At 40.2% G+C, this 72,089-nt stretch overlaps 2 protein-coding genes across 5 annotated transcripts; one reads left to right on the top strand and one right to left on the bottom strand.

The window, feature by feature from the left end:
- The first annotated feature begins 34,664 nt into the window (after window positions 1–34,664).
- On the top strand, window positions 34,665–60,047 carry LOC130193194 (LIM domain only protein 7-like). 4 transcript variants are annotated; one of them, XM_056413615.1, is made up of 30 exons: window positions 34,665–34,678; window positions 34,828–34,929; window positions 37,936–38,006; window positions 38,543–38,612; window positions 40,082–40,188; window positions 40,651–40,681; window positions 42,896–43,009; window positions 43,094–43,232; window positions 44,358–44,499; window positions 47,899–48,067; window positions 48,343–48,482; window positions 48,684–48,852; window positions 48,981–49,583; window positions 50,640–50,936; window positions 51,809–51,923; window positions 52,563–52,724; window positions 52,833–53,008; window positions 53,105–53,165; window positions 53,278–53,295; window positions 54,588–54,613; window positions 54,720–54,827; window positions 54,921–55,010; window positions 56,129–56,322; window positions 56,567–56,608; window positions 56,830–56,882; window positions 56,969–57,140; window positions 57,245–57,418; window positions 57,507–57,615; window positions 58,634–58,736; window positions 58,949–60,047. In XM_056413615.1, the coding sequence occupies exons 2-30, from the start codon at window positions 34,861–34,863 to the stop codon at window positions 58,969–58,971; spliced, it is 3,747 nt and encodes a 1,248-aa protein (XP_056269590.1). In that variant the 5' UTR covers window positions 34,665–34,678; window positions 34,828–34,860; the 3' UTR covers window positions 58,972–60,047. The 4 variants fall into 4 exon arrangements, 3 of the variants coding, with proteins under 3 accessions (XP_056269590.1, XP_056269591.1, XP_056269592.1); XR_008831521.1 differs by lacking the exon at window positions 58,949–60,047 and having other exon boundaries at window positions 57,507–58,085; window positions 58,634–58,714; XM_056413616.1 differs by lacking the exon at window positions 53,278–53,295.
- A 9,125-nt stretch (window positions 60,048–69,172) lies between these two features.
- Window positions 69,173–71,447, bottom strand: LOC130192656 (BTB/POZ domain-containing protein KCTD12-like). The gene has a single exon (XM_056412766.1). It carries the CDS (start codon window positions 71,039–71,041, stop codon window positions 70,229–70,231), a length of 813 nt encoding a protein of 270 aa, XP_056268741.1. The 5' UTR covers window positions 71,042–71,447; the 3' UTR covers window positions 69,173–70,228.
- Between the last annotated feature and the right edge of the window lie 642 nt (window positions 71,448–72,089).

The raw sequence follows: 72,089 nt of genomic DNA, 5'->3' as shown, positions 1-72,089 counted from the left end.
TAAAGTCTCCGTTTGATTCCTTCTACAGGTTGGAACCGACATGCCACGTTCAACGAGTCCAGAAGGCTGAGCCCTGTGTCCGGCTCCTGGGAGGCGAGGAGCTTCCAGACGGACTCTTCAGGAGCTGCTGGACGAGATGCCGGCTCATGTCTCCTGTCCTCAGACTCCAGAGGACGTCATTCATGCTGGAGGTCCAGCGGTTGTGGAGACGTCCTCCTCCATGTTGTCTGTTCTTTGGTTTTGTGTCAATGTTCTCCATCCAGTTAGGAGTTTGGTATAAAGCATCATTTCATATACTGCCGGGTTCTGTTACTTCCTCTATTTTCTATTTTTGTCAATGAAAATCTTGTAAATAGAAATGATGCATTGCTTTAGTTGGATTATTTAGAGTGAAGATATATGTTGGTATTCTATAAAAATGGTTCAGGCGCCATCTTTTTTCTGTAATTTCAAAGTTAAATTTCGACATTTTGATGCCTTAAAACAAAAATAAAAGGGGTTTCGAGGAGTTGCACTAATTGTCAACACATTCCGCACATCTCCTGACATTTTCAAGACATTCTGCAGCTCAAATCTCATTTTACACGACGAATCATGGACTGAGTCACTTTTCACAAAATATATTTTCCCAAAATTTCCTGTCAACATTCAAAACGTTAAAACTCAAAAGGTTTCACTGATTTCTAAACTGAGAACACTTTTATGGATTTAAGGGGATACGTTAATAATAAAAATGCTAAATTAAATGTAGAAATGGTCTTACCTTACAGTCCAAATCACAGCCCGGTCGCTTCAGCAGGGGCTCGTCCTCGGTTCTCGGTCGTCGGAGGGCCTTCCTCAGGGCTCAGGGCTCTCGTAGTCCGGATCTCGTGTAGTTCTGTTCGCCAACAAGTTTTGTTTCCAACAAAAAGTCTTAAGCAGTGCAAAAGTCTCAGAGTTTCCTTCACAGGTTTGGGTTCACAGGAGGGTTCACAGGTGAGGTCCGCTCGCGTCAAAGTCCAAAGTGCAAAGGGCAGAATCAGAACGTCCGCGGCCTTAAATACCCTCGGTCCGGTTTCCATGGCATTGACTGACGTGCGTGCGTGTGTGCGTGCGATTGAGCAATACAGAGAGGCATTATTTATTTCCCCCATATTTTTTAAATATATATTTGATTCATACGAGTTATTATTATTATTATTTTAATTTTTATTATTAGTAGTAGTATTATTATAAGTATTATTATTATTATATTATTATTTCTCAGTTATCTGTTGCTATTCAGTAGCTGTATGAGCTGTAAAGCCAAACTGTATGCTAGATGAAATATATTATATTATATATTATAATCTTATTATTTCAGAAGGACCATGTAGTTAAAACAAATGTCACCATTTGATGCACTGCACCAGATTGTACTTGGCAGATGGATGAGAAATAGAAGACGCGGGCTTGCAGGTGTATGGTCTTCCGACTAAACTTTTATTTATTTATACTTACTAACATTTATTTGACAGCTATATGTTTCCCCTCTCAATTTCTTGAAACTGTTAGAGAGGTCAAATGATTACTTTCCATTACCTTTTTCGTAAAGTCTTCAGTCCATTTGTTCTTCTTCTTTAAACAAATAATGTATTCTTTTATTTGGAAATATTAACAGGTACATAACACAGTAAACATTAACTGATATTTCCATTGTTTATCATCCTTTTGTTGAAATATCAGATAACAAACCCACTCCCCCACCTCTCCCACTGTATACACTAGAGTTCAGGACATTAAATACATAAACAATACATACAAAGAGGTCACCTCATTTCGCCGACCAAGACGTACACACACACACACACGCACACGCACGCGCACACACACACACACACACATCTGGAACATCTGGATGTAGACACACCTACCCAGTATCACACAAGTACAATATATCCAGAAATTAAATGACAACATGAGTTGTTCTTCTTCCTATTATACCACATGTCTTGGGAAATAGACACAACTGAACATCAGAAATAGGATATTGTAAATCGACAACTGGCACATCTCCGGCTCAAGATTTATTTCCCAGGCACGTAAACACATTTTTTCTTCATTAATCAGTATTTAAGAATAACACTTACTCTCTCTGTCATCAATTCCCCCCAAATGTGTTTAGATATCTGTCGTAGCATTTATTTGAGTTCTTGTGAGAATTTCGCCTCGACATGCTCCGCGGCGCTCATGTCTTCAGCTCTCACGACACAATGTGTTTCAGGTGTTTCGTAACAACCAATTACTTGCTCACTTCAAGTTACAGTGATCAATAGAAAAATCATTTTGCCAATGGGTGCCCTTTTTTTTGGTTTGAGCACCTGCCCCCTAAAATGTCTGTGCACGTGCCTGCTGCTGCGGACCATATCTCACATGCCTCCTTCAGCCTGAGTTATGCTCATTTAGAGCTTGCAGCACATGTATGCTCTTAAAATGTATCTTTGTGGCAGTGTATCATGACATGCATTTGATACACACATATCCATAAACATAGATTTCATGAATACATTTGTACACTCCTGGGGCAAACACAATGGAAGTAAGCCTGTAAGTACATATGCTTCCGCACATTGTGTGTATTTGTGACGTGTAGGTTGGCTTGCTGGCTGTTTCTCTGACATGTGATGTCGAGGGCTGCTTTGGAAGTAGGCGATTGAACACGTTTCTCATTTGTTGCATGACTGAGAAGGCTGTGACTGAGGAGAAGACGAGTAGATAATATATCCTGGCACGTGAACCTGCGATATAAACAGATACTCGACTCTTTCATAGCCTCCACTGGTAAAAAGTGCATCGCTAATAAAACACTCTCAAATGTGTTGATTCTATACACTGTGTAAATGCACTAGCACTGAATTAAAGATGGAAGAGCAAACAGTGTACATCATATTTATAATGGAGAACCCCATTAATAGATTGTGGTTTGAGATTACAGCATTCAAGCAAAAACAAGAAGGAATTTGAAACTACAAAGCCCCAGAAAAGATGGCAGCGGAGAATGCAACCTTCCCCCTGTAGAGTCACAATAAAGAGGGCTAAATAGAAACTAATTTAAGATCAGGTCAGAGAATAAACAGCACACTGGGGGGAAATGTTTGGACAATGAATGTCGTTGGCAGAAGGCAGGGTGCGTATTGTTGTCTATAAGTTGGTTCAATGTCCAGAGCATGAAAGCAATTGTTTGGTTAGTTTATCAAACTTTTTTTTGTGAGGACTTCATGCCTCATTGTAAATGAATGTGTCGTCCTTAAAAAACCTGTCAGATTCATTTTGAGGTGCTTAAATTTAAAATAAAAATGGTGGAAAGCATCTGTTTTTTGGACTTGGTTTGTTCAAATTTGAATATTATTTATTTGTTTAATTTGCCATTCCATGAACATATAGTCTGCAGAATATAGTACATCATATAAAAATACATTTATAATGCATCTGAGTTGTGTTTCTATTTATACAGTATAGTCAGACCCTGTGTGACAGATTGTGAATTAGAATAGTTTTGAGGGCAGACAAGGAGGCGGAGCAGTGTGAAGTATACTTTAAAATAACCTTCTGATAAAAGTAATTGATGCAGTCAACAGAAACCTAATGATTTCTGACTTTGAAGTGCCATCACATTGTAGCTTTATGTAAAATTAACTTACTGCTGAAAAACAAAATGTAAAATTATTTTCAGTAAATGTCTGACTGACAACACTTGCATTTCTCTACACACAAGGTTAATTATTCCTCTCAGATCTAAAGGTGATTGTGACTCAATGGAACACAGTTTTCCTTTTTCCCCAGACATTGTTGTACACTGTTCAGATGATTTACCTGCACTCACAAAAACGATTCAAGCCCTTCTTAGAGGTGACACATTTAAATATTGTTTGATACATTTAAATAAATCAATTACAAAACGAAGATATTTATATTGAATGGGTGTAACACAAAATGTATGAATACTTTCATTTATTAGATTTATTTAGGTTACACTCACAAAAATGATTCAAGCCCTTCTTAGAGGTGACACATTAAAATATTGTTTGATACATTTAAATAAATCAATTACAAAAATAGATATTTATATTTAATGGGTGTAACACAAAATGTATGAATACTTTCATTCATTAGATTTATTTAGGTTAGATGGTGTGCATATCAACTCAAAATAAATGTGTTTCATTCTTCTGAAAATCAGTTGTTTGCATGAGGTGAAGACACTTCCAAGGCTGTATAGTGGTGTAGTGGCTAGCACTGTTGCCTCACAGCCAGAGGGCCGTGGGTTCAATTCCCAGTCGTGGCATTCCTTCTGTGTGGAGTTTGCATATTTTGTTAGTTAGTTAGTTTATATTTTGAGTTGGACAAACATAAATTAATTTAATTTAATGAATATCGTTATTTTATTTTAGATGTATTTGATACAAATGAGTTGGACTAACTTAATTACATTTTATTGCACTGATGTGCTAAATTTGAGTTGGAGTTGCATATAATTATTGGATGGAAAACCTGCCAACAATTTAATTGAGTTCATCCAATGAGTCATTTCTTTGAGTGTGGAAACAAATTAAGATGTTATCAATTGATCACAATCATCTGCTAAACTGGGATCTTCTACATTTTATTTATATATTAATATGCCATGTGATAGTACCTTGAGTGTCATTATATCAAGTGAGATAGCTCATCTCTGCAAAAAAATGTCTCTAAATTATCAAGAACACACTCAAAAAAACGATTCAAGCCCTTCTTAGAGGTGACACATTTAAATATTGGTTGATACATTTAAATAAATCAATTACAAAACGAAGATATTTATTTTGAATGGGTGTAACACAAAATGTATGAATACTTTCATTTATTAGATTTATTTAGGTTACACTCACAAAAACGATTCAAGCCCTTCTTCGAGGTGACACATTTAAATATTGTTTGATACATTTAAATAAATCAATTACAAAAATAGATATTTATATTTAATGGGTGGAACACAAAATGTATGAATTCTTTCATTTATTAGATTTATTTAGGTTAGATGGTGTGCATATCAACTCAAAATAAATGTGTTTCATTGAGGACTACCCTTTGCGCATGCGCCAGCTGAAAATCAGTTGTTTACAAGGTGAACACACTTTCAGGGCTGTACGGTGGTGTAGTGGCTAGCACCGTCGCCTCAAAGCCAAAGGTCTGTGGGTTCAATTCCCAGTCGGGGCTTTCCTTCTGTGTGGAGTTTGCATATTTTCTTAGTTAGTTAGTTTATATCTTGAGTTGGACAAACACAAATTAATTTAATTTAATGAATATCGATATTTTATTTTAGATGTATTTGATACAAATGAGTTGGACTCACTTAATTACATTGTATTGCACTGATGTGCTAAATTTGAGTTGGAGTTGCATATAATTATTGGATGGAAAACCTGCCAACAATTTAATTGAGTTCATCCAATGAGTCATTTCTTTGAGTGCACATGGGGTTGGAGAATTCAAAATAATCCTTACATTTCTTTTTCTTGGCAAATTAGGATTTATGATCTTTGTAAGTCTGATATTTGTTTGTTTATTCTTCTGATTATGATTTATTTCTTCTAAAAACTATAGCAAGGTCCCGGACTTTCCAGCCGGTCACCGGTCATGGCCGATCAGCTGAAAACCGTTTGGTTTTGATCAGCTGCCAATTGATCGGTGCATGTCTAGAAAAATCAATTCATGTCTGAAGAGTAAACTTATATAACATCATGTAACCTTGCCAGTCATTACTATTGTAAGTACAGTGTGTGCTATGTTATCTTAAATAGGGTACGCACATTTCACTTGATTTAAGTCCTATGACTTCATATTTGTTTGCTTTTGTATTCATATTTGACTTTTGCTGTCGTAAAGAAAAAAGAAAAGAAAAAACAACAATAAGGATGCTTTATTTGACCAGACGCCTCTTCAATAAATAAACATATGGCCCTCTTGACATATTATCCACAGTGCAAGACAAGCAGTAATTATTCTGAAAGTGTGGAAGCTCACAGTGGCATTCTGTTGACATTGTTGATTCTAAGAGGGCCTCTTACTGGACTCTAGGGGTGGACAGTGTGCCAGCAGCAGGAACCTGGGACGTGTGGTGGCAGACATGATGGAGAGCCAAGCATTGTCTGAGTACAAACTGTATGAGAGAGAGAGAGAGAGAGAGAGAGAGAGAGAGAGAGAGAGAGAGAGCTCAGAGGAATACTTAGTCATTATGGCTGTGTGGAGGGGTGAGAATGTGACAGGGATGAATGTATCATTGCTTGCCCTTTGGTCAGCAGCCATCAGAAGTATAACAGATGGAACTGATGAACTGTTTCCATAGAATTTGGGCACTTTACAATCTGTGGTGTCCAATTATCTTTCATCATGAGCTCAGAGGAATGCATACCACTATGTTGTAACAAAGATAAAAGCATAAAGCCACCATATCCTGTTCTTTCCAAAAGTCCAATCTATTTGTCTATGATGCCAACGAATGTGTCCAGTGATATTTGTTGTGTGGCATATAGGCCATCGGCGTGTGGCACAGCCTATAAACTGTAGTTGTGTCATTAACATGTTCGTTGTTGCATAACTGACAGGGAAGGAATAATGTTGCCACACCGGGAACATTTCTTCAGGGAAGCAGGAGGATCTTTTATTCCTGCTGTTTCTCCATCATCTCAGATTACGGCATCGGTCATGGTGTCTCGAAAAAGGCAGAAGTGCGGGAAAATCATCAATAATGCTTTTGATTTGGAAGGTTGAAATTAGATGCTCGTTTTGTTCCATTTTCGAATTAGAACCACACTTTTGACACACCTATGGGGAAGGTAACTGACCTTGGCTTAAAAATGGAAATAATTATGTGTGTTGTGTGTGTGATGTTTAATCTCATCTACCCACATATTTAAATGATCCTAGAGGGGGGAGAACAGATATATAATTGAACATAATTGTTATCACATCTGAAATTGATTTACAAATCTCCTGCTAATTATTATAAAATTCAGACACACATCCTCACGAGGAACACTTTGTCACTTTGACAAATGATGCATTTTGCCCCAGGGATTCTGGGAATTACTAAGAAGTTAAATATATTAATTTTTTGTAATAAGGATGGCATCTGTAAACCTTCCCATGAGACATGTGAGACTGGCGGTCTTCCATTGGGTTTGCACATTTCCAGAGAGTTTTGCGATCTATTCATCATAGTTATTCTTAATAATGTGCACAGTTGGCGTGCTAAGAGGAGAAGAGAAGAAGAAAATAACACCAGGACGAATATCAGATCACACAATATGATGCATTGTTGTACAGTGATGTTCCATCTGTGTGAAATTGTTTGCAGCTGGAACGCATTCTTAAGAAATGCCCATAAAACGTTTAGCTTAAATTCTAGGTCGACGTTCACAAGAACTCTGGAGTTGTTGTCTGTTGACTGCACCAGAGCAAACCCATGGGCGATTTTAGGAGTTTGACACAATATCTATGGACAGACCACTAAAATAAAAAGCCATCACCAACATAATGTAATACAACTTAATTTGCTGACATATGATGCAAATGTATTATTATAATTGTATTATTATTATTATTAGTAGTAGTAGTATTATTACAGCATGCTGCATGTGTTTAATTGGGGTTTTGGAAGTATAAGGTATTTGGTTGAATATTGGAAAGTAAATATGTCCAGATGATATTCCTCATCAACATGTTTAGGGATCAAGATGGTCTCTAGAGCTCCCCATTAATAATAATAATGATAATAATAATAATTATTATTCAACCTCACAAACCGGTGTATTTAGACTCTTGAGATCCGCTCTTATACTTTACATGGACAACATAAATCACGAGTTCTTGCTGGGCATACTCATTTCTGGCATCAATGTCCCTGTAAAGAGAAAGATCTCAAGCACAACATTGATTTTTGCAGTAGATTTAACCTGATACACGTCTTAATCTTGTCCATCATTTATTTTACATAAAGATAAGATACCCAGTACTTACACTCCTCATGTTTCCCGTGTATAAATTGATTTTTGAAGCAAGAAAAGATTTACAGAGAATAATCATAACTTAGACTGATGGAGGAATATCGATCATAGACTAACCCTTTCCTCTTTCCTATGCAGTAGCTTCTGCTAAAAATGGAAATAATATCACAGCTTGTCTCCATTTATTGCCTTACGACTATGCCAAACATTCAATAATGAGACCCCATTCACAAAACCTCACCTCCAAAGTCACAGTCCATATTTGACAGGTGGAGTGTTACAGTCACCAAACTTTCACACTGATGTATTTTTAAAGAGCCACTCGACCCACAGCTCCAAACCCTGTTGTACAGGATGGGTAGAAGTGCAATAGATTTAAGTTGGACAGAATGATCAACATAATAAAATGACAACTTAGTAAATCCAGAAGTGGTACATATAATTAGATTGGTAAAAGCAGTAGCAGCTATTAGAAATAGTAATATAAACTATTATAATACGGGTAGATGAAATCAAGCATTCTGATTGGTTGAGAGTGAGTCACGAGGTGTACTTTATTCAGCCATAATGTCTGACAGGCTGTTTACATTAATCTGAGTGTTCCATCAGTGCGCACTCAAAGTAACAATAACGGTAGATTTTGCGCGGTTAGTTGTCAGTTCAAGCTTGAAAGTTATCAAACATGTTTCATGTGAACTTTGATATCTTGGGGGTAATGACTTTAGATGAGTGGTTAGCCAAGAGAATACTTCAGGTGGACGCCATGTTACCATAGAGAAGAAAGAAAGTGAGACCTATGAAATGTTGCGAAATGAAAAAAACACTGTCAGCCAAATGAAGTGGGCAATAAACTACTTCACCAACTGGTGTGAAGAGAAACCAGAAACTAGACTTGAAGACCATAACAAGAGAAGAATATGAATGAAATACTGCAGGATTTCTATAGCACTGTGCACAATGCAAAGGGTGACCACTAGGGGATCAGCAGTTACGGCTGAACGTTGAGTCAGTGCTGGTGTTTGATGAAGCGTGTTCACGTCCGCAAACAATGTTTTTGTTGGCGTTGTAAAAACCCGTAGATTTCAGGGACGAAACAGAGTTCGGTAAAGTTGAAAAGATATTTACAGATTTGGTTTCATGCCACTCTGTGTTGGAGTTCGGATTCATTATCCCACAGAATGGCATACCTGTCGAATCCCTTGCTTACACGTTGGATGCTGATGCTTTGAATGAAAGACATGTGGCCCGAGTCACTCGGTCAACTAGGGCTTTTGCTGCTGGAAATGTGTTCAATGTACTGTATGTCTTTGTTGCTGATACAATGTCGGAACAGCAGTTTGCTGAGGCGGAGAAGGCTTAAAGAGAGAGCAAAGTGGAGTGAAAACCTCTCAACTTTTGGTCTCACATGGGAAATGGAAATTAAATGTCACAAAAGCACATTCTCATTAACATGAAATGAGCCATTTACAGCAAATGTGTCCAATTGAAAGCGTTTGGCATTATCCAACTTGGAGAACTCATAATGGCAGACCTCACATAAAAGAAGTGATCTAGATTTAAGATAATGTTCTTTGTTTGACCCCATTGTTATTTTGGTGAACATCTTGCCAGCAAAATGAATAGTGAGACTGTTTATTGTTTAAGGATTGATCTGTAATCAATTATAGTGATGTTTTAATTAAACTGATCTGTAATTACAAAGGGTAACTGTAACATTATTTATCTCTCTTTACATACAAGGGCAAAGAGAAGTAAAACAAATTAGGTGTCAATAATTGATACACCACCAGGCTTTTGAGAGTTCTGCCAGCAAGGCCAATAGAAACCATAAAGCAAGCCTCCTAGCTATCCATCCCAGTGTCCTGCATTGTATTTCTAGTCTCATCACTATGGATGGGGAAGCTGCCTGTATACAAACTGTGACTAAGTTTGAAGCTACAACTGTCACGGCGCTATTAGAGTGGACCCAAAAGCTCGACTCAGACAGGAGTAACAAAGAATACTGTCTTTGGTTGGAAACAGGCTGGGTCAAAACCGGGAGATCAGTCGAAGAAGCAAACAAGTCCAAAAAGGGGCAGGGCAGAGAATCAGAGGTCAGGGCAGGCAGGGTCAGAACAGGCAGGTCAGGAATATACTCTAATAACGCTGGAGAACTTGGCACGAAAACACAAGACAATCTGGCAGAGGACAAGTGGAAGTGAGGGAGCTAAATAGTGAGGGACTAATGAGGGGATGGGCTGCAGGTGAGAAGGGCGTAAGGACCAGGTGAAGGGAATGAGGGATTAACGAGGGAGAGATCAGAGGCAGGTGAGGGGAGTTGGATTGACGAGATGGTGTGACAGGATGAAAACAACTATTACAAGAAGGCGTGGAGCTAAACTGTTACAACAACTTTACTGTGTACATCTTTTACTGCAATATAATAAGTGGTCTAAGTGCCAAATCAAACCAACAGTTTTGTTTTCATTGCATTAAGCAACATACCTGCAGGGCAATGCATATTTCACACACAAATTAGCACAACAAATAGTAGAAGATTTCTACACATTAATAGTCCTCATTAGCGTACGGTTTTAAACTCTATCAAGCAAAGAAGAGTTGGGCTTACAACATATGATGTTCCTAGACCTCATGTTCGACTAAGTATTAGGAAAACTGTTATCAAATATCATAATACATTTAAAAATCAACCTTATATAAAGTCTCATCATTATTGTAATCATTGGCTGAGTGAATATGAAGACCATGTACTGTAAAGATAGACACCAAGACAGCTCACACAAATTGACACTAACACATATCAATCATCCCCTGGTGGCTGGCTGCAGTACAAACCACAAACCAAGCACCCTCCATGTTAGCACATGGAAAATGGGCCAAACAAAAAAATCGTGGTTTTAGGTGGTTCTTATCATGCTGACAGAAGTTCAAGCGTTAATTGTACTGGTAAGTTTGTTTTTAGTTTGTTAATGCTTTAAAAAGAGCGGGACCTCTATACTGCACAACTGCCGACTCCAAATAACGTCAAAAGCATAACATGGGAATTCATGTATCCAGGATATCTTTGCTTTACTTCGGTACAATGAGAAGAAGTGGGTTCACTGTCACGGCTCAGCCTGTGTGAGTGTGTGTGTGTGTGTGTGTGTGCTATGGGTGTGGCTTCCTGCACCTGGTCTCATCTCCACCTGTCTTCAATCAAATCATCAATTCCTTCCCGTTAAAACACGTATTTAGACTCTCGGCCTCTCTAGTGTTTAGATTACTCTCTTGTTGGGTTTTTGACTTCCGAATAACTTCTGTTCCTTGTGCCCAGGATTCCCATGCGCAGGCACGTGCACAGATAGAGCCCTAGTGGTGCTCAAGCACCAGCCCCTTTGCCCTGGATGAGTAAAGTGCCCTTTTTGCTGGAGACACATTTTTTTTATTCATCCGTATTTAAGAATAAACGTTACTCTTTCTGTCATCAAGTCCCCCCAAATGTGTTTTAATATCCGACGGGGCATTTATTTGAGTTCTTGTGAGAATTTCGCCTAGACCCGCTCCGCGGCGCTCACGAGGCCCCCCCCCCTCCTCCTCCTCCACTTCCTCCTCCGCGCAGTGCTCCTCGCGCCACCGAACGGCTGCACCTCCTTCTCCTCTGACCCGCAGCACCAGACACACCTGACGGTGTTTGTCCCCTGACGTTGTTGTTTTGTGATAAATCAACCACAACATTAGCGCTGCTGAAAACATGACGTCACAACCAGGCGCGTCTCTAGGATTTGGATACATCTGGGGCTTAGCCCACGGCGATCGTTGTCGACGACGGGGGGGGGGTGCTAGTGAGTTTTTCTAGTGAGAGTGAGCTCACCTGTGTGTGCGGATGTGTCGGCGCGTATCACGGCAGAGCGATGTGCGTTATGGGAGCGGCGGCGCTGGGCTTAGCCCAGAGGAGTGAAGCAGCGAAATGTGTAGACATAGAAACACTCTCAGGCAGCAGCTTGCTGTTACGTGTGCCTGCTGCCAGTCTGACTCCGCTGTTTTGGGTGAATGACGTCACGTGCGACCTGGAGGTGTTAACTACTTGTGTGCCAAATCTTTTATTTTTATTTTTTTTAATTAACATTCGGGGCTAATTAAAAAACATCCGGGCCTTTAGCCCCGGGTTTTTTAGCCTAGGGACGCCACTGGTCACAACTGGTCCGACGTTTCCTAAAAAAATAAAGAAACAAAAACTCCGTGATTTCAAATCCTCGTCCAGCTGTTTACTGATGTTAGTTATGTTTAGAGAATAGAGAGAGGGAGAGAGAGAGAAGAGAAAAGAGAGAGAGAGGGAGAATTCAAGAGAAAAGAGAGAGAGAGAGAGAGAGAGAGAGAGAGAGAGAGAGAAAAGAGAGAGAGAGAGAGAATTCTTATTCCGTTCTATTCAACAGGGGCTAGTCTAGGATTTGCGTGGCCAGACTGAAAACAAATTATAAGGCCTCTCTTGTTCAGAGGGCCGGGCCAAATGTGGAGGCGGGCCGTAACCGGACTGCGGGCCTTAGTTTGAGGACCATTGCTCTTGGCTGTTGATGTCTATCAATATCGCTCATTTTGAAAATAACGTAAGAGGGCAATACGGATCCGTATCAGACCAGCGAGGAGGGCAATACGTGGCTGGCATGAAGACCCATAAGCCAATCAGAACGCTTGTACTGTTGTTGCTATATAATAATTCATCTTTATTCATAAAGAAAATGTAAGCTAGTGGTCTGATGCTGCCCAGAGGAGACGCAGGTTGGGGACAGCATCATCAGTGTAATGCTGCTTATGCTTCAACTCTGTCATAAAAATTTTTTGGCATTGGGTGCCCTTTTTTTTGTTTTGAGCACCTGCCCCCCAAAATGTCTGTGCACGTGCCTGCCCATGCCTGCATGCCTGCCGCAGCTCGCGCCACCTCATCGTTTTTGTCTGCATTCCCCTCCTGTTCTACCATCAGTGTAAATAAACCCATTACCTTCACCCAACCTTGTTGTCCCCGTGTCTGCGCTTAGGTCTGGCAAAAACCGAACACTCACATCAATCCATAGATACAGTCTGTGATGCAGACTGTGCGCATGGTTAAACTAAAGGTATGGTCGGGCTTATTGGGAATCAACATCTTGCCGAAGAACCTATTCTATACAGTTTAGCTCCTGAATTTCTTCTGCAGTCTGTTTATGTTATGTTCATCCTTTTTGCGTCCTCTTGCATCTTGACTTTATATGCCTTTAAAATAAAAATGTGGCACAACTTGAAAAGAACTGATGTCATGAAGATGCAAATACAACTGAATGAATAATACAATAAGTCAACAAAGACAATAAAGTGAAATAAACGAAAGTATGTTACACCTGCATCAATCCAAAACATGACACTAAATAATCGAATGAATGACAGAAAGAGAGGAAGCGAGAGTCAGAAAATGTGAGCATGTTTTCATTTCTCAGGGAAAACTTTAGGCAATTTGTCTCATTAGACAGGTCTGAATTTAAATATGTTGAAAGAAAGTTACAGAGACGGTCTCACAGGGATTACTGATATGAGGGCGTGTTGACTGAAGGCTTGTTTCATTTATTTCCCACTGTTTGGTCCCATTAATGTTCAACATAAGCCTCTTTGTTCTTGTATGAGGGATTTCTTGTGCTTGAGAGCCATGGGTTGTTCTTGAGTTGTGAATGATACTGCGCCCATTTAAACAAAAGTTATTACATCCTAATAATACATTTGTCATTATAATACTGCATTTAAACATATTGCATTGTATGTAAATAATAGTTGTGATCCCTGTCTACATTGTAAACATTGGATACTCAATTGCCAGTGTTTCCTCTTTCTGCATTTAACAGGGCTGCAGCTTAATTTGGTATATTGCTATATTATCTTCACAAATGCAATAGGCTTGCTATTGTTGCTTTAAGCAGGCTCTGTTGACGGTTTTGCTACCTACTAATTGCAGTGGAGTTGAAGACGACGTGGATCAGCTTAAAGGTAGACCACTTCTCTTCATCAGAGGGATACCCCTATTGTTCTTTATGGAAAGCTTAACATTTAGCATAGTCTGTATGATTTGATTTCCTAAACTAAACATAGCAATCTGGCAAAAGCTAATAGTGTTTGCTACATCAGCAATTAATTCACATGAACATTACTCTCCATCAATTTGCTCCAAGCATGATTTGGGGAGTAGAGTTGTTTCTCTGTGGGAAACATTGTTAGTGATGCACGGGCCATATTTTACCCCCCTATTCACTTGACCCGTAATGAGAGCCAATCAAAATCAAACAGGTTTTCACAAGTTGTGTCCTTTGTTACCGAACCTGTTTGAGATTTTCATGGGGAGGATTTCCAGACGCAGCTAGGGGAAGGAGATTTTCCAGCTTTTACTAGGCTATGTTTTTCTGTATAATTTTATAAGCTAAACTAAACTTTGTCATGTGGCAACAGAGTTCTGCCTCTAAAGCACCTTCAAGGCAGGACACCTATATGTTGCATCGCTAGGCTGTATAAAAAGAACAGAGATAAATTGGGTGGTGTTGTTGCTCTGCCGATAGCCGCCAGCAGGGGTAACCCAGAGCCAAATTAAGGTCTCTCTGTACCGGGACTAAACACACTCACTAGACGCTATATTGTGTTACAATTAATGTACATGCTTGTATGTGCCAGTTGCCAAATGAACTGTACAGTAGGCAAAACTACTTTGTCATCGCTTCATTATATAACCTACAACAACAGCCTATGCTAAACTTGGAACATTTTCCAACTGAAGACCCGATCCAGTATTGCCAACATTTTTTCCAATGAAACTATCTAACAACACATGCTACAAATATTGCTAAATTTAGCTATAAAGTAGCTTCAGACCTCCTAGCAAAGCCAATCCCCCAAAATTAGCATTATGACCATCATAATAAGAGTAAATAACAAACTCATTTTGTCCTTCCACAAAAAACACATTTCTAGCCAGCCAAAGACTGGCTGGCCATTAGCTGGGTAATGACACCAATATCAGCTCGCTAAACCTAGGCCTCTGGTTGCAGTATTTCCTCAGCAGTGTCCACATAAATATTGTTGATCTCTGACAAGCTGCAAAGCATGGAGTAATCTCATTGGTGCTGACGAAAATGTGGTTACCAATTCAGATACAGTAGCAGACTGAGCTGTACAGTACTGTGTACAGTACTAGCCTACTGTATATGTCCCCTGCCAAGGAGAGGCAAAACTAAGTCAATGGATGGTGGCAGAAAACGAGGTTGCTTACATAAAGCTCATGTTTATATTCTTCTTTTGAATTTCCTGCTCAATAGAATATATGTATACCTTAAATTATTATTTGAAATGCCATCATGTAAGTTCTCACATGTCTTGCTACAATAATTTCTTTCTCCATCGCTCCCAAGGCAGTATCCAAAATGATTTCATGGTTTGCAAATGCTGAATTATATGGAATAATAAATCATTCCCACTAGGATGTCCATGCTTCAAGATAACTTAAAAGATAATCCAAATGTTATTCTCACACGCTAGTTATTATCACATGTCACAGCCGCAGTGGGATAATTCCACAAACATTTTTAATATGTAAGAGGAATCTATCAATTAAACAAAAGCTGCATTGTAGTTGTTACTTATATTGAATCAACTTTCACAAAAAAATTAGGAATTCTTAATGTTCCTAAAATCATTAAGCCTAACATCTATTTTATATACCTTCACCTTCTCTAAATTCCGAGGCCTCCCCGGGAAAGTCCATTACAGGGTGCTGGAAAGGAGGCTCCTACCAATTGTTGAACCTCAGATCCAAGAGGTGTAATGCAGATACCGTTCTGAGAAGGACATCTTGAATACCCTCCAAGCCTGCTGGCCCCAGAGAAGCCGTAGAAAATGGATGGATGGGATGAGTGTGTCACAATGACCTTAACATTTGACCTCTGCCATCCAAAATGTGGTTTGGATCTGATTGGAAGAAAAAAAAATATTGTGTTTTTTTGTGATTTATATTCTCAAAATCTGATTGGCAGTCTGAACAAGGGCGTACGGAATCACGTATGAAAAGTGTTGTATGTTCTCTTATAATTAACAGTTGGAGAGGAGCTGAATATGAGTATTGTGAGCAGCAATGTTGGCAACCGACATTTCCTGACAATTGGCACCAAATATGTATCCTTGTGTTGCAAATTAATTTGGGTTATAAATCCATAATTAGTTTCACAGAGGATATTCATTAACACTTCTACTGGTTCCTTTGAAACCATATTGTTAGGGCACTTTACAGGTGTACAGAAGGAGCGAAGAGAGACCACAGCGCCAGTCCAACGAGCTGAAGTGTGAATGAAGAGGGGGACCGGTGCTCGTGAGAACAAAGCAGTGAATCATAGGAATAAAGAATCTGATTGTTTCACGGCAATTAAAGCACAAATTAACTACCTCCACACAAGTCTGCGGCAAGTGGCAGAATCGTGAATGAATGCAGCCCGTGGTATGCTTCATCCTGCTCTGGCCTGTCAGCTGACACAGTACAATAGCAGCACACGGCAGAGAGGGCGAACCGGACAGGGGAGACTCATAGCCAGAAACATACAAAAACACACAGCGATGAAACAACAGCCGTTTGTATCATACAGATGCTAAACAGTCCCAAGACCTGAGCCTCGGTAAGTTGAGGGCCGTGACAAAGCAGTGGTGTTTGACCACACTCCCTGCTTATTTCCTGAGGGGGTTACAACCACATGTGGGGTCCAAAGGCTCTTACGCGGTGCTCATCAATGATAGATTCTGGAGGCTGATACTGGCATTGATAATTGGGAGATTTAAAAATGTTTTGACCTACAATGTTGCACAATACGTGCTTTCTGGGACTTTTTGTGTCAATGGATTCGTAAGACTTTCAAAAGTGTGTGCAATACCGTACAAGTAATAAATTATGGATTGATTGATTCTCTTATAACCCCTTTATTGCAACTTGCCACAGTCTGTTTAGCACAGAATTAAACTAATTACTGAATTGTTTGAATATTAGACCACTGATTAATTCTGTTCACTGCTGATCAAGAAAAGAAAAATTTAGAAGCTCTCAGTTGGGTCAGCTTAGTCTCAATATCAATGAATGCACATTGGGGGGGGGTCAATATATAGGTAAATGCATCGATATAGTGCACTTTGAGAAAATTTAAATATAAGAATGTTGTGCTCTTGTAAACAAGTGCGTGCTCTTATTTTAGCAGTGGTGGAATGTAACTAACATGTATTCAATTATTGTACTACTTTACTTGAGTATTTACATTGTATGAAACTTCTAGTTGACTACATCTCAAAGCAACACTATTACTTTGCAGATTTAGGTTACTAAAGGTTAGGTTAACTATTATGTATTATTAATTATTAAATAGGATAATCAACCGTTATATTAAGCAGTTTAAATTAGTTCCCCATTTACAAGCTGCAAAGGTGATGCACACATTAATGCATCAACATTTATAATCAACTATACAGGACTGTCTCAGAAAATTAGAATATTGTGATAAAGTTCTTTATTTTCTGTAATGCAATTAAAAAAACAAAAATGTCATGCATTCTGGATTCATTACAAATCAACTGAAATATTGCAAGCCTTTTATTCTTTTAATATTGCTGATTATGGCTTACAGCTTAAGAAAACTCTAAAATCCTATCTCATAAAATTTTAATATTTCCTCAGACCAAGTTAAAAAAAAGATTTATAACAGCTGAATGTTTGTCAAGGCTCAGGAAACCCTTGCAGGTGTTTCCAGTTAATTAGACAATTCAAGTGATTTGTTTAATACCCTACTAGTATACTTTTTCATGATATTCTAATATTTAGAGATAGGATATTTGAGTTTTCTTAAGCTGTAAGCCATAATCAGCAATAAATCAGAATAAAAGGCTTGCAATATTTCAGTTGATTTGTAATGAATCCAGAATGCATGACATTTTTGTTTTTTTAATTGCATTACAGAAAATAAAGAACTTCATCACAATATTCTAATTTTCTGAGACAGTCCTGTATAGGCCTACTGTAAATATATTGTTTGAAATGGGCCACTCTGCAAAATGAGCATACTTTTAATATTTTACTTTACAGAGTATGCTTTGATGCTAATAATTTGAAAATTGTATTTGTGAATCGAACAATGTCAAGGGAGTCTTAACAAGGTTCACACATCGCAACTATATTTGTATGTAACATCAAAATATATTTTTTATGACAATTTAAAATCCTTTTAAATTCATGTATTTGTGGATTTAAATGACATTTATTTGAAATAAGAAATGGGTGTCTGTCCCTCAGAAATATATTTTCTGAGGGATCTTTTTTAAATAGGGATTTTCATACAAGTTTGTGTATATTTTTAAATCATTTTATCGAGAGACACATTTTTCTATAAATTCCCAAATCCTCTTGTGTGCATTCATTAATATTGAGACTGATCTGACCCCATAGCTCTATAAATGTTTCATGTCTTATTGGATAGAAAATGGAAGTAACCAATGTGAGTGAGTCTCCCCAATCGATCACACCGTCCTCTTGGTAGCTGACCTGCTGACAAGACATAACAGGATACTGAGCTTACACCTTAAATCTGAGCTGGGACAAAGAATTCAAGTCTCAACCAGCAAATTCCTACAAGCCCAGAAAGCTCACTCAGATTCCAACTCTGGATTTTTCTATAACAAGTCAAGCACTTCGGGGGCACGTGGAAAATAATGAGTTCTGGGAGTATCTTTTCACCTTAGGTCACCATTTTATTTTCAATTATTACTGGAGTCAGACTGAACACTATGCTTCAGGTTGGATTTCAACATGCACTGTCCATTTTCTTCCTGTTTACTTGAGAATCAAGACCGGTTTGGTACTTTCATTCGTGCTCCCACATTGGATTGCCCTTTGTGCTGCAGCATCAATATTCTAGCTAATGAAGATTTAGGTCTGTATTGTCCCCTGTTGAGTCTTTTTTCACCACAGTGTAAGTGATCTGCATTGATTTGATTTTCTCATTTCTTTTTAATTGCATGGATTGTGTCCCAGTGAAACTGAACCTATTCTCAATCATTCAGTTCACAGATGTTTCGTCACACACTGAGATGGTGTTGAACATCAAACCGTGCATTTAGGCAGAACTTTTCTCTTACTCAATTGTCCTGTTGAATCTGTGGCATTCGTCACAGAATGGTTCACATTACACACATCTGTGAGTGCTGGGTATGGATGTACTGCTTTACATGTGTGTATGTATGTGTGCTGTCATCAAGGTCCAATGAAATATGTTGATATCATGCAGTAGAATGTAAAGGATGTGGAGGTGAGAGAGATGGATGTGGACAAAAAAAGCATATATGTTGTTTCTCGAAAACAGAGGATAAGGAAGTGCTTTAAACAAACATTACTCCATTATGAAATGGCTTGTTGTCCCTGATCCCAATTATATAGATGAGCAATGTCTGTATACTTTCAACTGCAGTTTTCAAGAAGCTGATTCATACAATTCAGGATAAAGAATAAAATACAATTTTCCAGTAGAATATACTGTATGTTGTTGCAAAGTTATGAGGTTGTATCACTCAGTAGATGTAGCTACCTTTACTAAAGACTGATGCTGGCTTTCATTTCATGTATTCAAAAGATTACACAGTGGTCTCGTTGAAATAAATGAGCTCTGCCAATTTGAAACGCATTGCTAAATTTGAATCCGACCTTAATCCTTAGATCTTATTGCAACAGTAGAATTGTCGATCCTACACGAAAATAAAGCCTCCAAAACGGTGTTATTTGTGTGTTGTTTAAATGTACATTTCAAGCAAAAATAACATCTGCTTTGGGTGATATTTGTGGAACACAAGGTGACCTCTAAAAAGTCTTGTTTTATTTACCTGTTGTTTGACTTTCAAAAAGAACTCGTTTAAATATGTAAAGCATGTTTAATTAAGATGCAAATCACTGCATTTTTCCTATCTCGCCAATTCTAGATCAATAAGGTTATTGAAGTCAGAGTCTAGTTTTGCATAACAAGCTGCACAACTTTTCATTTTGTACAAAAACAAATAATTAATTAAATCTCAGTTCAGCAGGTCATGTTTAACACTTTCTCGGATCATTCTCAGACAGCAAAGCCCTCGGAGTGAGCACCATGTCTGGCTACATTCGACACAAGTAAAACTAAGGATGGGTGAAAGATGTAAATGCATATGAGGGAAATAAACTTTAATGGTTTCCGTAGGCTTTGTAACAGCTGGCAGTAGGATGAGGGGGAGACAACCCACATCTTCTCCAGATGTAATCCCCGCCAACAGGGCTGGAGGAACATTTTAGAAGAGGTTTGAGACAAGTCGCGACGGGAAAAATTGATGTTTTTAAGTTAATGGCTTTATTACCAGGACAGATGCAGGCGCCTGCTAGGAGGGACGCACGTCTGTTACGTGCCTTGTGCTCATATTTTTTATGTATCGTACTTTTTCTAAGATTTAGATAGTGTATGGTGACTATGTAAAACAACACTTGTCAGGTTGTTGATTACTGAAGAGTTAACTACACAAAAACGGTTAACTAGTTGACTGGTTAACCTCCCTAAAAGCATTCTGAGTGTGTTGAAATAGTTTTAGTGTGTGTAGGTTTTTTAGTCCTTCTATTAGCAAAGAGAGAAAAAAAGTGGGACCTTCGTAAAATCACAGAAATAAGTTGCACAACACAGGTTTGGGTCGGTTGCTGACTGTAGAGGAAATGTGACCTGAAATATGAGGATTCACATGCCGCCTTCTCACGAGCCAACATGGGTTTCTTTTCTAAATCCTAACCAAGTCTTTGAAGTTTCCTAAATATGGACATATGTTAACCATGGGGGTGATGTTGGTCATTTTAAAAAGCCCTGACAACAATCTACTTTGTGGTTTTCTGTGGGATAGCTTGCTGATTCTGTGTTTTTCCACCTGTCTCAATGGAAGTAGTGAATGTAGCACTCCTCTCAGAGTGATCTCTTTTCTGAGCCCTGCTCATTACCCTGCTACAGTGCAGGGAGCCGGCTGGTAAATGACTTTATAATGTCTCTTTGCTTCCACTGTGACCTCCTTGCCCATTTTTCTGCATTCTGATGCTCCTGGTGCAAAGAGCCGTGCAACTCAAAACTACTATTAGTTCACCAATAACGCTGAAGCTTTTAGTCTAACATCATAACTTTTGCTCCCTTTAAAAGGCACCTGTATTCAGTGCAGCGAATATTCACATTCATTTGTTGCACTGGTATTAAAAGACAGTTATCAAAGATATGTTTTATTCTACAAAAGAAACCAAACAGAGAGTGGGCTTACATGAAGAAACTCAATATTAATAGACTACTGATCATATTGTCCTTGCCTCATTTCCTTTTACACAGACATGCGCATACTATTCCGCCTGCGGCAGCAACATTCTCCCCGTCTCCCACCAACCCTTTACCATCTCTTCCAACCACACAGGTGATTTACTGACCCTTGCTTCACCTTATTTAACTTCAGTGCCCTATGCTCAGCCAGGTGAATATTGATAGCTTTTCAGAAAGCTTTTTACAAGCGTGTGGCAAAGGCCGGCGATACACTTAGTCATCATAAAGAGTTCGAGGCATTTGAAATGCCGACATTGAATATAATAGACAATTCAATATATCTGGGTTTAACTCGTCATGTTACTATATGATGATAAAAATCAGAACGTAAGAATAAAAAAATGTAGATGTGAGTATTTATATAATGTATTTGGCCCTTAATGCCATTTTAAGAATTCAAAACATCCTTTGTACTCTCACACAGAAGCTAGACAGGTTAGTGTAGCAGCTCACTCGTCTATGTTTGTCTCCTACAACTTGTGTGATGCACATTTGCACCTAAAAGAGATGTGAAAACTCACCTAAATATCTGTTCTTTAAACTAAGAGTTTCATGGGTTATGCAACTCTTACTTTACAGTGTTCCTTATGAAGGTTTACCGAATGTAAGACCAGCAAGAGCTTCAAACTTCCAAACCAAAGTAAGCTGTTTTTTTAAGTGTTAAAGACTTTAATGTTTGCACTGGGAAGGGGCCACAAGCTGAATTCCTGATGTACTTATTATCATTCAGAGGTTATTGTACAGGACTTAATGCGTTTTCAGGCTGGCTTGCAATTCTTGTTTGCTCAAAGCTGAGGTAGCAATGCTTTTTCTCAGTGTCAAAATGTCAATTCTACAGTTACAAGTGCATTCATTCATGAACACACATAGAAAGATGGATAATGTATGATTGCAGTATTATCTAAAGACAAATATGTCAAATTACTGCTGTGTTTGCTTCTGACAAGTTAGTATGTAAACAATGTTTAATCATTGTTACTGTCATTATTAATATATTTAACAACCTCTAATAAACAAATGATATCAACCATAGCTGGTGAAATGTGTCCAACTGTAAATTATATAAAAATCAATTAGGGCTGTCAGCGTTAATGCGTTAATCTATGCGATTAATTTGGCCGCGTTAACGCACTAAAATATTTTAACGCACTTAACGCTACTTTGTTTACTTCCGGTGTTCGTTGAAGTTTTTACACTCAAACCGAGTGTCAAACCGCGGCAGTACGGTTTAACACTGTTTCCGTTTTTAAAACAATTATTTCTCCGCGAAAATAAGGAGCAGAAATCAGTTTAAAATCGTGGATGAATCAGTCGGGTTTCCTCCTGCTCCTCCTTCCTCCCGTCTCCCCCTCTGATACACAGAGGAACGGAGGGGCGACGTGTCGGGTGATGCGGCGCGGAAAGAACTCGTCACACGAAACCTTCACCGTGATTGGTCAATCCGTTTGTCTGTCAACGTTTTGGGGAAAAAACAACCAATGAACACTCAGTAAATCACAAAGGACCTCCCACCTCACAGGTAAGGCTCTATAGCAGCCTGTCAGTCAGAGAGCAGAGAACACGGCAACAGGACAACTGAGCCTCATTGAATAGAGCTGAGATTGTTCTGGAATGTTTGATGTATAACACGTGGGTATGTGTCATATGAAAATGCCTTTAAAAGGTGAACAGAGGGTGAACGTGACATATGTGAATGTCAGTCAGTTACCAAGGCCACTGGTTCTGCTGTTCAGTGTTAAAGATGACAGGACCAATGGGGTCTCAATATATATATATTTTTTACTAATCTAATGTTTCACTGAAGAAACAATTTATCATCCACAATATTAAATACCTCGCTGGCACTTTATAGGTAGGAGCCTCTTTGAACACACAGCTCTGTGTGAAGTTTGGTCTTTAAAAAGAATGAACTTTTAACTTTTAACTTTTAATTGCGATTAATCGCGATTAATGAATTTCAAAATGTGCGATTAATTAGTTCATTTGTTTTAATCGATTGACAGCCCTAAAATCAATATAATATAAGTTATTTTAGCATTTTAAGTTTTTATATGCTTACTTACTAAGTGGAAACATTGTATATTTCATATGCACACTCACTTTGACAGCACGGCCTTAAGTGTTTTTATCGTCTTCATGGTTGGTCTCTGCCTCTCTCGCTGCTGTCTAGATTAACTCACATGTATACAGAAGAACATTTCAGAAATAGCTACAGCTAAAGCCATTATCAACCATTCTGCTTTAGTTTCAGCTTTCCTTTTACTGTAATGTAGTCAGATCATGGTGTTTTATATCCCAGAGCCATAAGAGAGGCCATTTCAAATGCTTTGATTTATTCTGCTGCTGTTTTCAGCCGTTCCCAGACAATCAATAGGCGCTATCAGGTAGACAGATATTACTGGCATGTGTCTGAACTAAATTATAAGGGTATAGCAGCTCATCGATTTCCAACAAATGGCGAGTGTCTTGTAAAATATTTGGTTACGCCACATACATATTCCACTTTGGTATGACCAACCTTATACTCACCGTCTCTCTCTCTCTCTCTCTCTCTCTCTCTTCCATCGCTCACACACGCTACTGTTATGGGCCACCAAGCTTGCAATACAGCTGCTTGCATAAATACCCCCCCCCCCCCACACACACACACACACACATACACATTCAAACAAGCACAACTGGTGTGTTGCATCTCATCCTCCCTTCCATTGATACTGAAACGTGATGACCTTTATATGGATGCCCTCGGCTCCGCAGGGAATTGCAAGTGGCAACGAGTGTCTCCTTAGTCCGTTTATAAATAAAGAGAATATTATGTTAATCATGTTGTCAGATGCAAGACAAGCTGGATTTAGGGCGTTGCAGGTTACATATGTAGGTTACTTTTTCATTTTCCAGAATGACAAATTCAAGTCTAGCTGCTTTGCATAAAATCCAACCGGTGTAAGCTTGTCCATCCGACCGGACTGGCAAAACCGGAAAGCGACCCAACTCTAACTACAGTGGTATTGCTTTATGTTTATATATCCCATTTCTGAGCTGAAATTGGCATGTTATTGATGCACTACTTTCATTTTTCAGTAAACATTCAATATTTTGGTTGCACTGTTAAAATGTACGTAACTTGGTGAGCTCCATGGATCTCCCTCTGCCTCATTTTTGGGATTTGCTTTGCAAGCTGATATAGGCATCATTGGCTTTCATGAAATATAGGCTCCGAGTTATTTTTGTAGGCAGTAGAAGATTTCAATTTATAATGATTCCACTCTGATACATATTTCCTTATAATATAGTCAGACAGAAAAGGAGAGAGAGAGAGAGAGAGAAGGGACAGCAAAAGATTCAGACTAAAACCACTACGGCTTTATTTCTGCAAATAATGTATGCATAGTTCACAGCGGTTAGTATCCTCTCTTGCACACTGTCTTGTAATAACTCTCAGATTGCTTGCTTTTATTTCTGTTTGTATCATCACCACTGGATCATGGTATTCTCAGCGAGCACAGAGCAGCCGCCCACATGCGGTGGAGATAAAAACAAACCCTCCTCTGCACTTAAGCCGGCATTAGGCCATGTAAGACTCTTAATTGTGAGCTCGAAAGTATTACTTCTTTGTTCGATCGTCGGACAAATATTGAGCTTGATTTTTTTACAAACAAAGAATTCACCTAAATGTTGGTTTCTGGGTCATGGTCACAGGTTGTCATTTGTCATTTTTGATAAACAGACAAGGGATTTAGTGGATGTCTATCCGGTTAGGAGCTGGTACAGGAGCTTAGTGGTAATTATCAGTGATTCGTAAATCTCTTTTAGGATATATTGTGACCTCTGACATCTGGAGTTCTGTAGGTCACAGTAGCACAGATGAAAGAAGGAACAGTCTTCTCTCTTGCACACAGAGCAGTACAGTGTATGTTGGGGATAATTAACAGAATAATACTCAACTATGCTCAAAAGGCACCATATCTCAGTGTCAATGCATGTTGAATCTATTCCCATGATGAGGCTTTGAATGACCGATACTGAAAATAAATACAGCAGATACAAATGAAGGCACATAGGTGTGGTCAGTCTAATATTTTGGCAAAGACACAACTAGGACTCATTATTTTCAAGAAACAAAGTATAAAGATTATGGTATAGGCTCATCAACCTAGTAACTGATGAGTAAACGAAAAAACCTTGGTAAACAATGTTCACATGGGGTATTGATAAATAATCCTGCACGATCAATTAATAATGTTTGAGTAATATCCATAGGTTTGATACAATAGACACAGACAATATTTTACAACTCTAATTTCATCTTTCAATGTAGATGAGCACGTTAACAGTAGAAAGAAAAAGCAATCGTGATACATTCTGGCAAAAAGTGGAGCAATAAAAGGTTTGAAGGATGGAATGTTGGAAGGATGGTACGATGGAAGGATGGATAGATAGATGGATGGATGGATGAATGGATAGATGGATGAATAGATAGATAATACATACGCGCAGAACAGTATGAGCTACAGACAAATATGGCAAATTAGGGATAGATGACATTAAAAATAATTAAAAACATGTTAAAAAAATCTTGTCAGGGGTTTTCTTCATGGACACCATCAACTGGAAAGAGCTCTGCAGAGTAGAAGACTTGGAGAGACACAGAGAGATAATTATTGAATAATTGATTAAGGTCAAAGGCAAACATGCTAATTAAAAGTGTGTAATGTGTTGTGGCCGGTATCACAAGTACTCTTGGAGTGTTTTAGCCCCAGTGGTTAACTGAATGTGACACTCTATTACACAACATAATGTAAAACAATGCAGATAACTATTTATTAATCCAAGATCATAAATGTAACTTCTCATCTAGGATGCAACTGTTATTTTTAAATGTGTATCATTGATAAGATTTGACTGAATTAGACTTTATTATGCTCCTCGGTGGAAATCTGTCTTTGGTTTCTACCAAGTACGACAAAAGGTCAAATGCACACAACACACCATTAGAAATATACAGTATATAATATACCATAGTGCATATAGACAGGTAGCAGCAACTATGATATATAAATAATAAAAGAGAGAATATCTTATAATATGACAAGTGTTCCCTGAATGCAGTCCTTCTTTGTTCAGTTCTTGGCATATAGGAAATAGGACTTCTCGTCTGGCCCTTGGGATCCTACATCAACAGTGAGAGGGGGAGCAGCTCAAACTCTGGGTGTAGTGGATGTGAGGTGTCTGCAGTTTTATGTTTAGCCTTCCTGTGTACAGCTTCATCAAATATATAGCAAAGTAGTTTATGAATTGCTAATCACCTTCTCTGCAATACTAATAAATAACATTATTACCAAACTTAAGATGTAGCTTTTTTTTTGTCATACCATGATTTTATGTTAAATGATCAAATTATTTCAACCAGGCTTCAGTATGATAAGAGCTAGCTAAAGCCAAAGCTCCTCAGCTTGCTGATTAAAATCCTTCCCTGATTGCCCGTCTTAAAAAGGCTCTCAGTTCTTATTAAAAGTTGGGGTCTGATCAATGATTGTGCCAAAGTACTTAAAATACTCTCCTTTTTCCTACAGGCTGGTTATTGATGCGACAGGGAGGATGTACTGGTTTGGTATTACAAGGTTTTTGTTTTAGCCACATTCATTTCCAGTTTACTCGCCTGATACCAGTCCCAAAGAACTGGGAGCCCGGTAAAGTAAACCTCCTCATGGTGATGACCAACAAGGGGTCTTGGACCATCTCAGACTTAAACTAGAACGGGCACTCGGTAGAGCGCATACCTTCGCATATCACAAGATTGGGCATTGAATTATGAACATTTTGGCATTAGTTGCATGCCAATTGGATACAAATTTACCGCGCTATGGTAAAAAGAAGATTTTGACCTTTTCATGACCTTGACCTTTGACCCGATCGATCCCAAAATCTAATCAAATGGTCCCCGGATAATACCCAATCATCCCACCAAATTTCATGCGATTCGGTTTAATACTTTTTGAGTTATGCGAGTAACACACATACAAATAAATAAATAAATACACGGCGATCAAAACATAACCTTACGCATTTTCAATGCGAAGGTAATCATATACTTGAGCTGGAACAGAAAACTCAAGATTAACCTTAAACCAAACTGCTTCCCCCTCCATCTGCAGGACAGACACAAAGGTGCTGACGCATCTCACTGCCTCCTCAGCTCTTCTTTTCAGGTCACTCATTATCATATCGAATTTACATCAACTCCTCACTCTCCCAGAGCGCAGGAGCAGCATCTTTCTTACCATTCCACACATGTTCTCTCACAAGCAAATCCTGGCATTAATCTCTGCCTACTAACTCAGATGTGTCGCTACTCTCTGCCTTTGTAGCTCACGTCATTCCAGAGTGTTATTGTCCATGTCAGACAGCAATCATTAAGCTCTATAAACATTAATAAATCCGAATAATTACAATAAATTGTGTGTTGAGCCGATAGGAGCCACATCTATTGTTTCTTATTATTTTGGTTGACTTATTTCTCTATTTGAGTAGTTAATAACTATTTGAGTAGTTAATAACTGAGGACAGAAGCTTCCAGGCTAACTATTTTTAACTTGGGTGTTTTTCATTATGAATTGAGAACACTATTTCCTCTGACGCAGACAAGGATAATAAATACAGATGCAGATGCAGAACATCCAACATGAAGTCATCACAGTACAATCTCAGCAGTAGTACATCCCTCCACTCAGGTGGTTTGATAAGGAGTTTAGAAGTGGTGGTATGATTTCAATAGCTGGGGATAACACTATAGCCCTTTCTTTTATTTTAAAGCCTGAATAAGGAAATAGGAGAAATTCCCTAAAACGGTGAATCAACCAAATACTAATATCCCAGCAATGAGAACTTATTCAGACTGGTACTACAGTCACACTACACTATCAAATACAAAGTAACAGCAACCTCCACAACCAAATAATGGTCATACATTGCAAGCGAACATCGGCTTATAAGAAATAAACTATCAATAGCTCAAACTGTTTCTTTCCAACCATCAACAAGGTAATACAAACTAACCGACCACAACTGGAAGTGATTTTGTGACCAATGTCAGCAATAAATAATGGGCACTAAAATCCTGGTCATAAAGCCAAGAACTCACTACTGCAGGTTCACAGCACAATAATACATTGCATAGCGTTCAATCACTTACTTTCATCTTTCACTCCCACAGAGATGTTGGCACAAGAGGTCCGGGGGATCCAGGATCATCTCACAACTCCTCCATCGTCCCTGCTTTGTCCAAACCTGCCTGTAAAACAGCTCCATTCATCTGACAGTCTCACGCCGAGTGATATAATTACTGTTGAATTAGTTTTAAGCTTTAGCTTGACTGCAGTCAGAGTAGAAGATAATCCGCATTTTACTGTCCCACATCTGGTTGGGCCTGAGTTTCCACGAGTAGCATTGGTTGTAGTAGCATCCAGCCTGTGGATCGTAGCAGCAGGCAAACGCTGTTCCTCTTTCTAAGTGTTTTTCCATGAGCTGAGCACTTGATTTACATTGCGTGGCCCATATATATATATATATAATATATACAGGACTGTCTCAGAAAATTAGAATATTGTGATAAAGTTCTTTATTTTCTGTTATGCAATTAAAAAAACAAAAATGTCATGCATTCTGGATTCATTACAAATCAACTGAAATATTGCAAGCCTTTTATTCTTTTAATATTGCTGATTATGGCTTACAGCTTAAGAAAACTCTAAAATCCTATCTCATAAAATTTTAATATTTCCTCAGACCAAGTAAAAAAAAAGATTTATAACAGCTGAGTGTTTGTCAAGGCTCAGGAAACCCTTGCAGGTGTTTCGAGTTAATTAGACAATTCAAGTGATTTGTTTAATACCCTACTAGTATACTTTTTCATGATATTCTAATATTTAGAGATAGGATATTTGAGTTTTCTTAAGCTGTAAGCCATAATCAGCAATAAATCAGAATAAAAGGCTTGCAATATTGCAGTTGATTTGTAATGAATCCAGAATGCATGACATTTTTGTTTTTTTAATTGCATTACAGAAAATAAAGAACTTCATCACAATATTCTAATTTTCTGAGACAGTCCTGTATATACCTCTGCAGTGCCATGTCACCTAGGAAATGCTGGTAGACAAAGAAAAAACAAGCCTGCGAGACTTCAAGTGGACTTCACAAATTAAGCATAATACATGTTTATTAAAACATTTGAATAGACCATATATAATATATACAAACAGTAAAAGAAGAAACACACACATCAAATAGAGCAATCCAGCACCCATCAGCTGACAATAATTACAAAAAGTATATCTGAAGAACATTGATTGGCAATCTTTATGTCAGACCCCCGATATTCCCAAAAATAGCAGCAACACAACAGGATTTAAAACGTATTACCTTGGAAATGCACCGACAGAGTAGCACCTTCAACGTGCAAACAGATCACAATCAAAGCGTTTACAAAGTCTACATCTGTTAATGTTGTACTTTTTGGGGGGCTGGTGGTATCTTGTTGCATTTTTTAAAAGGCTCAGTAGCATATTTCTCCCAAAGGTCTCTCAAGGTAAACGCCTCCAAAAAGACACCTGAATTGTTCCTGCGGTCAAATACCTGGTTTAAATGTGTCATGCATCAGAGAAGATGCTGTTCTCGAGTTAGGGGGTACTGTTTCTCATTCTGAACACACATTGCCATAAAATGTTTAATTTGCTATAAAAATATAAGCAAACGATGTGGACATCCACAAGAGTAGTCATACAATCAGTTCAGCTTCAGAGGGAGCAATTTAGAGGCTAATAGTGCACACTCCCACATGGCCACCTGACAACTTGAAAAGTCTGACATAAGCTTTTACTTTATATTTTCTTAATTGTTTGCATGGAAGCTGCCTAAAGAGGGACATATCTTAACTGGCCTATCATCATTTGTAATGTGATGAATAGTAATCAGTAACTCTGGCTCTGCAACTTTCATGGACATGGATAATATATTCATGCATTAGCGGAGAGTGCTGTTCCTTACATTTGAACAGACAACACAACAAAACCACTTTGAAGGCAATCAGAAAGGCAAACCACGATCAATTCAGCTTTTTTCCCCCCACAAGTCTGATGCCCATGTTGCCCCCAGCTCAGACTCAGAAGTTACATTAAAATGCCATAATTGAAGAATCTCCCAGGTGACTGGCACTGCAGAGGAAGCACTCTCCGTGTTCTCCCAGCCCACATCCTGTTGTGATAATGTTTCAGACCTTGGCAGGGACAACACACTAGGGGGAGGGGAGGGAGGGGAGTGGAGGTGAAGAAGCTGAACTACAAACCTGAGCCTGAAGGTTCTTGCTAAAGGGATAATTAAGAAAATTGTATAATTTCCCTTTTCTTTTTTCATTTCATGATCTGACACACTGCATCTTTTGCTTCAATTTGTAAACTCATTGGCGATAATGTACTGGTGGCATGCTGGTCTATGAAAGATGAATTTAAAACCTGTTGTGTTGATTTTTGACATCAGCAGAAAAGCAATTCTTAACAACCACTGAGCCCGTATTGTTCTTACAGTGTATGGCTTCAATTTGGGTCCACTTCAAGCCATACACATACTATTTATTGATAAATATGGTCACATGCATGCTCCCTAATGACAAGATAATAACATTTTAGCCTCCAACACAAAGACATTATTGGACTCACTCGCCTCAATGACACAGCAATAGTTATACTAGTATAGAGTTACCATTCTTATGCACAGAAACGCAAGGCAACAGGTAAGAGTGCACATACCAAGGCCACATAAATAAATAGATAGATAGGTGAAATAATATGCAAATGTTTGTTTTATCATGCAGGATTATCTGGATAAAATATGCAAAACAATGACCATAGCTACTTCTGTCGCGTATGGGGAGACTTGAAGCCGTCTGCCTCTCTTCATGCAGTTCACAGAGGAGCACTGGAGGCAAGCCCTCCAGCTAACGACCTTATATTTGAGAACTGTGGCCCCAACGATTCACTAATGCAGTCTCTGCACCAAGTATACCATTACGACATAGCTCTCACTCATTATGTAAAATAGCTAATATAATACAGTACAGAGAGTACTTTGGCTATGCAGACAGACATATCAGGTGGATGATGGAGTGAGACTGAAGCTATGAGTTCAATATTCTGTGGGGTTTACATTCCATGTTTTAGTGTCAGGAACATACATGTGGCAATAAATCAACAGATGCTTATAAATCATCCCGTCAAATAGGGAAAACTGGGTTAATATGATATTATACAGTGTATAAATATATTTATTTGTGTCTGTTGTTTTGTGTCGGTTGTTTTGGCTGATATTGAGGTCACTATCTCGAGCAATTTTATAATATTTTGTGCCCTAAATTAATAAATAGCTGGGTTCCAAGTGACCCGAATGGAAAATGTCATTAACTTTGAGGATAACAGGAGTTTTATAAGTGATTAGAAATATTTAACAGCAGAATACTTAGGTTAAATATACGATATACAACTATAAATACAATTGGATATTACATGATTTCATAATTAATGCTCATACACCTTTATATAAACCATTTTTTTTAAATATTGTGTGTATGCAAATATTCTCAATGTATGTTTTATATAGTGTTAAGAGTTTAAGTCTGAAGCTCTTGGTTTTCAATTCATATTCCCTCTGGAAATCAATGGAAAGGAGATTAGCCGTTGATTTTGCCGCTGTTGATGACAGTAATGATAGTGAGTGTAATTGACAACTGGGTATTATAAGCAGCAGCACATCCTCACGCTGGACCAGACCCAGGGGAACAGGCAAATGGGAAATATGGGAAACAACTGCTTCATGTGAAGGCAAATCAGATTGTCGTCACTGTCCATTTCACTCAGTCTACCATCCCCAGTCTCCTAACCCAAAACCAAGCCATCAACCCCCCACGCCCCACCCGCCAAATGATTCATAGACATGCAGAGTTACAGCAACACCTACTGGTAGTCATACATAAATGCAATAGATAATTCCCTTAGCTTAGATGTATTTATAGGAACACTCACCAAAAATTAAATTAACTGCATTTCATCTCTGTCCTGTTGTGTTTTCTGTTAAATCCACCCTGCTATGCTGTTCATGCTCGTTGTTAGACCGGTTCCCTCTCTAAGGTAAAGATAAAGCAACAGACATGCTCCTGTGCATAGTAAAAGTAATGCTTAAAGCAAGGCTCTATGAAAAAATGCACCTGTCTTTCTGTCTGTCGGTCTGTCTGTCTGTCTATCTATATACACAATCTATCTTCTTCACAGTACACATAATGAACCCACATCAGATCATATTATGTACAGAATTTAAATAAATCCTCATGGGACCAGTGATATTGTTTGCATCATTGAAGTCTAATCTTGAGACTGACTAATCTCCCTCTTCATCTAATCAGCAGCAGAACAGAACGTGCCACAAACCCTCGTCCTTGTAATAAAGCTGATGTGCATCAATCTGTTTTCTCAAGTGTGCCCCCCTTCAGTTTCAAGATCAATTAGAATCACATGTGCAGGGGTGGTGGAGTACTATTTCCTTCCGTTAGGAAGGAGCACATCGCTGACACAGGAGACGGAGCTGTGGTCACGATCCCACATGAGGACATGGACATGAATATACTAGGCGATCTAACAAGCCAAGATAATTCTAACAAATACCAAGCACTGCAAAAGGATGAACAGAGCCGTTTTCACTTTGATAGCACTGTACACTTAGATGTACAGAAACAGAGCCAGGCTTTTTTGTAAAAATAAATTATTTGCAGCCTGCTGTGTTTAAGTGTCTACCTGTTGTTTTCATAACTTAATGAAAAAAAGGTTAAGAGTGTCCTTGTATGATTCTTTTTTTTTTTTTTTTTTTTTAGCATGGCGAACCATTTCAATAACATTTCTGAATCTTGAGGACACTCTCAGTCTTAATACATATGCACAAGTTAGAGAGTTAAGGATTGAAGGGGGGAAAAAGTGAATCCCTCCTATCCTATTGGAGTAATAACACGACCAGATGGTGCAGGAAATGTGTTTTAATTTCCCCGCTTAACATAATAAATTGAAATTCAGTGAGGACTATTGATTCACCTAATGTTCTCTCTGCTCTTAATAGGCATGTCATTAAATGTTCTACAGTGTCCTACACCTCTGCACCTCATTCTGCTTCTGAATATTGTGATTCCATCACCTTCCTTGTCCCCCATTAGCGCACCTCTTTGGACATTTGGCAGGGAATTGGATTGGAGGCAGCACGTGCTGTAATACAAGACATTGCCCACATACCAGAATCGTATTGTGCCTCGATTTCAATTGAGCAAAAAAAAAATACAAAAGAAAAACAGTTTTCTATTCACAGACATATGCAGTAACCTATGGTGTGTGAAAATGTAATTGTCAGAGGCCACCCTTGATCACTTCACCACAGAAAGACAAGAGAGGGAAGAGACCTACCCTTGAAACACAATGTCATTTTCTGCATACGTTATCAGGCTGCTGCTCTCTCTGCAGAGAAAGAGCGAGGATCTGGGTGTGAAAGAAAGGAAGAGGAGACAGAAGCAGATTGTTTCTGTATAGCTTATGTAAACATTTGGATTCCACACATTTGCCATTTCACAGCTTGTCATCCTCTGAAGGTGATGGGTGACTTTCCACAAGGCTTCTTACTACTGTGTGACCTCTCAGCTAGCACTCTCTGCCTGCCGCAGTGGTAGCTGTGAGGTCACACGTCTGAATCAACCAGAAGAGATGCCCTCTAAGCTCAGCAAGGGCCACTGCATGTTCACCAAACAACAACATGTATTATCGAAGATGCAGGATGCACAATAGACCAGACTGTTTGGTTGTTTTGGTCAAGCCATGGGTATTTGCTCAGGACCCTATGTGCTCTGTGTTATTTTAGCTGCATTGTAGGCTTCAATAACTTTAATGTATTTAAATTGCACTTTAAGGCTAAAACTAATTGAGCAACTAAATAAATGTGTCTCGTTCCCCACCTAGCACAGGCTCACACACCAGCAGGCCACCAGAGGGTCGATGAGCCTCTGCAGATCTTCCTCTCGGTTTAACTTCAGATCCCACAACTTTGCCTGAAGTTTTGAAGTGGGCGGAGACCTTTCCCTCTTCCCTTCGACCAATAGGCGAAAGGTGTCAGTGACCGTAAAGCCGGGGGCAGAAGTGCGGGGCAGCTGATAATCAAACAACTGTCAATTAGCGCAGAGCTTTCACAGGTGAGCAGCTCCACGCGGCGGCAGGTGACTTTTTAAAAGTAAAATAAATACAAGTTGCATGAATGTTCCTCATGTTTGCTGGCATTAATTTAACGTGTTTGCTCGCCCTGCGTTGTGGTTGACGACGTACGGTCGCTGCTGATTTAACGGGTGTTTAGCTAAGTTTGCCCTCTTGCCCTTCCGTCAGAGTTGTGCCGTTTGCCCGTTCACAAAATAAACGATGGAGTGGCGCCAGCAGACCAGTGTGAGCTGTGGAGACGCGTTCAACGAGGCTCGACGCTGGATTCAGGTACGACACCTTTTTCATTCTTCTGGTTTTACTCCTGTGTTTGTCCTCTTAACTTATTAATGCGCAAAACTACCATGAAGAGTTAGCCTGTCAGTCACTTAACCCCTCGTGGAGAAAGGAAATGGCTTCTTTTCTCCAGTGCAGCCTTTTTAGCCTTTAAGAAAGGAAACAAAACTCATGAGAACTTTAAACTGCCTAAAAACATGTCTCTGACTCATTACTCAAACCTAAATGTTCAGACTTATTTTGAGTTCAAATGCTAACTAATTGTAAGCGTTTGTCTCCTGACAAAGTGAGCCCTGTGTGATAATCTTATGTGGTTGCACAGATAACAATGATTTGACTGCAGCACTCACAGAGCCTGAGAGGGAAATGCACATTGAATTGAAGCAGGGCAGATAATTAGGTAATGTTTAAGAGAAAAGCCTTACTGTGTTCTTTACGACCACTTTCTCAATCTCCTCTAGTGTCATAAATGCTCTACCAGGGACTGGTGTTGCAAATTAGCATCGGCTATAAACACTGATACTTTAATCTGAAAGCTTGTTTATTTAAATAGGTTCTGTCCCAAACAAATAAGCCATGAATGCAACACATGTATGGTGTTGTCAATTGAGATGTGATGTAGGCAGGTTACTCCAGGCACATATTGTGGAGTATGTGGTTGTTTTTATAGCAATGCGTTTTGTAGGTTGTTTCAGGCTGCTGCCAAGACATTGAAGTTGTAATCCTTAAATCATAACCAATGAATACAACTAGTAGGCTGTGGTCACCGAATGTTGACCAACTCTAAATGGGACCATTAATGTCAATTGTGTCTGAGTGGATCATTATGACAATTCTGTCCAGTGCGTTCTTGGCAGTACGCCCATGCCAATTTTACCCCCATTTCCCTGCACCGGCGGATGAAAGGATGGATGAGCAAGGATGGTGTGTGGGTGTGTGTGTGTGTGTGTGTGCGTGTGTGTGTTTGAGGGGAGCAAAGCATGCTGCTTTTTGGGAAATGGAAAATGGTATCATAAATTCTCCCTTGTGCCAAATAACATCAGGAACATTTTGGCACCAATATTCAGTGTAACAGATTGCAGGATAATAGGCTTCCATGCATTCAAGTGTACATACATTGTTGCTGTTCATCATAAGCACAGTACCAGCAGCAAATTGCATGAAAATGTTTGCTCAATCCCTACTGGACTTGAGAAGAAATAAGAATAGATTGGCCTCTTCTACATTATGGTAACAGTCCATTTAGTCTCAGCTGAAACAGGAGTGGCACACGGCCTACACTACCTAATCAGAGGAATTTATCTCTAACTGTAAATAAAGTGCAATATCACTTTTTTTAATTGAAAGGACTGCAACTTACTATTCTCAGGGTGCTGAGCGATTAAATATATCTCTTGTTCTGCCTGTTTTGTGATATACATGCCTAAAAGGTGCCTAATATTTCTAGACTGAAATAATATCGGCTTTATTATTATTATAACTATGAGGATTTTTTTAGTTGCCTATTTTGTGCTGCCCCCTCAGGACTTGGTGCCCTACGCACAGCGCGTAGTGCGCGTTATGGGAGTGGCGGCGCTGGACATGACGTCACATTTGAGAAGCTAACAAATGTTGGACATTTGAAAATTATTATTTAATTGCAGATGTATCGACTGGTCACTGCAGCGCCAAATGTTATATTGATCTATTGGCCTTGTGTCTTCAAACTAGAGCACATGGATTATTGTAATAATGCCTATTTTTTTCATCCCTAGTGAGATAATTGCCTTGTTTGATCCTTATACATTTATGGGAAACTGCGTTTTAGCAACATTTTACATTTTCAAGTCGCATGTTTATATGGTTGAAATCCACTGAATTCAATTTCCAATTATTGTTTGATTGCGTTAACCTGGCACTGCTTTGCTGGTCTGATTCCTCTGAGAAGCCTCCGCCCAGTGCCCAGTTCTACCCAAAATGAATTGTGATTGTGGATTCCTGGGGGGGACTAATTATGGAGAAGAATAGCCTTTTGATGCCCTCTGTTAGTTATGGAGCTGAAACTTAATAGCCCCATTTTTATGTCCTCATTACAAAGCTCACTTTGCACTCTGCTTTCTTCATTTAGGTTGCTTTTCCTTTTGTTTTGATGAAATCATGTTTTATATCAAACTTATTTGGATATTTTGTGATTTATATCTATCAAGTCTTGCTTTTGTGCAGTCATTGGAATGTTTTTCAGCTGAATCTTAACATTATCTAGCTCACTTAATTTACTTTATTTTCCTGTTGAGAACTACAAAACAGGGGAGTGTCTTCACTGTGGGTTGAAGAACGACTTTAATTAACTTCAACCAGGACCTTCTTTTCCGTATTTCTGCCATGTTTTTGTCTTTTTTAATAAAAATATTTTTAACGCTGTAGAACCCTCTCTGCCCTTAACAAACTGGGTTTAAATTCATTGTTGTGTTTTTTCTATGTACTGTTTACTATTGCTTCTGTGAATTAATAATTATTTAGGGAGCCTGTATACTATATAGCAGTGTTGAATTTATGATGCTGATGTACATTTTTTAGTATTTGAAAAAAAGCAGCTCATGATGTTTGGCCTTAGTCCTTTTTTAACAAAATATGCAGCACAAACATTTTTGATCGAGACCTCATTTATGTATTACAAAAATAAGTAATGCAATGATATACTGAGGGATGTTTGACAGTTGAAAATGATCAGGTCTCTGAAATGGTGGCATTATTTAAAACTTCCGCAACCATATTTGTCCTTTCTTTGCTTTTATTTGATACCTATCAACATTTGCATCAATACCGGAATGCTTTTAGGTATTACGAAATAACACGGGTGAATGTTTACTATAAAATCCTATTGATGTGAATGCAATTGCATTTACAGACAATCCACTTGAATGTGTCGTAACAGCATTTTATATTTATAGTGGCAAAGCTTAAACTTAAAGATCAATGTATGTATTCCATTCACACTGTTTTTTTTAATTTATTTTTTAGGAAGTGACTGAAAAATCATTTGGCTGCAATGACTTCCGTGCTGCCCTGGAGAATGGAGTCCTGCTTTGCGAGTGAGTAATGATGCAGAAATCCTACTTTATTTATTTTAATGAAATGTTAGCTACTTGACTGAGGGAACCTCTGGTTAGTTAGTCTAGTTGCACCTCGTTGATGTGGCCTCCAGTGTTTCTAAACCTGCTTTTAGGTAAACGTCACAAAATTGCATAGCCAAAGAATGAAATGAAATTAAAATTGTCTTACCCTCTTCTGTGGAGTTTAGTCTTCTAAATAACCATTGGCCTTTATAACATCAGTTTGTAGCTGCAAAAGAACAATGAGGCCAACAAATGCAGGTTAGTCAGACAACTCGTTAACTTAAAGCTCTGACATGCAATCAAACTGGTTTTAAGTTTGTTACATTTCTTTTTTTAATTAAATGCCGTGATTGCTCATTAATGTCTCTATTAATGAGCCCTGCACTATTTATCTTGTCTGCAACAGCACCCTGGTCATACCATTAAACATTGTTTCTTTTGTTTTGTATGTGCAGCTTCAAACTGGAATGTTTAAAAAAATGTTTGCTGAATAATTTTGTTTATTCTTATAGCTTGATCAACCGGTTGAAACCTGGCATTATTAGGAGAATAAACAGGCTTTCAACTCCCATTGCTGGCCTGGTGAGTTTTAGATTGTACAGTTGACGTGTGTGTAACGGGTAGCTTGGTGGTTCGGCACAGGCAGTCTTGAGTGTAAAGCATGAGAAAATAAAAAGGCGCCTCCTATCCAGGAAGTTGACACATCTTGTAGTTTCCTGTTCAAGGCACTGAGACGGTGTCTGAATGAACCTGAAACTGCATTTCAGTGTGACAACCCAACTGCTGAATATCTGATTTTTTTAATTTAAATGTTTTTGGCATAAATACAGATTTTCATTGAGGCTTCAGGCTGTGTTTTTCAAAACTGCCCAAAGCAAAAGGAGGAAGGCATGAAAGATACATTTCAACTTATGCATCCACTGTTGTGTTCAGTCCAACAGTGGATGTTGGACTAAAGGTGGTGATGGCGGGTTTGAGGTGCAGATTCAGCAGAGAATCTGCAGTTACTTTGAGATCTTATAAAGTGATGATTTTGCTTGTTTTAACCAGCAGCTAGAATGTAAACACAGGCCTCTCGGCATTACTGCTGATATTACCATACATAGGTGTCTATATTGATTTTTTTACTTCACTCTCAAGAAGCCATTTAAACATGCACAGCATATATTTTGTTTTTAGAACTTTGAACACCTTAATTGACTTTTCTGTAGATATCTCATCTATAAAAGGTCATTGCAGCAGGATTAAATAAAATAGTATTTATATATTGGTCTATTTGCCACTAGAGACTGCCTCAGCTTTATCTGACTAACTCTCAGTGAGAGGGCTTACAGTTATGGATTAACAAGAATGACTATAATCATTAAAAAAGGTTACTTTTTAGAAGTGGCTGCAGACGTATGATCACAATAAGGTAGATAATACTGTAAATATGTAGAAGCTGCCATTGTTGAGATTTCTTTTAATGATTTTGAGTACTTTATTTGCTTTGATAAGATTATGGTTCCTAGTGTTGTCATTTGGTATCAATGAAGTGGATGAGACATCTGTCTTGGCTAGCCTAGCTGCTAACAAAGTTAACAAGTGGAGCAAATACAATATTACATTACATGTCATGTCATTTAGCAATCCAAAGCGACTTACAATAAGTGCATTCAACCTAGAGTACCTAGAGTACAATATGCATTTCAGCACAGGGTAACTACCTTTCACAAATGTATTATATTTTTTGGGTTTCATTGACTGCAGTAAACTACAACCATGTTATATACTGGAGTTAGTTGAAGAAATAAAAATGAACATGATGATGAAAGTAAACCCCGTAGGTCATCATGAAATGCATTGAAAGCTTTCAAATTACATTTATACCATCTGTGGCTTTGACTTAACCTTTTCACGAACCACTTTTGAATTTCTGTGTGCAAAATTATAAACAAGTAATTTAATTATTGTAGACTAATTCATAACCGTGGAAATGCATTTCAGAGCAGGCGTTGTTTAAAACTCTTTTTTTCTGATTCTCTACCCGTCTGTGTACTTCTAATCTCCAGGATAACGTGAATGTATTCCTGAAAGCTTGTGGCAAAGTGGGACTGAATGTGTCTCAGCTGTTCCACCCAGGAGACCTGCAGGACCTGTCCACTCGTGCAACACTCAGGTACAGATGTCTCTCAGAAGTAGTCTCCTGTCGGGTTAAGTGAAGGTGTACAACTGCCGAAAGCTCAGATATGCACACCTTTTTACTTCTGAAGGTCAACCCACTTGTTTAGTCTGACTGCTTGATTAAGAAGAAAAAAAATGATTTGCTACTTTGAGCACATTTAACATTGAGGTTGTTTTAACTGTAATGCCTGAACTGGAAACAGTTTATAGTTAGAGTCTCACAGCTGCTTTGCATTTTCAAGGTATGAGCTGATGGCATGTCTGCCTCTCTGTACAGTCTGATAAGTAGCTTGGTTGCAAATGAAAAGGCTTCAGATGTCACTGTAGTTCTCTCTCCCCCCCTGCCCTCTCCCCACACAGCTATCTTGTTAACAGCAGTATGCAACCATACTTTACATTGCAGCATTAAGAGCATCACTCTTCTGTATCGATACTTGTTTATCCATCTTTATTTTAGGCGAGATGAAAGCGACAGAAGACTAAAAAATGTAAGTGTGACCAGAATTATTTCTCCAATATAAACTGTAAATGTTTTTCTATCATTCATATATTTTTTTGATTCCCTCTCCTGGCCATTAAGTTTGAAAACCTTCCGGGGTATTGCTCCACTAGTTATCAACATCTTATTTTTCGCAATAATCTGGCATCAAATGTATTTTGGTTTCATCGCTGGTTTAGGGCTCGATCACACTCGATGCGACTCTAAAAAACGCAGCCGCACCAAAAACACCTTGTCAAAAACCTGCCGGGCAAAACAGTGCAGTGCGCCTGTGGAGCGGACCTGCGTGCGCAACCAACCATTGATTTTGGGTTCAATATATTTAAAAAAGAAAGGAAAGAGTACGGCGAATGCCACCATCTATTCCATGAGTTGTGTCTCGATGGCGAGGCTTTCAGTTGCACTTCCGACCGAGCAGAAGTCAGTTTGAATCGTGTTTAGAATTATAAAGATCTTCGTAATTAAATACTGCTAATATAATATATAATATGAGGTTCTCCTCGGGAAAACAGGAAGGAAAGCCCGCCTCCTGCTTGATTCGATTGGCTGCCTTGGCCGAGTGTGACATTGATGAGCTGTGCGCCTCCGCGCCTCGCGCTTAAAGTTGAGAATATTTTAACTTTTAACCGCCCCTGAAAAACGCAAGAAAAATGCGCCGCGTGGCATTTAAAAGGCGCTTCTGAAAGTCGCGCCGTACCATAGGGAATCAATGGTTTTGCGGGCGATGCGTTTTTGAGAGGCGTGTCTGGTGTGATCGAGCCCTCACTGTATCTGTACACTTGTCTCTCACCAGTGTGTGTGTGGAACATGCGAGTACTGTGCACGCTTGTGTGCACGGCTGGTATTTGACATGTTTTGAATTGTATGATGTTTGGTTATCTGGGAAGCCTCGTTTGAGTCGCACAATAACTGACAACTTGGACACGGTAATGAGGCTGTTTGTCAGAGCACTCTTTCTTTGAAATGGGTGTAGCATTTTTCTTTGAATTAACCAATTAGGGTCAATTTGAGTCCATTGAAGTCCACAGTTTTCTTGCAGGTCTCCAAACCAGATATATAAACAATTAGTTTCAATCCATAGTTGAGTGTCACTGTTTTTACATGCAGCAGTTATGCAATGAGGATTAATGTTTACACACGTATTATTGCACCCTAAACATTTGGATTAAGTAAGGATTGTTTTCTTTCCTGGAGTTTTATATGACTGTTTATGATTTATTGAGTTGTCTTGAGCCATGTGCTATAGTCTGCTAATGGCTGAACAGTGAATTATGACTAACAGGACTTGAGAGATTTAAAGGTGCTTAAATAATTTACTATAAATGACAACATTTAAAGAGGATTAATCGTCTTGTTGTCAGCAGTTTAATGATTTGCCTTGCATGAGGTACTGTAGGTGGCAGGCTATTAACAAATTAGCACATCCTGTCTCTGCTTCAGACTTTCATGAGCCCGTAATGCTTGTTTACTCTTGGGTATACAAATGAGGGAAAACTAAAAAAACATTTTAGCTTCAATGATTCAATCGGAAGTAGATGTCCAACATAAATGTGTTTTTGCTGTTGCATATTACATTGATTGTCATTTGTGCTGAAAAACATGAAAGCAACTCTTTTAATTAGGTGGTATTGCTACACCACTGATGGCTAGAACTCAAGGATGATGTCTGTTCGTGCCTTCAATGGACCAGTAAAGTAGCAGCTACAGAAACCAATCAAACATTATGGGGAATCCATAAAAGGGTATTTATTAGCAATCATGAACTTTTATCAGCAAGCACTTTGCTATTCATTGACCCAAATCTCTCAAGGCCATATGACGTGCATCTTTTCAATCTGATGACCGCTCTGAGGACTTTGAAGATGCATAAAGAGACATTCCGACATGTAATGTTGTAAATTATCACATTACAACACAGGCTGCTACTCTGCCCTAAAGAAAGGCTGTTTGTTAGATAATAACCTTCGCCTCAAGGAAAATGAGAAACTAATAGTGTCCAAACGTTTTGCAAACTCAAATAATAAAACATAAAATGCCAGGAAGAGGTCTAAACTAATGGTGTCAGGGTTGTGTCTTACTGACTGTCCACAGCAATCTGACCCATGTTTTGAGCACTTGTCTAGGCCACTTTCCTTTTTAGCAGGGAAGTGGAGGGTGTGTGTGTGTGTGTGTGGTTGGTCATGTTGTGCACTTACTCTCTCAGGTTCTCATCACAATCTACTGGTTGGGTCGCAAGGCTCACCTTGACACGCTCTACGATGGTCCCCAGCTGAACTTCAAGGCTTTCGAAGGGCTGTTAGGGTTGGCCTTGTCCAAGGTGAACGGTTCTTCTAGGCTTTTCACCATATTTGTAGTTAAAAAAAATATATATTTTTATTTCCTGACTGCCTTCTATATTTAGGCACTAGATGAAGGCGGCAATGTGTTTGCAAAAGAGTGCTGGTACCTCGTGAGGGAGGAATGTCACCGCACGAGACCAAGCTACAAGGCCGAGAACATTGACTCTCTGGATTCCCGAGCCCTCCCGCCAAACAGTGAAGGTATGTTTAGCATTGTACTCGATGACTTGTGCGCTCCACCTAAAGTGCGCCTCTTTTTTATTTTTGGTTTAAAAAAAGATTGTTACTGGAAAGCTTATAATTTTCTGAAATCACTTTGTAATCAGTGTGGCTATTGGCTAATAGTGACGTGCTCTTTCCCTTTAAGCTTGCAAAAAAAAAAAAAGAGCCCAAACTGCTGATGCAACTTTTGCTCGAGGCGAAGATATCGCACCCAATCCAGGCGCGTCTCTAGGATTTGGATACATCTGGGGCTTAGCCCACGGCGAACGTTGTCGACGGGGGGGGGGGGGGTGCTAGTGAGTTTTTCCAATGAGAGTGTGCTGACCTGTGTGTGCGGATGTGTCGGCGTGTATCACGGCAGAGCGATGTGCGTTATGGGAGCGGCGGCGCTGGGCTTAGCCCAGAGGAGTGAAGCAGCGAAATGTGTAGACATAGAAACACTCTCAGACAGCAGCTTGCTGTTACGTGCGCCTGCTGCCAGTCTGACTCCGCTGTTTTGGGTGAATGACGTCATGTGCGACCTGGAGGTGTTAACCACTTGTGTGCCAAATCTTTTTTGTTGTTGTTGTTGAAATTAACATTCGGGGCTAATTAAAAAACATCCGGGGCTTTAGCCCCGGGTTTTTTAGCCTAGGGACGCCACTGACCCAATCCACAAATGTGTTTTTCTTTTGAGAAGACTTGCCTGCTACTGTCGGTCTGCTAAAGAAGGAAAGCATTTATCTTGATTGATGAATTACAATAATTTGATTGTTTCATATGCAACCGTCTTGATCAACTACATTTTTGTTGGATCAACAACATTCTAATCTTCTTACTCAATGTGTCATTTGTCTTCGCTCTGCTGTGTTGTTCTCCATGCACGTCAGTGATGGATTGTGGCAAGTTCCACACTATGGTGCTAAAAGTTTTGTGAGATGAGAGAGGGCAAAATACTGAGCGCTGTATAAACTCAGTCCACCACTGACGTTCTTCGAAGCGACACTCATTTTTTTATGCATTCGTGGCCTAGTCAGTTTTAATTCGTTTTGGCTTGTTTCCCCTCGTAGTTCTCCAGACTTTTATCCTTTCTGTTTCTCATTTCCCACGAATTGTGGTCTCAAGGTTGTGGAAGTGACGCTGAAGCTGAGCAGGTGTTTAAGATGGAGACAACACAGCCCTCAACCCAGCTGAACAAAGATTTTCTCCCACCGAGAAAACAAGAACGGGAGGAGATTGGAAGGAGCTACGCTGCTACGCTCGCCAGGTACTGCAGATGTATTGATTACTGAGTTTCCGGACTGCCACTAACTCACAGCCGCTTAAGAATGGTTAACAAATTATTGAGATTGTTCTTTTATTAAATTTCTCAATGAATTTTCTAAATAATTCATGATTTTATTCATCATTTTTTAATTTGTTTATTTGTAATTTCACATATTTACTTTATGTGGAACTTCAGCTTTAACATTCCCAAGACAACATAATTTTATTCCTGAGTCCATTTGAAACATTCAGTTTTTGGGAAACGGCTGTCATTCCAATACTGTGCTGATATCTATCAATCGTGTAATGACACGATTGTTCTCGGTTCAAACTCATTATGCATCAAATTTCAAGGTTTTCAAATCAATTAGGCACTGCTTGGATTTTTTACATTTTTCTTCACACAAAGCCCAAATCAATGATGTGGAGAGGCGTGCATTCATGAACACCACAAGTAGACTTTTACACAGTTGGTAATTATCTTGAGATGGTATTTATACCCTTTTGCATTGCATCTTTCATGCTAGAATTAAATCAGAACGTCCGTGTCGCTCTAGACGAAGTGATGTCTGTGCTTTTGTTCTTACCAATTGTTAGCAGCAGCCAGTTCTAGTTATCAATATAAGTACATTTTTTTCAGTGGGTGAAATTTGGCCTCGGCCGTTATTTTATATATATATAATTTTTTTTTTATACGTTTATTCGAAGGAATATATTTTAGCGTTGTTTTCAGTGTATTTTTACACTAGTCTCGCTCAACAGATCAAATGTGTTGTCGGTGCTCTGCTTTGCTCCATTTCTGAACCACAGTACTTGCCACTCCACTTGGACCCAAACTGGCTCTCTCCCCCCCCAAAAAACTGTGAATTTGCCTCCATGCATTAATCAGCCACACTTCTACCTTTTTAACATTTTGCAGCAGCTCCGAGATAATTTCTGTGATACTCGGTATAACTATTTGATCAAAAGTGATGTCTGTGGGTATACCGCTCTTTGCTGCAGCATTGAAGATTCCCCTTTCTCCCCTCAACCCCACCACACTGCGAGTCCTCCCAAGTGGGCCGTTGATGAGGATATTTTCCTGAGGGCTCAGTGTGAGAACGACTCGGATGATGATGATTATACTGACGCGGATCCTGTCCTAGATGACTTGTATTCCCGGCGAGTGCGGCACACCCTTCATCAGACATCAAACAACCCAAACTCTGACCGCTTCTTACCCCGATATTGGACACCTGAAGAGGATACTCGTGTGCGCACGATCTACCTCGGCTCTCAGAGAAGACCATGGTATCGTAAAATGCAAGGCTTAAGGTCTGTTGGCTGATTTTACTGCTCTATTAAGCCAGGCTGTGCTGATGGTGAGAGGGTTGAAGCTTTAAGATTTACAAATACTTTATTTACTAATACAAGGCAAAGTTGAAGCTGCAGTTTTGTGCTGTTTTTTTCTTTTTTTGCAAAGTTACATTGCTTAAGCAATAAGCACATTTACTTAGAAGCAGAAAACCTTGCATGGCGAGTCACGTTGACTGTAACCCGTTCAATCTAACGTGTGTGTGGTGCTAAAATAATGTACTGTTAGACATGCATGCGGTCAGATGTCTTCTGTTGATTATCAGCTTTAGCGTGGAAAAAGTTACTAAATCAAGCTTAACTACAACAGCAACTGTAATCCTAGTTTGCGAGGTGAATGGGAATAGCTAGCACCACATTGCAAGAAAGATGACTAGTTTAAACGACTAAACCCAACATCTTTCAAATTTGTATTCAATTTCAAGACTTATTTGTAAATATACTTATTCCATACATCTTCTGTTCCTTTTCTCTGACTGTAGCCATACAGCTTTGGATTCCTCGTGGAAGTGTTTGACTTGATTTCCTGGCTTGTGACGTCTGCTACTGTGGAAAACGTATCTGATGCATCTGGAGAGCGTCAAACCATCTCTAGGAAGCTTTCCCAAGTCTGAATATTCACTCCTGTCCTGAAGCTCCACAGCTAATGCAAACCGAGCAGAGTTGAGACGAGCTTTAACACTATCCTACTTCTCTTCTCGTCACGGAGCAAAGTGGAAAAGTGCATTTGTTCTTGTATTTGCACATCTCTAACCCATCAGCAAACTAATTAATTTTGATATTCAAATGTCGCCCTGTTTATCACATAGATGTTTTATGAAGTTGTCAGGAAAATTAAAAATGCTTTAAATGTGTACTGTTCCTGATTGTTTTCCTAGCTACTGCACTGCAATATCTGGTTTACTCTGGCCCCTTTGACAGTGCTGATATAACGGTATCATGTGACTGACTCAGTAGTTCATAATGTTTAAACGGATGACTCGTGTGCCTTTATATAATTTGATAGCATAACAGAATTGTGTAATTTATCACACCTTTTGAGCCAACACTAATGTTTTCCAGTTCACTTTCTGTGACTATGGCTTTGTTGTGGATACATTGAGTGGATCAATAAACTAAAATATTGTTTGTCCTTTGCATATTCATTCTGCCAAGATCTTTTGTATTACAGCTGTGGTACTCGAGGCATGTGCTGCGTCGGTCAAATAATGTATTCTGCTAGTAATCTATGTAATCTCTATATAATGGGTGTTTAGTTCAGTTTAGCCTCTTGTCATTCCTGGCCTTTGTATGTTACAATGAGGTTGGTTACTTTGTCAGACCAGGTGCCTTTTCATATTTAGATAATTGCGTTGAGTCTGCGTGTGTTTCTTTGGTTCTGTAGAGCGTATCAAATCCAGGTCAGACCTGAGAGACCAGTTCAGGTCAACCCTGGCTGGATTTGGTGAGTGCCTTGGTTTTGTGCAAAGGCGTTTGAGACTGCTCCTGCTTCATATGGGTGTGCTTTTGCTTGTATTCAGTTTACCCACCTACCAAAATTATGCTGCAAACATCATTTGGGCTTTTCATAATGATGAAGCACTTGCTATGCCTCCGTCAATTGTCCTGACAGTAAAATGTATCACAAATTACAGGATTGTTTGTAATCACAGTCTAGCTTCCGCCCATTTAAATCATAGCACAGTTTTGATATGCCACCTTCTAAATGCTGCAAGTTATTTGAATGTCCTCTGACACTGTTGCCCACAGCGGCGCTTTCACTTGTCAAAAGTCGAGGCTGTTGTGTTATCCAGACAGCAACATCTGTTGCCATTTATACTGCTGAGTAACTTGACTTGCAGGCAACGCTCCTGTTTGCACTTTGCTAAGGATTCTGTATGGATGTAGTGTCGCGCTGTTAATACTGTTGGGCACGTACAGAAAGTAGCCGTTTGTCTGCGCTGCATTGCTCAACATGCTTGTTCTGCTACATGGAGTTTCTGCAGGATTTGCTTTTCTCTGTTAATCTGTTTATTTATTCCCTTGTCCTTTTGCCCGTCTGAACCAGGAGCAAATCGCTCAGCGACATCCCGATGATGCACCCTGTGCGTAAAGTTCCTGACTGGAGCACCATCTATGATTTGGACCACAAGACGGACATGGCGAGGGAGTGCAACCTAGAAAACAAACCGAAGTGTAGCGTTGCTGCCAAGGACAGTGAAGCTCAGTGGCATGATGTAAGTCGAGAAAAGCCTTGCACCAAACTGATGACCATCTTTTTTTTCAAGGTCAATAAGCTCAAAAGCTGCCCCATGTTCTTCAGCAGATGAACTTTGCTCCATTGTCATGGCGTTATAAGTTTGGGAATTTCTTCCGTTTGATTTTTAAATGTAGATTGATGGTGTTCCTTAGCTTGATAACTGCGGTTTCATGTTAAAAATATATGTTAACATTACATTGAAGTTGTATGCACACAAGCAACAGGGTTATCGGGTTGTGCATTTTGTTTCAGGACTTGACAAAGTGGAAGAGTCGTCGCAGGAGCACCAAGACCGACAGGAAATTTCAAGACCGAGAGCATGTCATTAACCAGATGGCCAATGGGGCTGTGATCAAATTTGAGAAGAAGGAAGCACAAAGCAGACTGCTAAGGTACGCTCCTGCGACAAATCGGGAAATCTCAAGTTTGTTGCTGCCCCCATTTATTTAAAGTGTATCTGAAGCTGCTGACCTTGTTTGATGACTGTTCAGTACGCCACAGTGCAGTTATGTAATATGACACATCCTTCCCTCCTATCTTTTCTGCTTCCTCTATTGTATCGGCTCCTCTTTCCTCGCATGACAAATCCCCAGAGACCAGCAGTCCCCACGCAGGCCTTACGCTACCCCTCGTCTTTACGCCACCTCTCCTCCAAAATCATTGAGCGCTAATCTGAGGCCACAGACTCGAGCTCTGCTGGCCCGCAGCGACGCCACAGAGACACCGTTCAGCCCCATGTCTCCACTCAGCCCCCACACTCTGGTACGTTTACAGTTGTTGTGTCTGGTTGACCTTGATCAATGTCCTTGGTTCTGTTTACTTCAGTGTAATTATTGTGAAAATTCTGATTTTATTTTTTTACATTCCAATTCTTCAATAATGTTTCTCAGGGATCGTCAGTTGGAGCCATGCCGGTATCTGATGGGAACATCTCGGGAGAGGAGACCCACTCTGCCTCCTTGGCTTCAGATGGAGCAGGAGTTACCACCCCTTCTCTGGACTGTCCTTTCAGCTCCCAGACCCAAGTCAAAGCGCGGTGCAGCACAGCTTCTCTGCAGCCCACAACAGAACTGGCACAACCAGAAAACTGTTTTACAAATGTGAAAAAGCCAAATGTTACCACAAAGTCAACCAACATCAGGGATCCTGTGTTGATTCACCAGGAACCTCCATTCTGTGTTGTCCCCACTTTGTGCCCCGATGCTGTTCATCAGGCAGGAGTTGATGCTCTGGGCGACTTGCCCCACAAGAACCACACGTCCCAGGAAGAGAGCCAGAAGACGACTTTGGAACCAGCCATGGAGCGAGGCAGAGGCCAGCAGGTTGCAGGTGTCTACAAGTACTTGTCCAGAGCAGGATCATGGTCTGGCTCAGCCAGCCTACCCCGTGGCTACCGGAGGTCCGAGGGCTCATCTCGTCTCTCTTCTGCAGTCACAGCCAGACCCTTTGGAACCAAGCAGGCCAGGGTGTCCTCGCTGCCGAGACTGTGCAATGTGAGTTTATTGATATCACGTTTGCACTTTTACTGTGTGGAGACTATTTGATTAAACTACATTCAGTCACTATTATGTGGCACTTTTTATCTTTTTTTAAATCTGCTTGTTTTCTGGAGTGGCTTACAGAATAGATCTGGTGTAGATTCAAATGATGTCCTAAGACAGCTGAGCACTGTACTTTTAATCAAACATTACTAATGCAAATTCGGGTAATTCAGCTGTGGATAAAAGTACATTTAAACTCCAACAAGTATTTAAGTCAGCAGGACAGTCAGTGGGATAAACTAAATCTCCCATGGGCATCATAAACAAGATGTCACCTGGGGAGCAGTGTGGCTTGTTGTGTTGTTAGATTTAGTTCTCGGTTGTTACCAAACAATATTTAACCAGTACTGTTAACCATTCTTTTTGTCTACCATCCTCCTCTGTCGCCCACAGATAAACCTGCATTTGTCTTACCAACACTGTCACTTCTCACCAGTCCATCCAAATAATTCATTCTGGCTTGAATGTGTCTAATTTTTAAATCAATACCCTTTCAAATCGCTGGTGTTTGGTATGGTGCGGAGACTGGCATAAACCATAAATATGAGTTTCTCTCTCTGAACATTTTAATAGTGTCAAGGACTTTTAACTCAAAGGAACCTGCCACCTGCATTTATTTTATAGCCTGGATGATTATAATCCAGTCTTTATGGAAGGTTATTGCTTAGGGGGGTACATAGGGACTAAAGCTAGTTTATATAATGAGGGCATTGCCTGTGGGTGTTTGTTGGAGGGTATGTGTGTGTGTAATATATGCAAGAGAGCTTGTGTTACCTTTTTGTTTTCTTGGCTCGCCCTCATTAATAATAGAAACGCTGCTGTACCATTGTAAACTGTCAACTCGCGACAATATTCCACATTTCTATTCTCACATATGGTTTTACATTTGGTTGTAGACCTTCAGTGCCAGCGGTCTTGCGTCGGCACAGTGCCATGCTGCAGAGTAAATATGACACGCATCTCTCCGGACTATCCTTTTGAGCACATCTTGTTTCTGTTTGTCTCCAGGTAGACAACGAGGGTTGGCTTTTGAAAAGTTGGAAACAGGATTCTTTCTCTCCAACATCCAAATCTTCACTCAAAAGGCAGACTGCGACAACTCATCTGAAAGTGCAGCACCAGCCCTTAATCGGACAGGACGCAAAGCAGAATGGCACGCCGCAGGGCGAGGAGGTGAAAGGTGCCACATTCCCAAGTCAGACCAATGGCTCCAATAATCAGCCCTACGCCCAGACCAAGCTAGTACCACTGCCGTATTCAAACCTGCAGACCCAGCGCAACATGACCTTGACGCTCCCATCTAAGGTATGCTGGATTATGCTTCTAGGATGAATTTTTTATAATCGAGGATTATCAAATTGATTTAAATTCCGTGAAGGTACCCGTTGATCAATAGAAAACTAAATGAGCCAAACTTGGATTAAAAGAACTGGACATATTAGTGGAAAGATCTCTTTTTCAATTATGTTCTTATTCTTTAACAATGTTTACTTGGAAGCAGTGATCAATCGGCTAATATATATATTGTGGCTTGATACACAACAAATTGTAAAGACGGAAGCAAATAAATGAACGCGACTGTTTTCACTGCCTTGGACGTCATGATCAGAGAAGGTCTATGTTGTAATTGTTATTTAAATATGTGTTACTCTTTAAGTGATCAGCAGTTTGTAGCGAGACCAAAACATTAATATTTTTGTAATGGCAAGTCAAACTTGGAAAACAATTGTGATGAAGAGACGTGGAGCAAACGTTAATATTCTTTTACCCACCCACACATGTGCATCAGCCGCTGATCTGCAGTGTGAGTTAACACCTGTGTGGGTGTCAGGGCCATGAAACGATATAACCCCTCAAATGCCTGAAGCTAATAATGACGTCATGTTTAAGGTGCTTTTAATACTCTGCCTTTAAGTAAATGAGGGTTGAAGGCACTCCTTTTTGATATAATGCTGAACTAGCACAAACATTAACGTAGCAATGAATCTGCATCTATGACAACAAAACCTGAACATTATAAACTTCACAAAGATGGCATTTTATGTCGGGCTGCTGTGATGAGTGCCCATAATAATCGAGTCCCTCGGTGTGTACGCCATATGATCTGCTTTCCACCAGGAAATGCAGGACATTGGATCACTGGGTGTCACCTTTACGTTGGTGGGCGTGTGTTTCAGGTGGATCACAGTGACATGAGAGTGAGCCTTACACTCAGACCCAACAGCAGACCAGACTTTGGTTTCCAGACTCATTGGGACTCCACAGGGGCGAGGGTCAGATGTATTCAACCTGGTAAGACACTTGCTATATTTATCTGTCTGACTAACCATAAATGAGATGTCAATCCACAAAGTGTTGAGACTGTTTCAACTTTGTATTGTAAAATGAGTGAGTAGTACATTGTGCTCCAAGTTTTTTTTCTTTTTCTTTTTGCAACATCCTGCAACTACAAAAAGAACAGTAATTGGTTTGAGCAGAATTGAGGCAATGGCGTTTCAATTGTCACTATTGAAACGCAATGATGTGTCTGAGGCCGTTTGTTCCGAGCTAAGACGAGCAGCTTGTCATGTGGCCGTGAAAGATTATCCCCCAAAAATTGTTTTTATAGATTTTATTATTGGCATGCATGAACAGTGGGTCGTTGTGATGTTAATGTTTATTGTGTGCCTTTACATGCATAAGACTAGACAATTTAGCCAGTGATTTTTAAGTCAACCATGAATATTTAATTAGATATGAGGTGTCACTTACTCACTACGGCTTACTGGCCTACTTTTCAACTTGGAACAGCAACCTTGTCCTCAATACTGCATCCCAGTTTGTGATAAACATTTAATTTCTGAAGCTGGGACTGTTTTTATAAACTTTCGTTGAATGTTTTGCTCTCTTCATCTTGCTTCATATCCTTGACGCCGTTCCCGCCCTCCTCAGGAAGTGCAGCGGAGCTCTGCCATCTGTGTGTTGACGATCACATTGTGGCTGTTAATGGAGTTGCGGTGGCACACTTGAACTACAACCAGTGGAGGGATAAAATGGCATCTTCCCTGAATACTGGCAATCTGACCATGGACATTCGGCGTTATGGCAACACGGGTAAGATAAACCGGAGGACTGTCTTGTCTTTTACCACCTTGATCATTTGTGCTAATGTAACCTCTGACAAACGGTGTGGCCTTAGTTTTGATGGTTTGTTCCCCTTAGATTGGAGCACCAGTGAAGGGAATCATCACAACCAAGCAGGCCAGAGCAGGGTGACCCTCAATCTGACGGCCGCAGCGCCCGTTCTGATAGGTTACCCCGATCACCATGCCAACAGTGGTGCCTCTGCAGAAACCACAGTCAGGAAAGTGTCCAAATTGAATGGGCAGACTGACGATGTGAGCAATGTTTTAGCCAGTTATCACTTCTGATAGTGCAGCTTAAGAATAAGTGTTGCTCATTGGGTGAATCTTGGTGTTCTTTCACCTTCCCAGGTTTTACAAGGTAAAGTCATGTATGAAGAGCTTGCTGACAACCACAGCACCGCCAGTAAAGGTAATAACATGAATAAAGTCAGCAAAGGCAATAACGCATGACAAACATACTTTACGAATAGCTCCTTGTATAAAATAAGAGCTTGTGTCATTTCTCACATATGTCCTTCCAGAATTTTTCAAACGGAAAGGTAAAATTCCAGTTTGAGCTCCTCGTGTAGCCGCTTTGGTGCCTGTTGCTTTGCTTGGTTAATTGTTGGGTATATATTGAAATTAATATTATTTGAAAACTTTTAAAGATTTTAAGAAGGGAGCTGCTAATGAAAACGAATCGTAATCTGCACAGTGACGAGATTAGTTTTTACTTTAGTACCACCACAATATTAGTTCAGTACTTTTTAACAGCTTTTATATTCGGTGATTCACTTAAATTTTTTTTTTTAAAGATTTAGCATTTCTAGAAATGAATGTTAACTAAATGTCTCGGTTTTAATTGCTTTTGCAAATTGGGGGCAAACGACGCTGCTCGTCTTGGCACAACTTTCCCTAGCAACCACAGGGCTGACGGCACTGATGTCTGTAACACACCATGCATGCTTCATTTACTGCTCGGCCTTCTGCACAATGACTGGTTTGTAAAGCTGTCCTTTGTGGTTGTTGATGAGTCCGTGTGTCAACAACGGCTTCTCTCTTTTGGCTTGGCAGGATTCAGCTCATGGATTTACTTGTGTGGTAAATGTTTGCACTGTGTGGCGTACTCGAAACAACATGCTAGTTGTTGTGGCACATCAACTTATGAACAAAGCAGATTTGTGTTGCCATACAGTGTGTGAGTGAATACTTGTTCTTTGATTTTACGATGGCATGCTCAAATCTTCTGCTCAGCTGTTTCTTTTTCAGAAGTTGTGTGCAGCATCTTTAGGCTGGGGATACGTTAGCAGATAGGTGAGCTCATCCTTGGTCAGGTCTAGTCTGAGGAGATGAGAGTAGGTACGATCTGACAACCTCCCACAGCTGACGTTTGATTTAATTACCAAATATGTTTGCCATACCTGCAGGTAAAGCTCTACAAAGAGGGGATAAAACAGCAATTGTGTTCATTTTGTCCAACGTGTGTATGTTGGTCCACAGTGAACCTTGTTTTGTAGCCGCTAAGGCATCAGCAGGGCTGTACACTTAACTCTTAACTATTAAGTGGCCTGCAAACCTCGAGCTCTGCAGACTATGCAATCTCTACAGTTCATGTTGATGAGGGTTCTGGCTCGTGCTACAGCTAAATGTTGTGTGCCACATCGCAGGATGTGATATAATCCATCATGTGATCCAGTGACTTATCAAAATACCTTGGATTTTCAGTCTTCTAATGTGTCCCCATCCTTTGTGACGTGTGTGTGTGGCCTTGAATGGCATTACATACTATTTGATCATCTTAATAAGCAACTGTATCGTGTTCTCTCTGCTGACCTGTTATTTTCCCACACAGGAGGTTCAGAATCTGCGATATCAGATGTAAGTTACTGCACCACTTGATCAAAGGGTGTTTATATGTTTGTTCAAACATACGTTATGCACTGTGATCGTGTCTGAGCCTACAGTCTGCTCCGTGCATCGCCAGCTCCAGGTGCCATCCCTCAGCCCCTCCTCCTCCAGCTGGTCATGGGACCATGAGGAGGATCGAAGGCGTCAGGAGAAGTGGCAGGAAGAGCAGGAGCGCCTCCTACAGGTTTTCTTGGTTTATTTTTCAAATGGAAATACCCAGCACATCTTGATAATGAATGTAATGCACCATCTAAATATGTTTGTGGTTGTTTTTCAGGCACAATATCAGAGGGATCAGGAGAGGCTTGAATCTGAGTGGCAGAGAGCACAACAAGATGCAAAGAGGGAGTTATGCAGAAAGTCAGGGGTAATGTCGACTGGTCTTCTGAGCCTTTTCCAACCTGCACAACATTTGTTGGATTTGTGATTAGAGTGATCATAAAATATATTAGATTTTCATCCATAAAGTAGCTATAGAAAGTTTATCCCAAGTATTTCAACCAGCAACGATAAATGTAGACCGCATTGCAGTCAAACACCCTTGCCACTATACTATGGAATCCCTCCTATGAATGCCCCCTCTCTTAGTTTGTGGTTGTAAAGTTTCATGAGGCTGTGATTATCCCAAAGGCAACTCATTTTATACAGATGTGTCAAGTTTTTAAAAAGAAAATGATCCCACCATGTCAAATGACTAATATGGGTCTTATTTAATCCACAAGAGTCTTTCCATTCAAACAATTTAGGTAATTCTAAGTCGAGTGAGCCCTATATGCAGACAGTTTCATTTGGATGGCTCGAGGTGAGAGGTCAAGGGACCCCCTTCGAAAAATTGCCATGCCCATTAACCTACACCAAACTTTAGCCAGACTTTGGAGCATTATTCATCCCTTTCAGACAACAGTATCTTCACTCCAGCTGTCAGACTGAGCCTGTCCTGCCTCTAAAAGACAGCAATTGTCTCTGAGTGTGAGGTGAAAGCTGCATTTTCGTTTAGATATACTATATTCATCTCCAGGGGGAAATGTCTTTGTTGCAGCAGCAAGCATGTTTACAATGGATTAATTAAATAGCAGGGCATATTACATTTAAGAATTTAAATAAAGGAAATGAAAATTAGTAGATTTAAATGTAAAGTGTATTTTATAGCTACATGCAGCAATAAGAATATTACCTATGCATTGTTCCTGTGCCGTCGAGATGATAAGGTGTTATATCTCTGACGATGCTTGATTCCATGTGAATGCAGCATAATCAAAAGCTCCAAGTACGAGATGTTTTAGTCAGCAGCTGTGACACGCGTGCTGACTCTAATGAGTAAAACCTGCTAAACCTCATCTTTACTGCTTATTACACATATTCTGGCTTTGGCTGTCTTTTTAATTTCCTTTCTCTAATATCAGGATTCCTTATAGATCTCCCTAACTTTCATTAAATATCAGTGCTTTACATTATTTCTATAGAGTATCTTTCTTCTTTTTAAAGCATTTGAAGCAGAACACTTTTGAGATGACCGATGGTGGTGAGAGCCCTGCCAGCGCACCGCTGTATGTGAATGGATTGACAAACAAAGCCAGAGGAGAGCAGAGCCCTGCTCACGATGAGCTGAAAGAAGCAGGATCGAAACCTCAAAGTAATGCACAAGGAGAGCGGCATGACAAGAATTCTGAACAAGCCTGGTAAATCAATTTTCTTTTCCTCCACATTGTCAGCTCTTTTTCATCGTGTGCGTGCGTACGTGCGTGCATGCGTGATCATTGTGCTGTATATTGAATGAAAGTTTGAGAATTTTGATTTATAAATGATTTAAGTGACTTGTTGTTCGCCTGACCTGTTGTGATCTTTCACATTGCTGCGGTTACTGAATCTGCTGCGCTTCCTTCTGCTTCCGCTGGGCCTCGATGCTTCACCGCTGCACTTCAGGGCTGATGACTGCTGTTTTGCGAAGCTGTCGCCTGCACACAGGTCAGGACTAGTTATCGTACACTAGTTCCTAATATTTAGCTTTGGGCATAAATGTCCCCGTCTGGTTTCTGTAGCAGAGAATTGTTTGTTTCAAGACGGTCACTATGGCAGAAGGTGATTGGTGACCTCTGCATGCAACCAGCTCGGTGCTGATGTTAAAATCCCATTTATTTACAACCAATCATATTAAAGATAAGTTGTCGTCTTGTTCCCGACCACAGGGCAAAGTCCTTGTCCACCCCAGCGTTGGCTGGCCCCCACAAACCGACAAGAGGTTAGTCTACCTTCCCGGTCATGATATTCCCCATCTGTTGTGATGCAACATCACTGGGCTAACCCGCCATGCTTCGATTGGTTCAGGTGATGAGTGGAAAAGAACAGGACGGGCTGTGTCCAACGCTGAGAAAGATAGGCAGCAGATATTGGAGGAGATGAAGAAAAGGACTCAGCTTCTGACCGACAACAGCTGGATACGTCAGCGCAGCAGCAGCTTTTACAAACCCCCAATCTATGTGGGGGTTCCTATGAAGAGGTGGGTGTTTTGGGACTCTACTGCACCTTTTTTACGAGGTAGCAGTTGTTTCAAAACTTTTGGCTATGATTTTTCCTCACTGTCTTTTCCGAACTGACTTCCAGGTACGAGTCCCTGGACGACCTGGAAACTTTGCGTCAGTCCCACTTCTCGACTGCTCCGTTCAGTTGCCCTCGTCCAAACTCTGTTGCTGCCCCGAGTAGGAACTCCTCTTCCCGCTACAGCACTGGATCAATAATATCCCAGAAAAATGTATTTGACTCCCCTCATCATAGCCGGTACGTAGTTGATTTGAATGCCTTTCTCTGTAATTTTCTGTATGTATAGTTTATTTTGGCCTCACATTGTTAACATGTGCTGCCCCAGGATGGTCAGTGGCAAGAGGACTTGCTGTGTGTGTGAGCGTGGCCTGGGTATTGGGGCAGCCATGGTCATAGAGACCCTTGGTCTCTGCTTCCACCTCGCCTGTTTCCAGGTGAGAGGTCATGGCCATGTTGAGGTGCAATCACAGTAGCTCCACTCTAATTGCAAATAATGACTCGGTCCCTCATTTATAAAGTGTTTTGGTACAAGCTCTGTCAATCTCGCAGGTTAGAGTTCAGCTTTGTTCTTTAATTTCACATGGTCTAGTTTTACAATTACCGTAACAAATTATTGCACTAGGAGACTAAAAAACACTGCGTCTCCTTCCACCTGTTATGTACGTTGTTTACTTTGCGGATAGAAATACCTGAGTGGAAGCTTAATTTGTGTTTTCTCTTGCTGATTTTTTAAATTGCAACACTTGGATGGAAACTTGACTGTCGACACTCCAGAGACTTCTTCCACTCACAATCGTGCTGCCCGATATATGCGTTACTCACGGCAGAACCGTGACGTGACCTTCTTTCTTCTTGTGGGTAAAATTCACGAGACTGAAGACTAATGTGACCACACCTTAAGCAGGTCAGCAGGAGTCTCGTATATGGAGTTGCAATCTAATCCGCTTAATGGGCATCTGCTAGCAGGAGCATTTCGGACACCTTTCTATACTTCCATCTTTCCTAACCAGTGTTTTTCCTAATCCGTGCGAGGCATCTGGCCTGGTGGTCGTGTCTGGTGTCGTAGTCCTGTGTGCGTTTTCTCTGTTGGTCTCCAGTTCTCTGCGTGTGGTTTAGTGGGAGAAGCCCGCCTGCTGTCCTGATTTGCTTTTAGATGCTTACTGTGAAAATCTCTGGCAGAGCTCCCCCGCATCGAGTTGACATACGTTCATTAGCAAGTAGCTGTAAAAGTCTCTTAAATAGCTCTCTTCCGCATTTGAGCTGAAGACGCACATAACACCCATATCATATTTCTATACTATGTGTTTGTATGTGGAAATGGAGCTTAGTATTATTTTGGTTGCGAACAATCTGGTGAAATGGTTTAGACGCAAAAGGCCCACGTTACACGTCGGCTGGATTTCTCTTGCATGGTTTTCGGATTTTTCTTTTCTCTCCTCGCCCCCTCCTCAGTGTGTGGGCTGCCACCGACATCTCGGAAGAACTGAGAATGGAGTCCAGGTTCGAATTCGAAACCGCCAGCCCCACTGTGAGCCCTGCTATTTCAAACTCGAGTGTAAGTATTGGTCGTTGTGTTTTTGTTTTTTTCCTTAATCGATACAATTGTTCTTTTATAGACTATTCCCATGCCGTGAAAAAGTAATTAATCCTAATCATGTGCTTTAAACCAGACAACTGCGCTGAACAGCTGTTCAGGAAACTTGAATTTAATTTGCCATTCAACTAAAAATCATACCGTATTATTAATAAAGCGTATTTATATTTTAGCTTCTGCTGTCCCCTCCATGTGAGTAAGCAGCCGGATCGCTGGGAAGCCCTGTTGGATACGTCTGAAAACACTCAGCCAAGCCATGCCTTTGTTCTAGAGCATAAACTTCTGGTAAAACCATAAACTCCCTGATATCAAATGTTGACAATCTGTGGAGCCACATGGAAAGTAGACATGTTATGGCTGTTTTTAATCACGTGTGCTTAATTTGATACTTTCTGTTCTTTCTCCAGCTAATTTGTAAGAAGAAAATGTGGGTTATATATATAAAATAAAGTAATTATGGGAATTATATTTTTTTGATGAATGCTTTTATTTTAATATAAATGTTGCTATGTCACTTCCTTGTCATTATGGTATTTGTCCAATCGTATAGTAAAGCTCTTTTGTTATTGGACATGTCTGGTGGAACATTTTAACTTGTACTGAAGCACTTTCTGTTGTCTTGTAATCTCACCAAGTGCACTTTAGGCTAAATCAGTGATTTAGATTAGCAATATATAATATCATGTGGGAATCTGAATTGAAACATTTTTGTAAATAAAGTGCACCGAACATAATCTGAGGTTTTGTTATTCGTGTACCACATGGTGGCATCATTGGCCTCAGGGTGAAAATGTCTGCCTCATACTGTGAATGGAAATGTCATTTGAATATGCCCAAATTATTTTAAATGTAACTGTTTTGGGGGGGGGCGGGGGAGATTTAGTGTACAATATGACTTAACATGTTATTTCACAAGATGTCGTTTCATATTTCATACCAGGTACCTCAGAGTACCTTTCGGAGGCTACTTTTCAGACATGAAATACCAGTTTACTGTGTTTGCGTATTGTTTTCTTAAATATGACTGACAACAACAAACTAAAAGTAATGAGTATCCAACGATTTACAGTTGCAATGTGTAAATTCATGGACATGAATAACACTTGTATGAATTATCACGATTGTGATCCTAATGGATACTTTCGAAACCTGCTCATAAACCGGTTCTTCATGTCCATATAAAGGCATTTATAGATGAACACGTCATGCATGAGGTGCTGTTATGCTGTCAAAAGAAACTGGATAGAAAGAATAAACAAATATTCTGCCTGACCATTAGTTAATCTGTTGTGTAATGCAATAACATCTTGATTGTACTATTTAGAAATAACTGAAATGGTGCAAAAATAACTACTACTGCTTTTCATAATGTCTGTGAAACATTAACACTTATATAGATGTACCAAATGAAAAGGGAAAACAAACTCTGAACCTCCGTTGTGTGGGGTGAGTAAGAAAGTGCTTTGGGTTATTTTGGTAAACCGACCTTTTACGTAAGCTTGGATGAAGCAAGGCTAAAGTGACAAAAGGGAAGAGGCTTTTCTGGCCTCTGACCTTCAGATGGGGAAGAGCTTTGTTCTAAAACGGTGAATTGAGTCTGCAATCCAGATTAATAAATCTGGTTTTGTGCCCATGTGTTAAAAAAGGTCTGTTCTGAGTTGTATCCCAGGGAAGGTTACACTGCTGTGAGTAAACGGTACTGGAACAGAGTCCACAGTATTTCATCCATACAAGGAAGTTGTGTGGCAATGCAAATCACACATTTGCAGCAGTTCACACACATCTGACAGTTATTTCTATACGCCACCGCAACTCGGGAGGGGTGAGAAAAGGGAGCGCCAAGAATATTACAAAGATGTTAATGTGGCAGTGACCACACTGGGTAGAAATAATTATTATATAATTTCCAATGATAATCTAGTTTCTTGGAATGCTGCAGGGACATCATGATGATGAATGGAAATGTTTTTACGGTTTACTGTGATGTGGTTTTTTGGAAGGGGAAGTTCAGTTCTCTTGAGGCACAAATACTTTGTCGTTTTTGACATGCTCCATCTGTTTCAGATGACTTGTGACTCCGGTAAGTATAGGCAGTAACAGCAGAGGGTCAAAGTGAACGGTCAGGCTAAACATGTACAGACATTAGTTACTTCAAATATCTCATTAACCACATTTATTTAAAGCTTTTATACTTTGTTCAAAATCAATCAAATCCAGTATGTTTTTTTTAATGTGTAAATGGAAATAATCTTGACCATCACTGGGATGGTTTAAAAAAGCTGAGCAGCCAAGTGGAAAATTATAACCTTGGTCATGTCTGCATATCGTAAATGTTTTTATTTATGTTACTTTAGCAGGAAACTGATTTCATGCAACATTTCCGTGAGGTTTTTTCTGTTAAATTGGCCACATATTTTATAAATGGTTCAAAGTTCCCTTCATGGCTTTGTCCTGGTTCATTCTTAATTTTTGTTTGTTTATATTCTTAAAAAAGTTTTCTTTGTAAAAGAATAAATGTGTCTGGTTACCACAAGGGATTGTTGTGTGTTTGATTCGACCCACACATGGCCGCAATAACTCCCGGGGCTCTTCTTGCTTAAGTAACGGTTTCATTACATTATTACATGTCATTTAGCTTTTTTCTAAAGCGACTTTCAAGTGCATTCAACCATGAGTACAAACTTGGAACAAGAAGAATCATATCTATTGAAATTTGTTGTCTACCAAGACTGCAAATGGAGTGTGCAACAGTCTAACACGGTCAGACTTTTAAACGCTGAAGAACTGATGCAGGAAACCGTGAAGAGGAAGTGAGCGTGTCAGTGCTGTGACATTGTCCAGAGCCCTAAAAGACAGACATAACCTGTAATCTACTTTTACAAACCGTACTATAGCTGTAATGAATGATAATATATTATATTTGGGCCGTAATTCACGAACAAAGGCTTAATAAGCTCAACCATTAAGAATTAAAAACGAACACTGCTTTGTACACATTAAAAAGGCCTTAGTAGTCTCACAGTCAGACTTATCCCCAAATCTTGCCCTTTAGGACTGCTCTAAAAAGAGGGAGGGGGTTCCAGCCCCAGCAGGGGAGGAGGATGCTCCCTCTCGTCCTCTCTGTTCCCTGCAGCTGATTGATGCTGGCAGCCTTTTACCTTTTAGTTTACCGGCACAGTGCAAGGCTCAGCTTTGTCACTGGGAGCCGCACCAATCTCCGGTCTGCTGCTGGGCGATGAGAGCTGCTCAGCGGAGACTGGCGACATTTACCCCCTCCCAAGCCAACAAAACTCCAGAGCAGACAGAGAGAAATAACTTTGTGGTCAGAGGCACAGAGGCTGTATCCTTAAAGGAGATGGATAACATCGGCCACTGGAGGATCACAGATTTTAATCTGTCCGTCTGCAGCTGTTTAATCTAAACCACGGCTGACAGCGTGACACGCAACAAGCATAACAATTTGGTGCAAAAGCCAAAGCAGTTTGATGTCCACACAATTCTACGAGAATTTTAAGCACCAAAATTGTCTGAAGTGCTTGATGTAATTTCATACATTCCTATGTGAGAATTGATTTAGAAGAAAGGCGTTGCTTGTTTTGACAGATCGGGACAATAAACTAATTTAAGATCTCAAATAAAATGTATCACCCAAAGACAACACTACTTCCGGAGTGTTGTTCATTTTTGCTCGTTACAATACAAGTTGAAGCGTGACGTAATCATTGATTAGCATATTGTACAAAGCTAGTTGTGTTTTGTACTTAAGTAGGCCTACTTTGCGGTTGTAAAGTTGCAGGGCTACAGCTTGATTGTATAAAGTGTTTGCGTAATGCGGCCGTGACCAGAGCTGTTATTAATTTAGTGTTGCATTGCTGAACTAAGAGCTACAAAAAACAAGATGGCAGAGAAACAAAAGTGTGTCGTGTGCAGGTGTGTATGTCTTGACTTCTTTTTGCTGGCGTTTCCCTTTGAGATGAAACAGGCTGATGCAGAGTGGCATCCAATTCAAAAGCAGAGCCTGGCTTTCAAATGATGGATTGTTTTAGTGGCTCTGCCAGACTTCCGCTCAGGCAATGGATTTGTGAAAGGGGAAGTTTGTCTTGTGAAAGTCACTAATCCATCATATTCACTGTGTGACTTATAATTACACAATACAAGTAGTGAACACAATTCTGAGAACTCTTTATGATTCATATGTTTGGATACTTAAGGATTTTACTGCTTGTTCATACTTCACTGAGCTAATTCTATGTTCAGGTTGATAACAGTGGTAGCCATGTGAGCATGTGATGTGTTACAATATGTATACTTTACATTATTAGTCTGTGGCTGCAACTGTTCTCAATTTCTTAAAACAGTGAAGTGTTTGCTTTAATAAAGAGCCATTAAAAAAGCTCCAGAACAAGCGAGTAAGTGGACTTTGAGCTGAGTTTATTTTTGTTAATTTACCATTCTCTAAGCCCCGCCCCCTGCTGCTACTAAGTCAAGTTGTCCGAGCTGTGATGTAGGTAGCCCACACTGTCAATTTTATTTCTCATTATTGTACACGTAGCACCCCATCTTGACAGAAAAAACCTGAAAAGTAGAATTTTTTTCACATTTATTAAAAAAGAAAAACTGAAATATCACATGTTCATAGGTATTCAGACCTTTTGCTGTGTGACTCATTTAACTCACATGCTGATCCTCCTTGAGATGGGTCTACTCCTTCATTGGAGTCCAGCTGTGGACTCAGTTAAATAAACTGATTGGACTTGATTAGGAAAGGCACACACCTGTCTATAGGACCTTACAGCTCACAGTGCATGTCAGAGCAAATGAGAATCATGAGATTGTTAGGTTGTAATAGTTTATTTTGATAACATGTGCAGAGGTCTTATGCTTTAAATTAATACATATAGAAAGATATTGTAAGAGGAAATATTAGGGAGAATATTGATATTGTTATTAATGTATTATGAAGCATACGGGTAATGTTTACTCAATGTAAATGGCAAGAATTAATGCATGTTGCATGAGAGTGACTGTATGTTAGTATTATAGATTGACGAAGCCGGTTGAAATCCGTGAAGTGACTTACAATAATAGACGGGACTTTTATTGTGAAAATACTTGTTTAGTGACTTGACCGAAAGTGACGTTTTGACCCGGGGTTCAGTGACATTCGACCCCTCCATTGTTCTAGCGGGACTTTGAACCAATCACTAGGTGTTAAAGGATGGACTAACCTTTGAGAATGATTGATTGGCTGATTTTGCGACTATTACTCTGTCCTGGAGAAAGAGCACTCTTTTTCGTCGGAATCCCGGGTGCTTCAGGCTGGACCTGAGGAGCCGGGACCTTTGAAGACCACGATCGTGAGGCCTTGAATGTTTGTTTACACTTCCTGCCATTAAATGTTGATAACTTAATTCACGCGCGTCCGGAAGCCTGTGTTTCCATCATTTGCGAAGTGCCCAGTTTCAGAATATCCTTTAGTAGGTACATTTTTCTTGAAAAAACAACTTTGTGTAACTCCATCTGTGCTTTTTCAAATAATAGAATAAAGAAAATTGCATTTACTTTTAATTAAACCATATTGCTCCATCAGACAAAATAAAATAAAAAGTGCAATCACTTTGGGAGAACAATGCAAATAAGGTTGTGCAAAATAGCATCAATATTTGGCAAATAGCTTATTGTGGCTGCAATTAACATGTTTGGCATTGAATATCTTTTCAAGATAAGTGCAACCTGTGAACAACTAAACAGAACAAGTTTGTCAGAGTTTTACACAAACTATCTTTTCAATACAATAATGTGAAAAATAAAATTAGTGTAGATATACAGTGCATCCGGAAAGTATTCACAGCGCTTCATTTTTTCCACATTTTGTTATGTTACAGCCTTATTCCAAAATGGATTAAATTCATTATTTTCCTCAACATTCTACACACAAAAACCCATAATGACAAAGTGAAAACAGTTTTTTGCAAATGTTTGCACATTTATTAAAAATAAAGAACAAAAACATAACGTGTACATAAGTATTCACAGCCTTTGCTCAATACTTTGTTGAAGCACCTTTGGCAGCAATTACAGCCTCACGTCTTCTTGGGTATGATTCCACAAGCGTGGCACACCTATTTCTGGGCAGTTTCTCCCATTCTTCTTTGCAGAACCTCTCAAGTTCCATCAGGTTGGATGGGGAGCGTCGGTGCACAGTCATTTTCAGATCTCTCCAGAGATGTTCAATCGGGTTCAAGTCCGGGCTCTGGCTGGGCCACTCCAGGACATTCACAGAGTCTTCCCGAAGCCACTCCTTTGTTATCTTGGCTGTGTGCTTCGGGTCGTTGTCCTGTTGGAAGATGAACCGTCGCCCCAGTCTGAGGTCCAGAGCGCTTTGGAGCATGTTTTCATCAAGGATGTCTCTGTACATTGCTGCATTCATCTTTCCCTCAATCCTGACTCGTCTCCCAGTTCCTCCCGCTGAAAAACATCCCCACAGCATGATGCTGCCACCACCATGCTTCACTGTAGGGATGGTATTGGCCAGGTGATGAGCAATGCCTGGTTTCCTCCAGACATGACGCTTGGCATTCAGGCCAAAGAGTTTAATCTTTGTTTCATCAGACTAGAGAATTTTGTTTCTCATGGTCTGAGAGTCCTTCAGGTGCTTTTTTGCAAACTCTAGGCGGGCTGTCATGTGCTTTTTACTGAGGAGTGGCTTCCGTCTGGCCACTCTACCAAACAGGCCTGATTTGTGGAGTGCTGCAGAGATGGTTGTCCTTCTGGAAGGTTCTCCTCTCTTCATAGAACAACGCTGGAGCTCTGTCAGAGTGACCATCGGGTTCCTGGTCACCTCCTTGACTAAGGCCCTTCTCCCCCGATCGCTCAGTCTGGCTGGGCGGCCAACTCTAGGAAGAGTCCTGGTGGTTCCAAACGTCTTCCATTTCCGGATGATGGAGGCCACTGTGCTCATTGGGACTTTCAATGCTGCAGAAATCTTTCTGTACCCTTCGCCAGATCTGTGCCTCGATACAATTCTGTCTCGGAGGTCTATAGATAATTCCTTGAACTTCATGGCTTGGTTTATGCTCTGATAGGCACTGTCAACTGTGATACCTTAGATAGACAGGTGTGTGCCTTTCTCAATCATGTCCAATCAAGTGAATTTAGCACAGGTGGACTCGAAGCAAACATCTCAAGGATGATCAGTGGAAACAGGATGCACCTGAGCTCAATTTTGAGTGTCATGGCAAAGGCTGTGAATACTTATGTACATGTTATGTTTTCGTTCTTTATTTTTAACAGATTTGCAAAAATTTGCAAAAAACAGTTTTCACTTTGTCATTATGTGTTGTTGTGTGTAGAATGTTGAGGAAAATAATGAATTTAATCCATTTTGGAATAAGGCTGTAACGTAACAAAATGTGGAAAAAGTGAAGCGCTGTGAATACTTTCCGGATGCACTGTATGTGAGCTATCAAGTTGTATCAGTATTAGTTCAAATTCACTCAGATTCTCAAATCAATCAATATTCCATTGATCGAGTCTCCTGACCCACATCTCAGCTTCAGTGAAGCTGGTCTGGTCTGCAGCGGAGGAAGCTGCTGCTCTCCGCCTTCAAGATGAACATTTAATTCATTCAGCTTTCCAAATATGTCACAGAGAGGCCAATTTCATCAGCAAACTTCATAATTATAATTGAGTTTAAAAATGTGACTCCAAAAATAATATTAAAGATAAAATATATGATAAACTGAGTCAACTTTGCAGAATAATATGTGCATGCATGGATAATATATGTAGAATTTCAATTGTATTGTCCTGCATGACATGTCATACACATGACGGATGTTTAATATCACATGTTTCCTCGTGAGAGCCACCGAGCTTCATGTGAAACAGCTGAAGGCTCCCGTCTCCTCACAGAGTGAACACTGTGGTGCTTTCAGGGACCCTGTTTTTATGAAATTGACCACGCTGACAGTGTAGTTCACGGCACATCTGTCTTGCTGCTCGCGCTTCTCTGTGTATGACACAGTGTGTCCGTTGCATATTTAGAGACACTCTTGATCAGCGCCTGCATGCCTTTCCCCGCCATGTCTCCTACCATCTGTGCAGAGAGCATCATTCACAACTCTCCCGGGTTCTGTCAGGTGTCCAGAAGCCTAAAGAGCTCATCAGCTGATGACACTTTTACAAAGTGATTTGCCTGCATGCGGTGTTCACCAAGTTTCCTCTGAAAGAACTCCCGTGGCTTATTTCCGTGAGTGAGGTGTGATGTCGCCAAGTGTCTTTTTAATGTGTTTTGGCTTCATACTGTCCGCTGAGTTAAGACATAGAACACCGGCTGGTCTCTCCTCATAGGCCTCGCCTGCGGTTGATTTTCTTTTCGCTCCTGCCAAATGTTGTCACACGACTGAGCTACACGGGAGTCGCAAAGGAGCTCGGACATTGCGATCGGCGTAAACGTAATGTAAATATTTACACGTACTTTTGGAATATGTGAAGTTCACCGCACTGCCCCCCCCCCCCCCCCCCCCATGAATACATACACCGAATAAACAACACCGTCTCACAGCAGAAGTATAATCACAAAATGCAATCGATTGCATTTTATCTTTTGATGACATTAGGTAAAAAAAATGAAAGTTAGATTTAAACAGATGTTGGCTGGTCCTCTATTACAGTGTTAGCATCACAGTGGATATGGTACTAATGTGTATATCACTATGAGGCTTATCACCCTTTAGAAAAAATATATATCCTCATTCACTCGATGATTTTATAAGGTTTTCAGTCCTTTTGAAATTGTTTATGTATTGTCGGAATGTTTGAGTTATTCCTCAAGAGGACAAAAAACTGCTTTCTTCACCTCGAAACTTAACAACTTGCAAAATCTTACGATACACAGTATTTATGAATGCACAATCTGTAAGGGGACTACAGTAAATGGGGCATTTCATAAAACAAGGAAAGACAGGGAGGATATTCTTGCGTTTAGCTACATGCCATCTAATTTGGTTTCTTGCTCTCACCTTAACAAAGACATCTTATTCATTAATTATACATGTATTGTTCTCTCTGTGAACAGAGTCATGTATCTCTATCAAAGAGCTGGGAAACACACGTGCCCACGCACCCACCCACACGCAACCACACACACACACACACACACACACATGAGCGAGAGGCAGATAATATGAGCAAGTGTGAATTTAGCACATAAAGGCTAATATGAAAAAAGCTGTTATCTGCAAATTGGCTAATTTGGCTCTCTTTATCTGTCTCCATCCTGCAGTGTGTGTGTGTGTGTGTGTGTGTGTGTGTGTGTGTGTGTGTGTGTGTGTGTGCGTGTGTGCGTGCTTTAAGCTTTTGGCTCACAGTTTTCTTACAGAAAAACTGCATGCACCAAGTGGAATGTGTTTTGGAGTTTTTTTTATCCCAGACACACAGCACTATTAGAAATAGCCTCTTGTCAGAGAAACTCGTTTGTGTCTTTTGACTAATATGTGTTCATCCTTGCCTCGTGAGGCATTGACCCATTATTGTTGCAATACGAGAAATGGGAGACACAAAATGAGGAAAATCTGTCTCATTTCGCTGAGCCTCTATTACTGTGTTTTTGTCGTGGACAGCGAAGCAATACGTCCTGTTTCTGTAGATTACACTCGGGGAAGAGTCACACTCCATCCTTCCCTTTCCGGTCCAGATGGCAGCTGACAGCAGATACAGGTCTCTTGTGCACACATGTCCATCTTTGAAGCTGTCACAAAGCACACTGGTGTCAGAAGTCTGTGTGTGTGGGTGTGTGTGTGTGTGTGTGTGTGTGTGTATGGGTGTGCATGTTCGTAGGGGGGGGGGGGGAGATGTTGCATGTGTGTGCTTCTTTCTTTGTATCTTATGATTTTGTTTGCATGAATCAATCATGCATTGATCAGCTTCAGTGCTCCTGGACACCTGACACTCTTTTTGTTACAAATGTGTTCAACTCAGACGCAGCTCACACAAAGACTTTTTTTAAATTTGACTCCTGGGATAGTTTGGATTTGTGCCCTAGTATCCCACAAGGGAACTGACATTTGATGACTGTACTTTTCAGCGAAAGAGAAATCCCACTTCCTCCTCCTCCTCCTCCGCTTCCTCATCCTTCCCATCCTGCCCACGGGAGATAACAGAGCTCTTCTGTGCTGCAGAAAAGAACACACTACCATGCTCTTCCAGACTGGCAACCTAGTTATGCTTTTGGCTATACTTTGTTGGCATTTCTCTTAATTTTAGTTTGAACTGGACATAAAATATCATCCTGAAGTAAAATGAGAGGTAATTTAGTTGAAACAATTGGGAACATGTATATCTTTGAGTGCCATGCATTTAATAAAGAGACACATGACATCAGACAGCACAAGAGCTCTGAATAGTATGTATTTATTAAGTGCATGCTGCACTTCAGCAAAATGTATTCATAGGACCATTTCTCTCTTCCTTTGGAATTTATCATTTGTTAAATGTCACATTGAATGCTTAAACAATAATATTTGAACTAATTCCGGTCAGATTCTGGTATGGTGACATAATAGTCTATTGAGGTCATCTATTATTCAGTATAGGGGGGGCTTGATCTTTGATATGGCACTCAGTCAAAATGTGAGGTCATAAATAAACATTTGAAGGAGCCCAGCTAAAGATTGTCTTTCTTGTGAACTTCTAAAATGCCTCCACAGAGGAATCACAAAGAACACTGGCGACGTGAGAAGAAATCAGATGTGTGCGCCTATACTTGGAAGAAAAGAAGCATCAGTTAACGCCACAACTCCGATACGTGTTCACAGTGAACTCACAGGAACAACGGGGTGTATAGTGTTATGTCTCACTTTATTTGCGGTGGCCTCATATCTAAAGATGACAATAGCTCATAGACGGCACATATCAATGAAGCATTGTGAAGTCCCAACGTGTAACCTAGAAAGCATAGTTGAGAAGCAAATTAAGCAACAAAATACAGAAAAAGCAACTCAGTGTCTTCCTTATCAAACAATTCTCAACATGAAAGACTTGAGATGCTATTAGAACAATAGGCTTTTTACAGTGTATATGTCATTTGTCTTCGGATCCTCACTACAATAACCTTTGACAGAAACCACTTAACCATTAAATTAGGAACAAAGCTCAGTAAAAGCTATGAAGAATTACAAGGCCACACAAATAACACCGCTAAGGACCCAGTGATGTGACTTCACTCCGAACGAACCCATGCGCTTTATGTTGGATTGGGTTTGGAGGAAGTGAGGAGAACATGGCAGAACAATATCAACCCTGACTGAGCCTCTACTGCACAGAGCAAGCAGAGAGGGAGAGAAACACAAGAAACTGAAACTAAACGCGGCCCAACTGACAGTGTCAAAGCAATGGAGCAGCTCCAAGTGTTGGCGGATGAGTCCTCTGACCAAGGACGCGCTCTCACGCGCTCACCGGGAGAACACGTACTCGGTGTAGCTGGTCCACAGTTTGTCCTCCCCCAGGTCATTGCTGCCGTACGAGCAGGTCCCGGTGGAGTTACAGGCCACCATATGGAAACCAGCCTCGGCCAGCCGGTCGAACGCCTGCTCCAGGAAGTTATACTTCAGGTAGTACCGGGCGGTGTATTTGTCCGCCGGGCGGTCCGGGTCGCGGCTCTCGTTCAAGGTTTCTCCGAACACCTCCTTGGCCAGAGAGATCTTGCTGCAGACGGTGATCCTGGCGACCCTGCGGAACTTCGCGTCCGCCTGGATGTCCCTCCCGATGGTGTAGCTGCCCCGGTACCCGATAGTGATGTAGCCGGCGGTGGACCCAGGAGAGCGCAGGGTTCTCTCCGAGGAGGAGGAGGAGGAGGAGGAGGTGGTGACCGGGCTGGTGAGCTCGGGGTCCTCCGGCTCCCCGCTGTCCTCCGCGTACGAGCTGTCTTTGCTGACCGTCGCCAGGCGCCGCGACAGCTCCGGCAGCTGGAAGAAGTCCGCTTCCTTCTGCAGCCTCCTGCGCTCCTTGAAGTACTCGGGCAGGAAGAGCTCGGAGTCCCGCAGATGATCCAGGATGTAGCGGAACAGAAAGCCGTCCCGGTCGAAGAAGAAGCGCCCCTTGCCGTCCTTTGGCAGGTCGCCCGGGGAGCTCTGGGTGAACTTAGTCCACAGGAGAGAGTTGGGCACCGCCGTGAGAGTTTCAAGTCGGGTCACATACACCTGCCCGCCCACGTTCAGCTCCACAATAGCAGGGAAAGTTGAACTTTGGCTCTCGTTTTGCGCCATGTCTCCCTCTCTCTCTCTTTTGTGTTGATCCCTGTCGGATAGTTGGAGAGTCTCCGAGCTGTACAGAAATGTTTGTATCGGCTCGGCTGTGTGGGAGGAGAAGGAAGAGGACGGCCAGCAGAGACATTAACCGTTCACTGGAAAGCTGTGAGGAAACACAATGATGCATTCAAGGGCCACATGTAAGCCTCAACGTCCCACGTGCCAACACCTTGACACTGCATGCACGAACGTGACGAATAGGGCCATAATTTATTCGACTATAGGCTACTGCAGGCCCACTCACACACTATTTATTGCCAAGTTAGATTAGAGGAATGATGGGAAAACGTTGAGTCTCAGTATTTCATCAGTATGTGTCCTTTTTACACACCAGATGAAGTACACTTTAGATGTAGGCCTACTTGTGCTTTGAGTTTCCTTTGCTTGATTAGATCTGTATAATAACATAAGTAAATAGTGTTATGTTTGTTGAACAGAAGTAGAACTAACACTTCTATAAATAACAAGTATGTAATAAGTGCCTTATAAGACTTTCTTATAAGGCACTTATTACATACTTGTTAATACACATATTAGACTGGGCCAAGTAAAACAATTGCTGAGTTACTCATTGTTCATAACAAAGATATGGGAAGCTATTTGTGACCATAATGGATGGTAGATGTCTTTAGTGCCTGCCCTAATGTATTCATGACAGCTCAAGAATGATCTTTATATCTGTAACAGGATGTATGTGTCGTTCTGCGACACAGTGCACAGAGGTTAAGGTCATGTGGCTGCAGAAACAAATCCAGTGTGGTCCCACTCAGTTCAGATGTTATTTATACTCCACTAGAAGCAAAGCAGACGCGCTGTCAGGAAAAGTATGTTATTGTGGCAACCCAAACAACTCTCCCATCATCAGAAAGCTCAGCGATGTTCCAGGAATTCTCAAGTGCTCAAACTCAATCTAACCGTGTGATCAAAAGCTTTCACATGTTGCCTACAGTCACTAAATAAACCTTCTGGTGAAATAGATTAAGTGTGTCTTCGGTCTTTGTGTATA

This window comes from Pseudoliparis swirei, chromosome 4 (assembly GCF_029220125.1).
Source record: "Pseudoliparis swirei isolate HS2019 ecotype Mariana Trench chromosome 4, NWPU_hadal_v1, whole genome shotgun sequence".
NCBI lineage: Eukaryota > Metazoa > Chordata > Actinopteri > Perciformes > Liparidae > Pseudoliparis > Pseudoliparis swirei.
Note: the sequence above shows the minus strand (reverse complement) of the source record. Positions and strands in the feature narration are given on the sequence as shown.

Excerpts from the sequence above, each read along its gene's own strand:
- LOC130192656 (XM_056412766.1), bottom strand. The coding sequence starts at position 71,041 with ATGGCGCAAAACGAGAGCCAAAGTTCAACTTTCCCTGCTATTGTGGAG.
- LOC130193194 (XM_056413615.1), top strand. The coding sequence starts at position 34,861 with ATGGAGTGGCGCCAGCAGACCAGTGTGAGCTGTGGAGACGCGTTCAAC. Across the intron at positions 38,613-40,081 it reads CAACTCCCATTGCTGGCCTG|GATAACGTGAATGTATTCCT; the intron begins GTGAGTTTTAGA and ends TCTAATCTCCAG. Across the intron at positions 56,609-56,829 it reads AAGCTGTCGCCTGCACACAG|GGCAAAGTCCTTGTCCACCC; the intron begins GTCAGGACTAGT and ends TCCCGACCACAG.